The 71,745-nt window shown below is 33.9% G+C and overlaps 5 protein-coding genes and 1 long non-coding RNA gene across 17 annotated transcripts in view; 5 read left to right on the top strand and 1 right to left on the bottom strand.

Moving 5' to 3' along the window:
* Positions 1 to 1,367, top strand: part of LOC132645672 (F-box protein PP2-A13-like) — a 2,514-nt gene extending 1,147 nt beyond the window's left edge. The window contains exon 3 of the mRNA XM_060362799.1: positions 477 to 1,367. Coding sequence (XP_060218782.1) covers positions 477 to 897 — 421 coding nt within the window. The 3' untranslated portion in view covers positions 898 to 1,367. The remainder of the gene's footprint in view (positions 1 to 476) is intronic.
* A 7,996-nt stretch (positions 1,368 to 9,363) lies between these two features.
* Positions 9,364 to 13,802, top strand: LOC132645671 (F-box protein At4g00755-like). Of its 3 annotated transcripts, none has more exons than XM_060362796.1 (6): positions 9,364 to 9,609; positions 10,330 to 10,503; positions 11,189 to 11,608; positions 11,696 to 11,865; positions 12,083 to 12,201; positions 13,267 to 13,802. In XM_060362796.1, exons 2-6 carry the CDS (start codon positions 10,377 to 10,379, stop codon positions 13,559 to 13,561), a joined length of 1,131 nt encoding a protein of 376 aa, XP_060218779.1. In that variant the 5' UTR covers positions 9,364 to 9,609; positions 10,330 to 10,376; the 3' UTR covers positions 13,562 to 13,802. The 3 variants fall into 3 exon arrangements, with proteins under 3 accessions (XP_060218779.1, XP_060218781.1, XP_060218780.1); XM_060362798.1 differs by lacking the exon at positions 9,364 to 9,609 and adding an exon at positions 9,653 to 9,718; XM_060362797.1 differs by lacking the exon at positions 9,364 to 9,609 and adding an exon at positions 9,764 to 10,171.
* Positions 13,803 to 33,993: 20,191 nt separating this feature from the next.
* Positions 33,994 to 46,424, top strand: LOC132645666 (F-box protein At4g00755-like). 8 transcript variants are annotated; one of them, XR_009584153.1, is made up of 8 exons: positions 34,000 to 34,174; positions 38,464 to 38,620; positions 40,606 to 41,025; positions 41,148 to 41,317; positions 41,640 to 41,758; positions 42,883 to 43,102; positions 43,629 to 43,691; positions 46,353 to 46,424. XR_009584153.1 is itself a non-coding variant. In XM_060362787.1 (7 exons), the coding sequence occupies exons 2-7, from the start codon at positions 38,494 to 38,496 to the stop codon at positions 44,141 to 44,143; spliced, it is 915 nt and encodes a 304-aa protein (XP_060218770.1). In that variant the 5' UTR covers positions 33,996 to 34,174; positions 38,464 to 38,493; the 3' UTR covers positions 44,144 to 44,499. The 8 variants fall into 8 exon arrangements, 6 of the variants coding, with proteins under 6 accessions (XP_060218770.1, XP_060218771.1, XP_060218772.1 ...); XM_060362787.1 differs by lacking the exons at positions 42,883 to 43,102; positions 46,353 to 46,424 and adding an exon at positions 44,128 to 44,499 and having other exon boundaries at positions 33,996 to 34,174; XM_060362790.1 differs by lacking the exons at positions 43,629 to 43,691; positions 46,353 to 46,424 and having other exon boundaries at positions 33,999 to 34,174; positions 40,606 to 40,686; positions 40,831 to 41,025; positions 42,883 to 43,398.
* Positions 46,425 to 48,544: 2,120 nt separating this feature from the next.
* LOC132645668 (F-box protein At4g00755-like) lies at positions 48,545 to 64,041 on the top strand. Its single transcript, XM_060362791.1, has 7 exons — positions 48,545 to 48,817; positions 50,635 to 50,864; positions 59,209 to 59,325; positions 61,536 to 61,955; positions 62,079 to 62,248; positions 62,545 to 62,663; positions 63,473 to 64,041. The coding sequence occupies exons 2-6, from the start codon at positions 50,654 to 50,656 to the stop codon at positions 62,656 to 62,658; spliced, it is 1,032 nt and encodes a 343-aa protein (XP_060218774.1). The 5' UTR covers positions 48,545 to 48,817; positions 50,635 to 50,653; the 3' UTR covers positions 62,659 to 62,663; positions 63,473 to 64,041.
* Positions 53,445 to 54,913, top strand: LOC132645670 (uncharacterized). The gene is made up of 2 exons (XR_009584155.1): positions 53,445 to 53,855; positions 54,379 to 54,913. It is a non-coding gene; the product is annotated as an uncharacterized LOC132645670 (long non-coding RNA).
* Positions 64,042 to 64,421: 380 nt separating the features above from the next.
* On the bottom strand, positions 64,422 to 68,185 carry LOC132645669 (peroxisomal membrane protein 11D). Of its 3 annotated transcripts, none has more exons than XM_060362793.1 (8): positions 68,025 to 68,185; positions 65,870 to 66,076; positions 65,659 to 65,733; positions 65,506 to 65,580; positions 65,330 to 65,410; positions 65,148 to 65,222; positions 64,868 to 65,041; positions 64,422 to 64,640 (listed from the first exon to the last, which is right to left on the bottom strand). In XM_060362793.1, the coding sequence occupies exons 2-8, from the start codon at positions 66,059 to 66,061 to the stop codon at positions 64,605 to 64,607; spliced, it is 708 nt and encodes a 235-aa protein (XP_060218776.1). In that variant the 5' UTR covers positions 66,062 to 66,076; positions 68,025 to 68,185; the 3' UTR covers positions 64,422 to 64,604. The 3 variants fall into 3 exon arrangements, with proteins under 3 accessions (XP_060218776.1, XP_060218775.1, XP_060218777.1); XM_060362792.1 differs by having other exon boundaries at positions 67,906 to 68,165; XM_060362794.1 differs by having other exon boundaries at positions 67,901 to 68,027.
* Between the last annotated feature and the right edge of the window lie 3,560 nt (positions 68,186 to 71,745).

Below are 71,745 nucleotides of genomic sequence, written 5' to 3'. Positions count from 1 at the left end.
TAATCAGCCCGCTCATGCTATTGCAAATTTATAAGTAACATTTCTGTTTAAATATTACTGCAGTATAGTATTGTATGAAACTAATTAAACCTTTTTCATATTTCAAATTGTAATTACATCCCAATCTGAAAAACTTCTGTTTATAGCGATACAAGGAAGTTGATGGAAGACGGAAGTATTGGCAGTTCTAAGAATTTGCAACTATGCTAGATCACTTATTAAACCAAAGTATAAAATGGAAAGGATATAGGGGAGGGCGGTGTTGTTGCATTTCATTCTTTTGACCTGTGAGGGTCAATCTTCGAATAGGTCGATTCTCTCAGATATGGAATTGTGGTTGTACATAATAAGACAGCCAAAAGAAGGAATTCAGTTCATTCATTTTGGTACATTTCATGATCTGTTTGCGTTTTCCCTTGTCCTGCATATTTAGTGAACCTGGTGATTGATACTGATACACTCATTTCTTCATGTAGATTCCAAACTGTAGCTTATTTACAACAAATCTGGTGGCTTGAAGTTGATGGGGACCTCGAGTTCCAATTCCCAGAAGGGACATATAGCCTATTCTTCAGACTTCAGCTTGGTAAGGTGACAAAGAGGCTCAATCGTCGAGTCTGTAACTACGAGCACGTTCACGGCTGGGACTTGAAACCTGTCCAGTTTAAGTTAACAACATCGGATGGTCATCGTGCCATATCCCGGTGTTATCTGGACAATGTAGGAACTTGGGTGCAGCACCATGTGGGAGATTTTGTTGTTACGGATGGCACTCTTCCAACAAAGATCAAATTTTCCTTGAAACAGATAGATTGCACACATACAAAAGGTGGTCTGTGTGTTGATTCTGTGTTAATATGCCCTAGTAGCTCAGCTAAACAATTGAGTTCTTGTTGATTGCTTTTACAGCCAAAAATCTTCTTAGGTGGCCAGAATCTTTTTTTGTTCTTCTTTTTTCTGCCTAGCTGGGGAGGGGATCATTTTGTATATACTGTAGTTTTTTTTTTTTTTTTTTGATGACATGGGAACCCGCAGCCGCTACCCTTCGGGTGCGCACAGGGTAAATCCAGCTCCGGTGTAATAGCTCGCAAACCACACAGGAGAGATAACCCGCACCAGGCAAGCCCAGTGCGACGAGCTCGACCCAGAAGGCAAATCCCCTGCTGTCGTAGGCAGGGAGTTTCGAACCTAAGACCTCCATGATGAAAGCCCCATGCTCAACCAATTGAGCCACCCTTGCGGGTATTGTAGTTTGTTTTCTCCCCCGAAAGTCCCTTCATTTTTTCTTGTAGTTTCTATTCAGCGCCTAGAGGTTCAGTTTTTTGTACATTAGTCCAGGAAATGTTATTGGTAGTTGATTTTGAGCATAGACTATGCAACTCTTATTTTTCCTCTTTGATTCAATATTCACCCTCTGTAGCAGTTGGATTTTATAAAGCAGAGTAAAAACATAAAGAGATAAACACACGAAAAAAATATAAAGAGATAAACATACGAAAAAAGCCAAAGGGAACAATATATTGTATTTATACATGAAAAAGAAGTGATCTATCTACCCAATATAATTTTCTAAAAGAGTATCAATTGAAATCCCTTGGATGCCAAGTTCCTCTTTTTTATGTTATTTTAGCTCTTATTCCTTGGGGCATAGCTTGGTTTGAAAATTCCAGCAAAATTGAACACTTCTTACGTAGGAGTAATACTTTTGGTTGTTCAGATTAGTCGAAGACTCAAAAACCCAATTTGGATAAAGAAAGTAACCAGAAGGTTCACTTTCCAGAAGGTTTGAACTTTGAAGAAGGTTGTTGCAATTCTTATTTCAAGATTGTGACTAATAATATTCTGTAAAAGTTTGCGTAATAACTGAAACAATTGAAAGTTTTAAGTAATCAACTATACATTAAAATAAATAACCAGTTTGAGATATTATAAGATTTTGTTACATATAAAGTCTCCAAGTAGCATGTGGAAAAGAGCATAACTGTTGTGAAAATATCTGAATCTCAAAATATCTGAGTTCTCATTTAAAAGATCCAAATAGTGGTCCATGGTCCATCTCCATCAACCTACGTCTTTGAGCTTTATTTTCTGAAATTCCCTAATTCCAATTTTAATAGTAATTCATTTTGAGGTGGGGAGGCTTGAGTAATCGAAAAAGACAATAGTACAAGTCATTTTAGCAAACTGAATTTATTTCAATTTTTTTAAAAAAAAATCTATTCTTACTGTTCCAATTAATGTAACGTTAATTAACCACATATGATGGTCTAGTTAAAGTTTTCCAGGATGAAGAACACCAACGTGGACAGGACGTGGTATTTTATATCTATTGGCTCCCTAATTCATAAAGGCTGGCTTGTAGTTTTGAGTCAAGTATAAACACTAAACTGCGACGTAGATTTCCGCTAAAAGGCTATATTTGATTAACTGCACTATTCTTATCTCAAGACTCTAAATAGAGCTATCAACCTAATTTCCTAGTCATCTACTCTTGTTGTTGTCGAAGGAAACTTCCTACCAATCATAATTGACCTGTTATATTCAATTATTTTGGATTGCCAGACTCTAAAAAGTGAAAAGAAAAAATCTGATAATAGATAAACCTTATATATTTCGGATGCAAGATAGCAGAATAGACAGGATCACTCACATATTATCCTTCTATGGTATAAATCAAAACATGTACCGCCGAGGGAGGGATACTATGGGGTGGATGATATTTTTCCGCCCTTAATCAAAGATTACGAATTCAAGCCTTCAAGTTCTTCGTAAGGATTATAAATTAGTTTCGGGTCAGTGAATTTTCGAATGCCATATAATTATGCCAAAAAGAAAACCAGAACATGTATCTTCATTAATTAATCTTACCCCCTGTTTGAATGGTGATTTCCCGTGGTTCATTAATGTATGATTTTCTAGGAAATCGTGTTTGTTTTCATTATTCTTAAAATTATGTGGTATGGTGTTGTAAACCCGTGGTTCATTCCATGGTTATATAACCATGAAAAGTCCCAATTTTTTAAACCACGGATTTGGTGGTTTTTCCGTGGTTACGTATTTCATTTCCACCATCCACCCCACCCCCACCCTACCACTCACCCCCACCCCCACCCCTGTCCCACGCTACCACTCACCCCCACCCCTGTTCCACGCTACCACTCACCCCCACCCACCCTTGGCCATTCACCCCAACCCCACCCCCGCCCTACCACCCACCCTTACCCCCAACTACCCCACTCCTCTGCCACTCACCCCCACCACCCCAACCACCACCCACTACCCCTCACCACCGCCCAACCCCACCCCACAACAACTCACCCCACCCTCATCCCACACTACCCACCCCTCCACCACCCCTACTCACTACCCCTCACCACCACCCAATCCCACCCCCACAACCACTCACCCCCACCCTACTACCCACTGCCCCCACTCTCATCTCACAATCACCCACCTCTCCCCGACCCACTACCTACTTATATTTTAAAGTTTTTATTTTATTCTTTATCTGAGTTTTATTAATATATATAAATTATTTCTAATTAAGAGTTAAGGATATTTTAGGAAACTTACAAGTTATTATACATTACCATACAATCAAACCAAACAATACAAATGTTATTAAACCACAACAAACGATACAGTCTATCCAATAATCCAAACATTATATTCATTAAGACAGTACAATACAATACAACAATATACTATATCATACCATATTGTACATTAATGAACCACGGGAAACAACCATCCAAACAGAGGTTAGTAATTCTTTTCGATTGCACTGAATAATAGAAGTATTTAAATTTGTAGCTAAAGATTTTCAAAGCTAACTGAATAGTAGTAACACCAAGGTACACGTGTAGGTTTGACTTCTGGAAAGATCATAAACTTTTAGTGTATTCAATTTATTAATAGGCTGCACTTATATACAACTAAAAATAAATAAATTATAAACTACTCAAGACTAATCTTTCTTGTCAAAGACGATAAAATGACAGCCTTTTTTTATGGACTTACGCCTATAAACTGCAAATAACTTATAAGTTAAAAAAAATAAGTTGAGATAATCTAATTTATTTTTTTGGCTTATAAGTCATTTTCAGTTTATAAGCTGCTTTAGATAAGCTAAGTCAAATGGACCTAATTATTTTTTTGAGCTTATTTTAAGCATAAAATGACTTTAATCTGGCCAGCCAAACACTCAAAAAAGCTTAAAATAACTTATAAGCAACTTATAAGCCAATCCAAATGGGCTCCATATCTTCACGTTACTGCCAGGTTCTAGCAAAGTTTCATACGCCCTCCGTTTCATTTTACTTGACTTTTATATTAAAAAAATAGATTTTTTTATATGTCTATTTTAACAAATTAAAAGAAATTTACTATTTTCTTTCAATACTACCTTTATTATTAAATAACTGAGTTAATTCCTTGGATGGTCATCCAAATTTAGAGAATTTTCTACAAAAATCACTTTTGTTTCATTTAGGACAATAAAGTCATTCAAGTATCACTATTTCCTCAAAAAGTACTAAACACCTCAAAAGCCTTATTTTCTCCTAGTTGGCATGCCACGTTATTAGAGCCTCATATTTTTTAACAATAGACTTATTTAACTCATCAAACCCATTTAATCAAATTCTTATTTTATATCTAATCAAATATGACCCAGTTAAAAAGTGGCGAAGGAACAAACTAGCTTGTAATCTAAACGAATTAGAATTAAAAGAGAGATTTTTTTTAAAAATCTATAGATAAGTATTAAATTTAAAATTAAAATATAAAAAAAATTGTTTAGAGCTTTAATTTAATATATTGCTAGGTATTAACATGATTAACATGACAAGTTGGAATATCTATATCATAACATGAAATAAATTAAGAATATATTATATTTCATATAAGACTAATAATATAATATTTCAAAATAAAAAATAAGAGTTATAATATAATATTTTAAAATAAGTATTATAGTAATGAAAATTCTATACCTTTTGCATGAGAAACAAAAAGACCTCGATAGTATGAAAATGGAAATGCCAAAAATTGCACACTACATATATAAGAATAGATAACTAAAAATAAAGAGAAAAAATTTACGCTATCTTTATTTTTTAAATATATGATTTAATTAGAAATTTTAAAAGTTAAACCAGTACGAATGTAATTTTTGTGTCATATGTGTAATTATATTTTAATGTGAAAAAAATATGCTATTTAAAAAAAACTTGACTTTGAATAGAAAGATTAAATTACTTGAACTTTAATTTAAATTGAAAGAAAATATATTTGAATCGAGATTAAAAAGAATTTAGATTTGAAAAAGTGGCTTAATAAAAAGTATGGTTTATTTCTTTTGCCTCTTTTTAACCATGTTATATTTAATTGGGTATAAAATATGAACTTGGTTAAATGAGTTTGATGAGTTAAATATGTCTATTATTAAACTAAAAAAGGGGCTTTAGTGACATGGCATGCCAACGGGAGAGAAGGAGGCTTTTGAGGTGTTTAGGTACTTTTTGAGGAAAATAGTAATACTTTAGTGACCTTATTGTCTTAAATGAAACAAAAGTGATTTTTGTAGGAAATTCTCTAAATTTGGGTGACCATCCAAGGAATTAACTCTTTAATAACTACATAAAGTAATAGTAGTCAAATTTAGATTTCCAAAACATAATTAAGAAGGTTAGTTTTGTAAAATAAAAGCCTAATAATTACTTTGTTAAGAGGAATGCCAAATCAACATGAGCCAAGTGAAATGAAACGAAGGAGTATTTCATAAGCTTTTTACACCATCTTTATCAATTGGACAAAATTAATGATAAGAGTATATATGAGATCAAATTTAAAGAGGGGGTAAATTTGTTCAATTATTCATAGTTAAGAGACAAATCTAAACCAGTCCGCCAATAATAGGAGCATAATAGTAAACTTTAGAAAGTATCCTCTCTTTGTATTGAACTGTTTGGACGCATTGTCATTGATAAGATCTAGACAAGCACTCAAAGTGGGGGTGTCCAAAGCAAACCAACAAATCGCACTAAATTAATAATTCGAATTAAATCGAGAAAAAAATCCGACTAATGGTTTGGTTTTTAAAGAAAAACCTGAACACTATTCGTTTGGTTTGATTTTAACTAAAAAAAGTCAAACCGAATCAAACCAACTCAACATTACATTTATAAAATTTCAAACATATTTTATACATAAAAAAATTTATTTATAATGTAATTTATAAATGTTTCTTTAACCTTTTCATAGTTTTTTGTCTTTTAACATATTATTTCAAGCTTGGAATTAGAATTTTGAATGGTCCAATAAGTTTTATAGCCCAATGATATATATTAGTAACTCAAATAAAACTCAACAAAAATCAAATCAATACTAATGCTAACAAAAGTAATTCATATGTAACAATGGAATGACAATAATGTTGATATCTATTTTTTAGTTTTATATAAATTTAGAAAGTGAAAATACATATCTTAATTTTATTTTTTTTCTTTAATATCTAGTCATGTAATTAATACTTATTAGCCGTACTTATTTTAGCATGACTTAGTACTTTTACATTATGATCACTTTCTACATGCCTTATAAATTAGCTGTATTTAGTGTAGCATGACTTAGTACTTTAGATTATGATCATTCTATTTTATGCAATTTCATTAAATTTTTTTCGTTGAATATTTTAGTACAATGTCATCTCTCATCTCACGTCTTGTGTTATTTTCTTAATAAATATCTTAATTAGATAGTCGTATCTTACTAGGACTAAAGAGATATTTGAAGTACAAGTTATATGTTTTGTATGAAGACTTTATCGGGAAAAATCCGAGCAACCCGAAAAAATCGATAAAACCAGACTTTTGTTGGTTTGGTTTGGTTTATAGATTTAAAAACCCGATGCAATTGATTTGGTTTGGTCTTTAAAAAACCTGAACCAACCCGATCCATGTACACCCCGACACTCAAGATATGAAGGGTTGGACATCAAAAGCTTGGAGTGCCTCAAGAGGATGTGTAAGCTAAGTTTCAAGTTACTTTTCTATTTATTGGCCTAATTGTACTTTAAAGGCCTTATTAGTTGGTAATTTTGGTAATATTAGATACCAGGTCTAGATTTTGATGAATGAGTGTATTCTTTAGTGAGTGGTTAGGAAATGTCTCTTCTATCTCTTTAGTGAACTCATTCGAATTTCCCTTGTAATGGATCCATTATAAGTTCAATCACTTCTCCCTTGGATTTTATCCATCTTTCTTCTAAGTTTTGTTTTCCCTTTGTCTAATTTTTGTGCTATCCCCTTTATCTTGTCTTGTTCCTTTACTTGTCTAGGTTATTTGTTTTCGCCTATTTGAGTTTGTATCAGTCATTGAGTATCCTTTATGTTTAAACTGTCTTTTTGTCTCTTCTATCACACCTACAACATTCAAACTTGGATGTCATTTCACATGCATTAAGAATCAAACAAGACTGACGTTTATCCAAATAAGTAGCAATAATGACGTAGTTTTCTTTTTTGAAGTGTAAATAAAAAAATGAAATGATCTCTTTTGTCTTTTCTTTTAACTTATTGAGTATATTAGTGAGAGTAGGTGGATGTAGGGCTTTCTGACTACTTTGTTGACATTTGCAAACTCATAATCATAAGTCATAACAAGAAAGACCTAAACATTTTTTTTTTCCAATTTTTTTTTTCCAAAAATAAATGTGGGAAAAGGTTGAACGTGGGTGAAAATTGACACAGACAGAAAATATGACCTTTCGTCAATTTTTCATTTGAAAAATGTAAAAGATTCAACTTTTATTGGAGAATCTGAATCAATATGTAAGCATTAGTATCACATTATTATTTAGCTTTCAATCGTCAAGTCCAAATCGAAATGGTGCAGTATGTCAGGTTCATAAAATCGAACTGAACCAATCAAATTGCGGTTCAATATTGATATATACAATCGAAAAATCTGAAAATCGAAACATCGAATCGAAGTTCATAAAAATCAAATGGAAGCACCGAACGCCCAACCGTACACAAAAGTTGCCAATGAATTCTAAGTTTTTTTTTTATTTTTTCCTGATACATTTCAAACTTCAGAATTTTTTATGGAGTTTAAGTTGACATGGTTCAAACTCCAAGACTTTTTTTGGAGCTTGAAATACTTTAGAGTTTTTTTTTGGAGTTTGAACTTTATTGAACAAACACAAATTCAAATTATAAGATTTTCACCGAATTATAATATTTCTGAAATTTGACCAAAGGTGTGAAGAAGGAGAATCAAGTTTTTGCGGCTTTTTCTGTTATAAATATTTTACTTATTTTGTTATTAGGTGTCTATATTTTACCAAGCGATCCTAAAGGTGTCACTGAGGCAACTTGGTACTCTGTCCATTTCATTTTCACATGCATTAATTTGATTAAGCATGGAATTTTAAAAAAGTATGAAATACTTTTGAATCTTATTGTCTATTAAAGATGTACGTAATATATCCAAATACTTTGAATGGTGTAGTCTTAGAAATCTCAATTAAAATGTCAAAATCAAAGAATTACACTAAATTAGAATATGTTATTTAGTTAATATATTAAAGGAGAGTAAAGCACACGAATTGAAACACAAAAAAGCTTAATGTTTACGACATCATACTTACCCAATTACTCTGAGTCTTGTAGCGTTAAAAACGTCAATTAAAATGTTAAACTTAAAGAATTACACTAAATATATAAAATATTTATAATATATTAAAGGAGAGTAAAACACACGAATTGAAACACAAAAAAGCTTAATGTTTGCGGCATCATACTTACCCAATTACTCTGAGTCTTGTAGCGTTAAAAACGTCAATTAAAATGTTAAACTTAAAGAATTACACTAAATATATAAAATATTTATAATATATTAAAGGAGAGTAAAACACACGAATTGAAACACAAAAAAGCTTAATGTTTGCGGCATCATACTTACCCAATTACTCTGAGTCTTGTAGCGTTAAAAACGTCAATTAAAATGTTAAATTAAAGAATTACACTAAATATATAAAATATTTATAATATATTAAAGGAGAGTAAAACACACGAATTGAAACACAAAAAAACTTAATGTTTACGTCATCATACTTTAAATTGGCTTATTTTAAATGCTTTTAAATCAAAATAACTTCAAAGCATTTTTATAGAGATTGAATAAAATAAAAAAATTACTTTTAAATTAAAATAACAAAAATAAATCAAAAGTCATAAACTAAAATTTCCAGCTTCGTAAGCTCATCCAAGCGGGCTCTACGTGAAGATAGATCTACATAAGTCCAGATTAGGTTCGGTCCAGGAACCAGATCGATTAAATTAAAAAAAATAATTGATTAATTAATCAAACGTGCAGAGCAAATTCTAATAATTCTTTACTGCTTAATGAAAACTGTAGAAATAATTTCATCCACCAATTAAATTTGGAAGCTTCAAAAAAAAAAAAAAAAACATGTATGGGTGATTGAAGCTATTTGTAATGACCAAATACATTTTCACAATAATTTATCTGTGGACAACAGCTTCTATTTCTAGATTTCTCTATGCATTTCTAGGGTTTTCTTCTCTTTCTTTAATTCACAAGGTACAAAGTTTCTTCCTTTTTTTTTCACTCTTTCTATTGGTTGACATTTTTGTTCAATGCTTTCTTGATTTTATTGGGTTAATCACAGAATTTAGATTGTTCTTGAGTTGTATGCTACTTTTCTTTGCATTTTTTGAGCCCCATTTATTAAATATTTCATATGTTTAGAATTTAGATTGTTCTTGAGTTGTATGCTACTTTTCTTTGCATTTTTTTTTTTAGCCCCATTTGTTAAATCTTTCATATGTTTATTTTTCTTGCCTGTTTTCTGGTTTCCCATTGTAATTGGTAGGTGGATTTTTCATATTTTCTTTCTGGTTTTTGTGAATTGGAAATAAAAGTTGGTTTATTTTGTGAAAAGGTGAGATTTTTATGTGAGTGTTGAGTTAACAAGCTGAAAAAGAAGAGATTGGATATAGAGATTGAAATAGCCGAGTCGAAGTAATTTGGTATTGAGGTGTAGTTGAATGATGGACTTAATATGAGAGTTTCATTCTTTGGAAGCTACTTAAGAGGAGATTTTACATGATCCGTTTTGAAACCCAAAGACAAGTATAAACTGGTATTTAGGTTCATGCATTTATCTAATTTGGTATAAGTTGTCTGATTTAACTCTGAATTCCCTATATTAGTGCGCATAACCTTGTCGTTTACTTCCTTCTCTTTTTAAAGTTTTTTTGGCTTATTGTATCATTTTGTTTGTGTTTGTTGACGATTCAGGTTTTGGAACTTTGAATCTATCTATTGGATTACGCTTTGGTTGTGCCATGGAGACACGTATCAATTTCGTGGAATGGCTTGCAAATGATGTGTCTCTGAACATTATGATGCGTTTGAATGATCCAGCTGATGTGGTCCGTGCTGGATCTGTTTCACGCCTTTGGCGCCAATTTGGTAACCTAATCAAACTTTCGTTCTTCCTTAAAAGCAGTCTGTTACTGTTGTTTAGGATGTGAAACTGAACTGACATTCTTATTTTGTTTTCTTTATTATATTACATCATTTGTCGTGTTGTTAAGTTTCATAAACCGAAGAGTTTTCCTTGTTTCCATTACGAGACTCTTCCACTCTTGTTTGATATACTTGGTACACTTCATCCTGTTATATCATGTGATTACTGTGCATACAGACTCATAACTACTTTATTGGCATCTAGTATTATTACGCAATGAGGCTATATCAATTTGAATATGCCTTGATAAATTATCCGGAATGAGTACAAAATTAGTGAAGTCTCGGAAAGATGAAAGGTACAGCAAACCGAATCATAATCGCGCAGCAGACCGAATCATAATCAGATTTGTTTGATTTCAATAAAATGTCAAATACCAATTGCGCAAATGAAGTGATGTGTGAGACAAGAAACACTCTGTCTGATTTCTTGAGTTTCAAGTTTCAACAATTATGGTTAAGCTTTGACTGAAGTAATTGATATTTTAGGAACTTTAAAATCTTTCTCATAAGGTAAATTAGCTAAACTAAGGCTTTCTGCGAGAAATCTTGGCATGCCAGTTTTTATCCTTGGAAGGTTTATTACCATTTGGAAGAACAAACAGGTGATGATTTACTTTATTTGCAGTGGTTAGCAACGGAGTCTCTAAGCAACTGTGTGTGGGAAGGTTTCAGCAGCTTTCTAGGATTGCCCGTATAACAGAACTAGATCTGAGTGCAGCAGAAGCAAAAGATGTTGGGTCTAGCAATTCCGAGTGGGAGACTCTAAAAAGAGACCATGAAGTTTATGCTTCTCTACTTCAAGCTATTAAAACATCAATGTCATGTCGAAACGATTGCATAGGCTATGCAGTCAGTGCTTCAAGCACGGATAATTATCCAGATGAAAGTATTGTCAATACTTTAATTCCAGTGGACATATATCTAAATAGACCTTCATACTGGTCAAGTAAAGGACACAGTGACCCCAATGCCCCTGAGACACTAATTTACAAATTGAAAGCTGATCTATGTGTCATCACCCAAGTTTGTATGCAACCTTTCGAAGGTGCCCCCTCAAATTTACAATCTGAATTTCATAGGCTTCCGAAGCTTTATTTGGTCCTCTTGACTAACACAATTTTTTTCAATTCAGCTTATTTCCAGCCCGGCAAGCCCATATATTCTGCGAAATCTGTTCGATTTCGATTAGGCTACCCCAAATCCTCAAAAGATGATAGTGATATCCTGAAAATGCCCCAGCAACAGCCTGCTGATGACAAGTTTATATGGACATATACTTCTGAAGAATTCCCTATGACACAGGTCCTGTTTTTTTCAACTTTCTTTAGTTTTTTTCCAGAAAAATATTATCTTATTTACTCAGTTGTCTCTGTTTTTGGTGGAGTAGTAGTTGGCTTTGTTCTGTTTAAGTATTGTTGTAAGTAAAAACTAATCAAATTTTTTCTCTAAGTCTTTGAAGGGGCGTCATAGACTAATTTGCATGAGAAGGAGAATTAACAGATCAAACTTTAATGGCCAGGTAAAATGCTTTCAGCGGTTCGACCTTCCAGAACCTGTGCTTTGCATTGGTGGGTATATGCAGATTCAACTTCTGGGCAGAGTTCAGAGACAAGAAATGGACGACTTGTTTTACATATGGTCTGTGTTCATCTTTTCTCTCGTTTGATTGAAAGGTCTGCTTCATATTCGCTGCTCTATCTATCAGCGAGTTGTTGTTGTGGACTTGTATGTGCAACTACTAATAAAGCTCTTGATGCCTATAGTTACTAATTCATCAGGGGAAGAAGATGAAAGTGATATTTTTGCTTTTCCATTACACATATATAATGAAATAATTGTTTTGAGAAAGGTAAGGTTTAGTTTTATTCATACTCTAGCACCTAGATAGTGCTTCTTTACATCATGTACATGGCTTCACTAAAAGTTTCATTATTAGCTTCTTTAAGGAATTGATAGACTCAATCAATGCATCTGTATTCTATACTATTCACGGATCAGTTCTACACCCAAAAACTTTGTGAACAAGAAGATTTTTAATGAGTGCATCATTTGGTTCATTTCCCTTCCTAGCCCACATGATGCACAAACGTATCGCATGTCAAATGTCTTGTGGTACCTAACGTCCTTTTTCATTTTCCTCATTTTCAAACTCCAAGAGCACTGCAAAATCAATCTGGCCATATTGTTGAGGTGCCACTATTGTTATACAGCCTTTATAGATTTTCATAGTTTGCGCAGGTAGGTAGGATACCACGGGGAGGATCATCCTTAAAATATTTTTTGGTGAAATCATATTATAATTTCTTAACCACAAGCCTTCTGGAAGTCAATATGGGTCGTTCTTCAGATGGCGCAAAAGTTGAAAGACTTATAATTTTATAATAGTCACTGAATGTTCTCTTATTTCATTTGTTTCTTTGGTATAAACAGGAAATACCATTTCTCATAGATGGTTTATTTTTGGGATGCCAAGTACATATTTGTACTGTATTTACTATTTACCTATTCTGCTTGGTGTAGCAATGGAATTATTTGACTTATCAAATAGTTAATGTAACAACAACATATCCAGAGCAATTCCACAAGTGGGGAGAGTACTGGGTAGTGTACGCAGACCTTACCCATATTGAAGATGTTTTATGAGAAGGCTGGTTGATTATAATCATATATATAATTTTGATGATATTTCATTCTTATGTGCAGTGTTAGTCATGTGAAAGTTGTAGGGCGACCTCTCAGCCCTGCATTTGACGTAGAGGTCCTAGAGCCGTCTCAAGAATTTGTGTTGAAGTACAATCGAGATGGTGTCAGATCCATGTTGCAAAGCTTGTCTAATGGAGATCATCAAGACTCGAATATGCCTCCAACACTATCAGAGGAACTTGTGGTTGATGCAGGCCTTGTGGAGTTTTTTTTACAGAACCACCAGCCTGCTATCGAACACATGGATTGGGACGACGACGACGATGATGAAATGGATGAAGTCGGAATTTTTTAATTTAACATCGCGGTTTTCTTTTTTTTTACAAGTGATTGATGCATTTGGTGGTCCTTTAATAAGTAGTTTTGCAGTTCTTTGTGTACTATAAAAGTTTTAGAGCTGCATAAACCCTTGTAGATGAAACTGTATCTTTTTGGTATGATTTGTTTTAGATGCTTGTACTTTGCTTTTGCATATTTTTCAATAACAAAGTGAAACGTATAGTTCAGAGTAGAATGCAAGATCAACTTATAAATCAGTCAAGAGTTGCACTCTTGCGCATGCAAATGACATTTACATTATTGGGTTTCAACTATTTGTAAAAGATACTACTCCTCTTTAGGTCCTTTGTTTTTTTCTTCTTCCTTCTGTTTTCATCAGTACAATATCTGAGAGTTCAAACACTTGGTTTAGCGCATCATTCAAATTTACCACACTACTACTACTACATATTACGAGTCCGCAACTTAATGGACCCAAAAAGTGGGTTTAGGGACCAAAATAACACATTAAAAAACAAAAATTGTCAAAGTACCTTTTGCCCACTACATTATTGTGCAAAAGGGGATTATATAAACCCCATTAGTTCGCCATTTTCAAGTCACTCTTCGCCTCCTCCATTTTCACTCTTTCAACATACTTCACCACAACCACCCTCCCCCCCCCCCCCCCCCTCACCTCGCACACACACACAAAAAACAAAAATCATGTCTCAAAGCTCCGAAACGTCAAACTTTGCTATAGAGCTTGATGTTTGTGAATGCGGTTATTACTGTAAGCTAAAAACATCAAAGACCCAAGATAATCCGGGTCGTCGTTTTTGGCGTTGTAAAGTGCCCGAAGTAAGTGTTTTTACAAGTTTTTAGGGTTTAATTTTATTTTCACATCATCTACATATTTTACTTTCAAAAACTGATTTTCTTGTATAGGATATGAATGGTTGTGAATATTTTCGATGGGAAGATAGCATTCCCGTGGATAAAACGGTGGCGGCGAAGTTTAAAAAGCCTCATGTTGATAGAGATACCGCGAACTCACGTATCATTAGAGATACCGTGAAGTTTGACTTGCAGTTTAAGCTTATGGAAGCTCAAGAAAAAATTGACCTTTTGGAGGTCTTGCTTAAAGAATTCAAAGAAAATAAAGTTTTTTCAAGGCTAACCTTAGAGACACTCAACACGAGAAAAATGCTTTGAAAGAAAAAACTGAAATTTTGAAAGATTATTTGTGTTATCTTGTTGTTGTTTATTATTTCTATGTATTGTTTTTGTTATTTTTATGTATTTTGTTTTTACTAGTTGTACATTTTCACGTATTATATGATCGACACCTTTTATGTACTAATTTATTTGTATTTTCTTTAAAATTGTGAATTGTTGAACTTTTTATGTATTATTAAGTCCAACAAGCTTATATAAATTAATAATAGACTATAACAATCAAAGCAAATTAAAAACATACTAATTTTTTTCAAATTGATGACTTCATAATATGTTAAAAATACAAATTAACCGCATGAGTCCGAAACTTAAATGACCCAAAAACAAAGATAGTAAACCAAAATAACCCCTAATCATCATCAGAATAGAAATCCTAAATATCATCCTTAGAACAATATTTTGAATTTCTTAAGACATATCTTCTTTCTGTAGATGTTAATACTCTATTTGTTGATGATGCTTGTTCTTCGGCCAACTTTAGCATATAAAATCTATGTCTTGCTAGCATGCTGTTATTTTCTTATCTAATCCTTTGTACGGCAAGCTCGCAAGAATGTGGATCTACTAGAGGCATGGTCATTGAGAACCTTGTTGGGATTTGAGCGTTGAAAATTTTCAAATCACGGACAAGACGTTCTGATTCAGCATGCCGATATGCCCATTCTCGGTGTAACCCGCAATAATATTCTCATGGATCTGAATATTTTTGCTCGCGAAAATCGTCATTACGCTCTATTAAAAGGTGAGGCTTCAAATTATCTAGCACGAATTCATTGTTATCAAGAAAACTCGGTTCATCGGAATAGCTGTTATTATTTGAGCTATCATCCCCACTGTTATTCGAATCATTTGGAAAGAATACAAACCAATCTCCATTTCTACTATTCGACATTGAATATGGTTGTAGTTTAATAACAAATGAAAGGCTACTTATATAGCTGCAAAACCTTAAGTACCCTTGGGGTCCTCCTTATGACCCTACCTATTTACTTTATTATAAAAAATATTAATAGGATCATGGGGATTCATCTTCATCAGACATCTCATAGTCCGAATCCCACTTGGATCTGAATTTGACATCTTGTTGACCATATTCTACCCCGAGGTAACGTATTTTCATCCGATTGTTCTCTTCGCGAAAACGATTAAGAGCAAAATTGAACTCTTGTGGTATGCCACGAGGCATTGACGTAGCATGACTTGTTGGACGTTTGAGTCCGAGTGCCCTCAAGTTTGTTCTAGCATTTCAGCCTCCCTAACACCCCAATTCCACTCAGCTCTCATTGTATTATTGTATTCTTGATTGTATCTGTGGTTCGGGTTATTTGAGTATTTAAAATCATCCTCATTTAGTTCTCATGTCCTACCCATTGCTTCGAATATATTTGCTGGGGTAAAACATGTAATAGAACTAATATCAGAAAATTGGTTCCAAAATGCCATAATAACTTGTTATACTGTGAATGCTAGTTGTTCGTACTCTTTGATGTGACAACACCATGCTCAATTTCAGATGCTTTATATGACACACTTATATTGCGCAACATTTATATGCGCAAATTATTGAGTTTTCATATACTTGATGTGACAACACCATGCTCAATTTCAGACGCTCTATATGACACTTATATTGCGCAACATTTATATGCGTAAAATATTGAGTTTTCACATACTTGATGTGACAACACCATGCACAATTCAGACGCTTTATATGATATACTTATATTGCGCAACATTTATATGCGCAAATTATTGACATTTCAGATACTTGATGTGACAACACCATGCTCAATTTCAGACGCTTTATACACTTATATTGCGCAACATTTATATGCACAAAATATGAGTTTTCACATATTTGATGTGACAACACCATGCTCAATTTCAGACGCTTTATATGACACACTTATATTGCACAACATTTATATGCGCAAAATATGAGTTTTCACATACTTGATGTGACAACACAATGCTCAATTTCATACGCTTTATGTGACACACTTATATTACACAACATTTATATGCGCAAAATATGAGTTTTCACATACTTGATGTGACAACATCATGCTTAAATTCAGACGCTTTCAAATGCTCAAGTTTTTTCTATTTAATATGAATTTTGGATGAGGTAAACACTCATCCATTTCATAAATTTAAGTCATCTTTTTTCACATTCTTGAAAAAAAATAAAAACTCCAAAGTTCTTAAAAAATGTCTTCTCCCCCTTCAACTGTTAAGGTTTCTTTATTTTGGGATGGGGAGATTCTTTATGATAATAATACTGTTCGTTATAGTAATAAACCAAAAGCCTATATTAAGTTTCCAACTACGTTGGATTACCAAACATTAGTCAATGCCTTACACAGAATAATGAAAAGTAATCGTGAATGTGAAGTATTTGTAGTAAGCAGATACCCAACCATTGCAGCATAAGGTTTAGTGCTTTATGTTGAGTGGACTATCAAAGATAATGACTATTTGAGGAACTATTTGATGGCGCCGGAAGAATATAGGGGGTTAGTCAACATCAATATTCTTGAAATGTATGTTGAAAGGATACCTCACAATCGTCAGGAAGTCCCTCAAGTCCAGCCTACTCATGTTAACACTTATACGAACTTGAGTTCTTATGGAGACATTTTGAGTGGTCAAGTGCCACTGGAAACTCTAAGGAAAATTAATCAAAATTACGGCGAAAATTGGTAAATATCCAATTTTAAATTATAATTTTGTGCAGTAGCCCATGTTTATTTTATTATACGTATGGTAATAGTAATGTTTTTTTTTTTGCTTCTTTTTAGGGGTTATACACCTGATATGAGTAATATTGGGTAATTCTCTCAGTTCGGTGTAGCTTATTATTATCGGTAGGTATACTTTTTATTAATTAAATAATATATATTTTTTGATATTTAGTATTTACAATACTTGAACTGTCTTTGTAGTGAAAATTACACACAAAACTCGTCAGTGACACCAAATGTTGATTTCGGTGTAGTTGTTCTTTCTTCAAACCTTGACATTATTGAACAGTATCGGTAGGTTCATCACCATGATATTAAATAATCCATATATATATTTTGATGTTGGTATTTAAAATATGTTACATATCTTTCGTGTAGCAAGAGCCCTTTTCTAGATGGTGTTATACCCTATTTTAACCGGGGTCAAAATAATTTACAACATCCCGATAATTCCGGGGTTAATTAAAGTTAGGGAGTCGCCACCTAATTATTTATGGTGAATTAGAGCACCTAAGGTTATTTAAAATATTTATCTAAAGTTGATTTTATTTTAAAGTCTACGAAACCAAAAGATTCTAGATAGGGGTTCAACTAATCTAGAGCGAATGTATTAGGCATCCTCTAAATTCCATTAATAATGATTAACCGACCGAACTTAGGTGAATTAATTAGGCTTAAAAATATAGGTATAATATTTAAATATTTAAGAAAATATCTTGCAAGTGTTGTTAAGGTTTTAAATATAATAATGTTATTCAAAATAAGATTTATAAAAAATATAGTAATTTGCATGAAAAAGGATTCTAAATGTTATTTAAAAGTAAGACCTATGAAATACTATTCGTTTAATTAAAGGTTTTTAACAAATATATGTTTCAAGTGTTTAAAAGAGTTAAAGTGAAAGAAGTTATCCACAGGACTAGTCTGCCTTTTATTTCTCAAAATAAGCTATCGTTAGTGTAAATTTTATGACGTTTCAAATTTCTAAAATAGTAAGAGTGAATCTTGATTCTTTTAACTTAAAATGTGTAGTCATGCTATTTTAAAAATCAATTATTCTAATAAAAATAAATAGTATAGATACTATAAATAATTTAACAAAAAAGAGGAATGAAACGTATGAACTAATTGTTAGTTTCTCTTTTAAATTAACTACCCATTACACTAGGCTAAACCCACTAATTCATTAGATTCATCTAAGCAAAAAAAATGAAATAAAGTGTTAGTCAAAACAGTCAATGCACAAACAAAATTGAGCTACGGAAATAAGTTTAAACGGGTTTGGCCCATTCTTGGGCTGTTGTGATCTGTTGCTGCTACTGGGCTTCGGCCCAACAATCCCTTTTTTTCTTTTAGGTACTGCTTCGAATAGACTGGACTCGAGAAGAATATCTTGTTGGGCTTTTAGCCCAACACCGAATGCGGAGAAGGACGAGTCTCTCGGACTCGTATGCGAGATGGTCATGCACAAAAAAAAAAAAAAAAAAAGGATTAGTGGATTCATGAGACCTATACTTCAAACATAAGAAAAAGCAGCAATCGAAACTTAGATGAAAAGAAAGAAAAAGGAAAACGTCATGTAAATAGTGGCAGCCTAGAATGAAACTGAAATTTAACTCAAATCGTAGCGGAAACTCAGTTTCAAAAGGGCAGTAGCTTACGACCCAAAAGTACAAAACAAAAGGGGCTAAAATCACAACAGTTCAGGATTGTAAGTAAAGCAGAAAATGGCTAAAATGCAATATTTCGTAACTGGTTCATGCGTTAACTTAATGATTTTAATTAAAACAGGGGGCTGCTCACAATTAGCGTGTTCAACAGCTCCTAAACAAACAGCAAAAGACTTCAACGGGTGCAGCAGTCTTTGATTCATTTTTTATATCTAGAACAGTTGTCAAATAACAAACTTTCACACATAGGACAAGCCTAAAAAATGAAGCTAAATGATTGTCCCTCTCTCTTTCAAGAAAACAGATTTTAACCCAGTGATACCAAGTATTAGAACACACATCCTTAGTATTAATCTGACCCACAGAATCAAAATCTGAAAGTGAAAATTTGAAAATAGTTCTCTCGTTACTCAACCTGTGAAAAAGTGTCATAAAAGAAACCCAAGTGCACCAGCTTAAATACTATAGAAAATATGGATTTGATGACTTCATTACCATACGGGTAATAATATAACAGTAATACCAACTTCACTCAAAGCAGAACTCTGCAAAGATGTAGAACAATCGAATGGTTCTTTTTCTTAAATAAAATCTAAGACCCTAAATATCGTTCAGGCAATCCATGAGATGCAAACTAAGATGCACTACCATCCACATTATGCATAAACACTAGTCTTACCACCTTTCAGCCAAGCAAACTAACAATATCACTAATAATATCGCCAAACTAGAAATAACATACAATACCAACAGTATATTATGAAGGATGAAAGCTTATCTTCTCAGATTTCAAAATCTGCTGTACTTCCTACCGACAAGTCATGAAGAATAGGAAACTAACGATGCGTAGTAACATCGATCCAATGTGACCAAATGAGTCCAACAGTTTTAGACAAAACAAAACATCTAATATGCAAGGTTAGATTAATGAAGTAGCAGGGTCCAGTATTGAAGTTTAATCAGGATGGGGCTGAATAATCAACTAGAAAGGAAACATTAGACATGACGATATCCAAACCAAAAGAGGTAGGAAGGTAGCATCACACTACACACAGAAACAACAGCATGAATTGAACAGGGGAAAGAGATATCTCATATGATGATACCAAGCTAAGCACAGAAACAGGATATGCACACTGGTAACCTAGTAGTTAAACTTTAAACAGATCTAATCAAATAGTACTAAGCATAAACAATATGCTTGATGCATGCTTTACAAACTGAAACCAAACAAATGCATAAGCATACGCCAAAACTAATTAGACTGAACAAAATGACAATCACATAACTTTCTACTCAGAATTTATTCTAAAATATTATATATAAAAAAAAAAAATAGACAAACACATATTGGAACGAGGTCGAAACGACAATAGCAAGCGTGTAAAATGTGATAGTATCTGAACTAATCTAGACCGTACCAATAAGCCCATATTTGAGTGAAATGGTAACAACAAGACACCACAATATGATTTTCTATACTAACGGAACAGTGAGTCGAAATGCATCAGGTCTTACCTGTTCGTGGTGCAGTGAAGTGGGGCTTCGAGTCTCAATCTACGCTCGAACTATGACTGATCCTCGGGCTCAAGGTTGCAGCAGAAATAATAAAAGTAATAAATCGTTCGTCTTGTGAATCAGAACAGTAGTGAGAAGATTAATTTCAAAGGGAGGTGTGGCGGCCAAAACTCCAATATATATATATATATATGTATAGGTGGAAAAGACTAGGGTTTGCGATTTTTGAGCGGGATCTTTTGAAAGATATAGGATTTGAATCGAGTCAAATAGACAAAACTGCCATGGCTAAAGGGCGATTAGGTTTTTCTAAAAGCGGGGAGAGAGGTGAAGAAGAGAGGAGGGATGAAGGCGGCGTTGTTGAGAAATGAATGAAACCCTATTGGTTTCATTTTTTGTGTTGAATGGACCGGGTCGGGTGGAAATAGTGGGCCGGTCGGGTCGGGGATTTCAATTGGGCTGGTCTGTTGGGTTATGAAATGTGTAATGGGCTGGTCTGTTGGATTGGCCGAATTCGTTAAAGTATGGGCTTCTAATTTAATAACTAATAAAATATTAGTGATTAATATGTAGAAAATAAAGGACTTGATAAAGTATAATTAATTTAACGAGTACAAAAATCTGGAAATAAAATGATGACGGACCATTTTGAAATTTTTGATAAAGTAATGCTAGTAATAGTAAAAATGAAAATAACGATATTAATAGTAAAAATATTTAGCTAGTTAATAAATTTAGAAAACCAAGGAAATAAATTGGAGTAAAGGAGGGATAAAATTGGGTGTCAACAGATGGTAATGATTATCCTAATTATATAGAAATATCATCGAGTGATAGCGATGATATACCGAATGTAGAGGAGTCCGACGATGATGAGGTTGATGTTAATCCTCATATGCAGGAACTGCAATTAGTAGAAATGATGCAAAGTCAGCCAAACCAGCAAGAACCGATGGCCGAAAGCCCAATTCACCAACAAGAACCGATGACTGAAAGCCCAATTCAGTGGCATTCTGACGTGATTTCATATCTTGACAATCTTCAAGGTCGTACTGATGCCTTCGTCTACACCAAAGAAGATTATCCAGTTCGCCATAAATTGTGGAAAGAACCGATCGATCTTGTAAATAATGAAATTCACCTTGCAAAAGACATGATGTTCGAATCCAAAAAGGCATTGCAAAAGGTCGTCAAAATTTATAGCTACCAGGGACTGAGGGAGTTTAAGGTTGATGATTCAACCCGAAAGATATTGAGACTGCTTTGCAGACGACAGTATCAAGGTTGTCAATAGATGTTTCGTGGTATTGTTAAGCATGGTAGTATGTGGATTATCACAAAATTCCACCCACATCACACTTGTGATATGGGAGAGAATCAAGCAGATCATTTTAATTTAGATACAAATGTGATTGCTCAAGTGTTACTTGTTCACGTTGCCGAAACCCCAAGGTAAGCTATTCGACCAAGTTCATTATAATTTCGACATCAATTAAACTATCATATCATTTCTAAGTGTTGTTTGTTTAAACTTATCCAGGTATCCCATCAAAGATTGCATTAGAAACGTTAAGGAAACATATCGTAAAATGATAAGTAAGAGAAAGGGATATCTTGGGCGTAGGCGGGCTTTTGAGATGATTTATGGTACATGGGAGGGCTCTTTCCAACAGTTGCTGAGGCATATAACAGCTCTACAAAAATTCAATCCTGGTACTGTTGTAGAGTGGAAGCTCGTTGCCGGTAATATTTTCAATTTTGTGTTTTGGACATTCAAACCATGCATTGATGGTTTGCTCATTGCCGGCCAGTCATATCCATAGATGGCACACATGTGTACTGGGTATACGCCATCTAGCTACTGATTGCAGTAGGGATGGATGCTAATGGGTCGATATTCCCTCTTGCTTTCGCCATTGCCGCCAACGAGAGCAACGAGACATGGGTGATGTTTTTGACACATTTGAGGCGATATGTTATTAAGGATCGTATGGGCATATGCGTGCTATCTGATCGACATCAAGCCATATTACACTATATGTTTAATTTGCCGGAGTGGAAGCCTCCCTTTGCTTACCATCGATTTTGTTTAAGGCACATAAAGGCAAATTTCCAAACAAAATTTGGAAACAGCACACTAAACAAATTGATGTGGGCAGCTGCAATGGAACATCAACAAAAAAAGTTTCTTATATGGATGGAGATGATCAAGACAGTGAATCCAATAGCATATAATTGGTTGAAAGATATCAACGTTGAGAAATGGACATTACATGCGGATGGAGGCAGGAGATGGGGGATGCTAACAACAGCTCGGAGTCATTCAATGGTTTGCTAAAATCTGCTCGGGGACTGCCCGTTACTGCAATGGTGAGAATGACTTTCAAACAAGTTATGGAGTTGTTTCCCACTAGAACAAGACATGCCAAAGCCATATTAGCATATGGTAGGAAATTGATGTCAAAACCTGCATAAATGTTCGAGCTTCATAGGAAAAAATTTGAGCTACTCAAGATGGTAGAGTATAACTATGCTGAAAGTGTGTAAGAAGTCCGGACAGGTTATTACCAAGGTCGGGGAGGAAACCTTTATACCATTAATGAGAGAACGAGAACGTGTAGTTGTGGTAAGTGGCAATCATACCACATGCCGTGTTCTCATGTCATCAAGTGTGTTGAGGCAATGGGAAAAACGGTATCACTTATGTCGCATCCAAATACAACGTCGAAAATTATCTTAAAACATATGTCAGAGGTTTCTATCCACTTGATGATCAATCTTATTGGCCATACGAGCCATTTTCAATGATTGCTAACAAGGAGTATATCCGTAAAATTCATGTTAACGCACGAACTCGGATTCCCAATCAAATGGATATTCCGAATAGGACATACTCTCGAAAGGTGCTCGACGTGTAAGAAGTTTGGCCATGATAAGCGTTTGTGTCACCTACGGGACCATGGTGGTGCAAGTACCTCTCGTAGTGGAAAAACCTCTCATAGTGGGAGAGCCTCTCGTGGTTGAAGATTGTCTTGAATTATGAATGTAGTTTAATCCTTCTTGATGTATTAGAATTGCCTTGAATTATCAATGTATTTTAATTCTTCTTGATGTATTCGAATTGTCTTGAATTATGAACGGCAAAAAAAAAAAAAAAAACTCGAAAAAAATATCGACATATCCTTAATAAAGCAATGCCTTGACTACATAATAAAACGCTTAAATCAAAACCTTATGAAATAAAATACTTAAACCTAAAGATAACAAGTTTCCAAACAAATAAAACTTACTTCGGGGCACTTTACAACCCATAAAACGACGATGCAAAAGTTTACGTATACTTGATGTATTGAGCCTACAGTATTGTTCGCAGAAAAAGATATCAGGTTCTATACAAAATATTGATATTCCGGCGTTTTAAAACATGACTAATCTTTGTTCAAAGTATGAAAAAAACGTGAAATTTCAAAACTTTGAAATTACACAAGTTTTGGGAAAGTGAAAATAACTCCTTTTGCGCACTAATTTAGTGCGCAATAGGATTAAATTGTAACATTACAGTTAAATCCTATTGCGCACTAAATTAATGTGCAAAAGGTATTTTGGTATTTTTTTTTATGCGTTATTATGGTTTCTAAACCCAATTTTTGGGTCATTTAAGTTGCGGACTCTACATATTACAGCGAATGCCTAGGCTAGGAACATTTTTTGTTTTTAGATACTCTTATCTAAAATTTTCTAGTCCATTTTATGTTTTATGTCGTGGGTATTACTGATACAAAGTGTAGCAAAATTTATGTGGGTATTAGTGATACAATCTAAACCATATGCCGTGGTAGTTATTCAGAGGTCGTTTGGTAGCTAGTTAGGAGGCAAGTTATTCATATTTCAAATTCTGTAAATGTAATATCATATTTGGTAGCTGGTTAGGAAGTAAGCTATTCATGTATAAAGTTAATACAGTGTTTGGTTTGCAATCTTCATAATTAATTCGCAGGGTAGAAAATGAAATAGCTAATACATAAACAACTAATACGTGAATAAGTAAACTCTACATAAATAATACGTTGATTCGCTCATACCTAATACTACATGCATAACTATAACCAGCTACCAAACGACCAGAGTTTTGTAACAGAAAGCTAAACAATGTACTATTAGGTATGCATAAATTAGGTTGGTAATGCAGAATTTTATCATCAGATGTAACATTAGTTACCGATTTTTTAATGTTGGGATTATATTATTGCTTATGTGGCCAACCGACCGACCTTTCCTTTTTTGAAATAGTCCTTCTTATGAATACTAGATGGCCTATGCCCGTGCTGCGCACGGGCCCAACACTTCGGATCATAGTGTATTTATGTATATGTAGTTGTGTTTAAATAATGATAATATATATATATACTATGTTCAAAATATGATTAATATAACATTGTAGTTTGTGCTCCGTATCTAGAACTTTATTTTATTCGTGTTTGCTACAAAAATTTATTAATACTTTTCAAAAGAGAAGACTTGTTTAAAAGGAAACTATTTTTCTCTCTTTGAGATAAAATAATAGCAATATTTAAGCATCAGTTGATACTTTCAATTTTAATTCGATTAATTTAAAGGTGTAAAATACTTATTATTTTTTATCAAATTTTGATTAGATAATTCTAATTCAAATTATTAAATTAATTTTACATGTTTAAAACGAAACAAAGTAGAAACTGATTTTCTAAATTGATTTTCTATTTAAACGAAGAAATACTATTTTTTAATTTTTGGTAAATATTCTCGGTTTAGCTCATTTTACTTGTCATGTTATCTTTTGGATGGTTTTTTAAGAAAACGTCGATTAGAATTATAATTTGACTAATTTACCTTATTCATTATTTGATCTCCATTTGATATATTTTTTTTTTACGATTTGTTTTTTAACATTGTTTGTTTTATTAATATGGGATTCACATTTTTTTTAATATTGTTTGATTCTGTTAATATGGGGTCCACTTTTTTTTTCCCGTGAGTTTGGATGTGGTGAGTTCCACTTTTTTTTCTTCCTTTTTTTTTATTGCTCAGTGTTATTTAGTATGGGGCCCACCCTTTTTTTTTAAGGGACAACGGACGACGAAGCATGGGTCTAAACCCATGCTTTATATAGTTTCTTTTTTTTTTTACTATATTAGAAGCACTGATTGGTGTTCCTATGTTCAAAATACGATTAATATAACATTGTAGTTTGTGCTCCATATTTAAAACTTTATTATATTAGTGTTTGCTACGAATACGCATGGTGTTTAATATGGGGCCCACAATTATTTTCACATTTATTAGAGTAAGGAAAAAATGAAAAAGTAATTAAATTCTATTTTATTTTAATATATAAGTATTTTAAGTATGTTACTGTACAATAATTTCATTTGTTCCCACTAATGGGTTGATACGCATGTGGCAATGAGTCTATCATTATTGATTTAATTGTTTAATTTTCTAAGCATTTGTTTATTAACATTGTTTGTTTTATTAATATGAGATTCACTTTTTTTTTAATATTGCTTGATTCTGTTAATATGGGGTCCACTTTTTTTTTCCGTAAGTTTGGATGTGGCGAGTTCCACTTTTTTTCTTCCTTTTTTTTTTATTGCTTGTTGCTATTTAGTATGGGGTCCACCCTTTTTTTTTGGGACAATGGACGATGAAGCATGGGTCTAAACCCATGCTTTATATAGTTACTTCTTTTTTTATTTTTTATTTTTTATATTGCTTGGTGTTGTTTAGTATGGGGCCCACCCTTTTGGACATTATTAGTTTGTACTATTTTTATGCATATAATATATATATATATACTATGTTCAAAATTTTATTATATTAGTGTTTACTAAGAATACAAAGTCTGCACTTTTTTTTTTGACATTGTTTATTTTTTTAATATGGGATTCATTTTTTTTTTATATATTGCTTGATTTTGTCAATATGGGATATTATGTTCAAAACACGATTAATATAACATTGTAGTTTGTGCCCCGTATTTAAAACTTTATTATATTAGTGTTTGCTACGAATACGCACGGTGTTTAATATGGGGCCCACATTTTTTTTAATATTGTTTGTTTTTTTAATATGGGATTCACTTTTTTGTTTTTTAATATTGCTTGATTTTGTTAATATGGGGTTCACTTTTTTTTCCCGTGAGTTTGGATGGGGTGGGTTCCACTTTTTTTCTTTTTTCTTTTTTTAATAATGGATGGTGTTTAATACTGGGCCCATAATGTTTTTTAATATTAGTTATTGTTTAATATATATGGGGCCCACAATTTTTTTTTATGGGCCTGTTTAATATGAGGCCCAATTTTTTTTTTTTTTTTATATATATATACTATGTTCAAAACACAATTGATATAACATTGTAATTTGTGCTCCGTATCTAAAATTTTATTATATTAGTGTTTACTAAGAATACAAAGTCTGCATTTTTTTTTTTGACATTGTTCAGTTTTTTAATATGGGATTCATTTTTTTTTTATATATTGCTTGATTTTGTCAATATGGGATACTATGTTCAAAACACGATTAATATAACATTATAGTTTGTGCTCCGTATTTAAAAATTTATTATATTAGTGTTTGCTACGAATACGCATGGTGTTTAATATGGGGCCCACATTATTTTCTTAACATTGTTTGTTTTTTAAATATGCGATTCACTTTTTTTTTCAATATTGCTTGATTTTGTTAATATGGAGTCCACTTTTTATGGGGTCCACTTTTTTTTCCCGTGAGTTTGGACGTGGTGGGTTCCACTTTTTTTATTTTCTTTTTTTAATAATGGATGGTGTTTAATATGGGTCCCACAATTTATTTATTTTACAAATTGTTTTTTTTATGGGCTTGTTTAATATGGGGCCCAAAATTTTTTATTTTTTATGTAATATGGGGCCAATTTTTATTTTTTTTAGGGGGGGGGGGGGGGGGGGTCCACAACGGACGACGAAAAAGGAGCACCAACCGGTGCTTCTAATATAGTAGTAAAATATGGGATACTATGTTCAAAACACGATTAATATAACATTGTAGTTTGTACTCCGTATTTAAAACTTTATTATATTAGTGTTTGCTACGAATACGCATGGTGTTTAATATGGGGCCCGCATTTTTTTTTTAACATTGTTTGTTTTTTAAATATGAGATTCACTTTTTTTTTTCAATATTGCTTGATTTTGTTAATATGGGGTTCACTTTTTATGGAGTCTACTTTTTTTTTCCGTGAGTTTGGATGTGGTGGGTTCCACTTTTTTTCTTTTCTTTTTTTAATACTGGATGGTGTTTAATATGAGACTCATTTTTTTTTATGGGCCTGTTTAATATGGGGCCCAATTTTTTATTTTTTATGAGCCTGTTTAATATAAGGCTCAATTTTATTTTTTTTTGTATGGGGACATGGGGGGTCCACAACGGACGACGAAAGGAGCACCAACCGGTGCTTCTAATATAGATTTTTTTAATTTTTTTATGAGCCTGTTTAATATGGGGCTCAAAAATTATTTTTTTTGTATGGGGGACATGGGGGTCCACAACGGATGACGAAAGGAGCACCAACCGATGTTTCTAATATACTAGATGACCAATGCCCTTGCTGCGCACGGGCCCAACATTTCGGATTATAGTGTATTTATGTATATGTAGTTGTGTTTAGATAATGATAATATATATACATATATACTATGTTCAAAATACGATTAATATAACATTGTAGTTTGTGCTCCGTATCTAAAACTTTATTTTATTCGTGTTTGCTACGAAAATTTATTAATACTTTTTAAAAGATTTGATTTGTTTAAAAGAAAACTATTTTCTTCTCTTTGAGATAAAATAATAGCAATATTTAAGCATCAGTTGATACTTTCAATTTTAATTTGATTAATTTAAAAGTGTAAAATACTTATTATTTTATATCAAATTTTGATTTGGATAATTCTAATTCAAATTATTAAATTAATTTTACATGTTTGAAACGAAACAAAGTAGAAATTAATTTTATATTTAAACGAAGAAATGCTATTTTTTAATTTTTGGTAAATATTCTCGGTTGAACTCATTTTACTTGTCATGTTATCTTTTGCATGGTTTTTTAAGGAAACGTGAATTAGAATTATAATTCGACTAATTTATCTTATTCATTATTTGATCTTCATCTGATATTAATCTCTTTTCACATTTATTACAGTAAGAATAAAAATAAAAAAGTAATTAAACTGTATGTTATTTTTTAAATATATATATTTTAAGTATATTTATTTTAGTAAACATAATAAATAAATGACATGGCGGAATAGAAAATACAACAATTAAATATTTTGAAGAAAAGTAATAATATGAGGTCTATGTTTTTTGCTGTGCTATAATTTCATTTATTCTCACTAATGGGTTAATATGCATGTGGCGATGAATCCACTATTATTGACTTGATGGGGATACTTTGGGAATTATATGAATATTGTTTGATTTTTTAGTATATGGGATGCACATTTTTTTATTTTTTTTGACGTTGCCTTTTTTTTTTTTTTAATATGGGGTCCATTTTTTTTTTATGACTTTGAAGAGGGTGGTGTCACACCCTAAAAATGGTAGGGCATGACGGGCACCCGACTCTCATCAGAGTCGAGCGAACCCTTAGACATTCGCTCTATTAAAACCTATCATTTCAAAAAAAAACTTTTAAGAACATAAAATTTTCCAAATAGAAATCATTATGTCTATAACGGTTATGAAAACTTTCAATCAATAAGTACTTTAGACCAATTTAAATCATCTAAAATATATATACTCTTTTAAAATCCATAAAGGACTCAACTGATATCACTTTGTCGACATCTCGACAAACATACCACAAGACACTGTCTGCAGAAGTCTCTAAGAAATAAAATAATTATGAGTCAGGACAGGGCCCTGACATACCCGTAATCATACACATCTATACATGACTCAGCACAGCTCCAGAATGAGGTGGAACTTGCCAATCCCAGCTGACGTCCAAGCATCCTAGCTATATACTTAACCTGCCAAACAATCTGGGGCTGCGGGCATGAACGCAGCGTCCCCAGGCAAAAGGACGTCAGTACGGACAATGTACTGAGTATGTAAGGTGGTAACAAATCATAATCATAATTTGATTTAGGAGAGAAGAAATCACAATCTAACTCAATACCTGCAGCCTTCGCTGGAAGAAACATAAACATATACACGAAGTCTCCAAAACAATCTTTAAGTAAATAATGCAATCTAACACACATTCTTTAAGTAAATAATGCAATCTAACACACATGCCGCTTCCGACATATTAACAAAATGGTCCCTTCGGACAGCCGCTTCCGGCTAGTATCACAATAGTCCCTTCGGACGGCCGCTTCCGGCATAATAATGGTGGCCCCTTCGGGCAGCTGCTTCCGGCTTAATAATAATGGTGGCCCCTTCGGGCAGCCGCTTCCGGCTCAATAATAATAATGGCCCCTTCGGGCAGCCGCTTCCGGCTCAATAATAATAATGGCATGGAATGTAAACATAAGTCGTAAATGAAATGAAATAGTAAAACCTCGCACCCCCTTCGGAGTCGTTTTGAAAATCTAAATAGTAAAATCTCGCACCCCCTTCGGAGTGGTTTTGAAAATCTAACTTTATGTTTCCTTTAGTATAAAACTAATTTCCTCGAAATCATTAGTAAAATCATATACACAACTCAACTGGCACCTTATGGGTGTTCCCTTCGGAACAGAATAAGAGTACAATATCAATAAACCATCACAAGAAACATTTAGACCTTACTCGTCTAAGAATGGAATCATATGGAGTACTTATAGAATGAATAACAACAAGGATCATGCCAAAATGAAAGAAGGAATAGCCTTAACATACCTTTAGCGCTTATTCGCGAATCCTTTTCGCCTCGTCGCTCTTTTAGCCTATTTATATAAAGTAACGTTGTCGTTAGTAACTACATTTTATGGTTCACAATTCCATATCCCATTCCTTATAGAACTTATCCGTTAGTTCACATATTTTCGTTTTAAGGCTTTCTATTATCTAAAGACTTGAGGAAAATCGGGCAACACCTCCCCTATATATTCGCCTATCCCGAATATCCAATTACTCTCCTGTTGACACAGAAACAGAAATACCAACAACAATATATATGCACAATCATATCTTCAATTTAAATCCTAACTTGCTGCTTCCTTTGGGACATTTAAATCACCTTGGAGATTTAATAAAAAAATTGTTTTAACAAGGCTGGCCGTGAACAGTAGCGGCCGTGAACAGTGCGCCGCCGTGAATAGTGGCACCGTGAACAGTGCGCCGCCGTGAATAGTGGCGGTGTGAACAGTGTATCCGTGACTCTCTCTCTCTCTCTCTCTCTCTCTCTCTCTTTAAGTTTGAGAGCTTCTCTCACTAAACTCAACTTTGGTGAATGAATTATGAATGCAATATGAGTCATTTATGGCCTTATATATGCATCCCTAATGTTGACACATGTCCAACCAAGATGACATGTGTCCAACTATGACATGTCATCCTCCATGATCCAATTATATTTATCCATGTATTGTAGTGGGGTCCACTTAATAATCTAATCACAATTAATTAATCCCTAATCTCCATTAATATTTCTACACTAAATAAAATTTACAACCAATTGGTTCTAATTTAGAAATTAAAAATTAAGGGTTTCTATTCCGTGTCCGAGAATGATCCTGTCTTTTAACTTGAGTCGATTCACTTATGAATAATTTGACGTATAAAAATACGCGGTATAACAGGTGGGGTCCACTTTTTTTCCATGAGTTTGAGGAGGGTGGGGTCCAGTTTTTTTTTTTTTTAAGAGTAACTGTCGACGAAGCATGGGTAAACCGATGCTTCTATATAGAAGAAAAATAGAAATATAATAAAGTATTTCTATCTACTTTTTAGAAGAGTTGGTAATATAATGTATAAAACGTCATTTTTTTTGCCTTAAATAAAAAAGTGGGTGGGACCACAAAGGATTTTTTTTACTCTTAAATAAAAAAATAGGACCGAACACGGACGACGATGTTGCCTCTATAAACTGGCTCTTCTATATAGTAGTAATAGTAAAGTAATACATATAATTTTTTTATCAAAATTTGATTTGGATAATTCTAATTCAAATTATTATATTAATTTTATATGTTTAAGATGAAACGAAGTAGAAATTTGATTTTCTATTTAAATGAAGAACTTCTATTTTTTAATTTTTAGTAAATATTTTTTGTTTAACTCATTTTACTTGTCATGTTGTTTTTTACATGTTTTTTAAGAAAACGTCAATTAGAATTATAATTTCACTAATTTACCTTATTAATTATTTGATCTCTATTTAATATTATTTTTTCTTTTATGACATTAATCTCTTTTCACATTTATTAGAGTAAGGAAAAAATGAAAAAGTAATTAAATTTTATCTTATTTTAATACCTAAGTATTTTAAGTATGTTGCTATACAATAATTTCATATGCTCCCACTAATGGGTTGATACGCATGTGCCAATGAATCCATCATTATTGATTTAATTGTTTGATTTTCTAAGTACTTTTTCTTAATATTGTTTGTTTTTTTAATACGGGATTCATTTTTATTTTAATATTAGTTGTTGTTTAATATATATGGGGCCCACATTTTTTTCCCAAGAGTTTGGATGTGGTGGGTTCCACTTTTTTTTTTTTTTTTTTTTTTAATATTGGTTGGTGTTTAATATGGGGCCATGAAGAACTTCTATTTTTTAATTTTTAGTAAATATTTTTTGTTTAACTCATTTTACTTGTCATGTTATTTTTTACACGGTTTTTAAGGAAACGTCAATTAGAATTATAATTTCACTAATTTAGCTTATTAATTATTTGATCTCCATTTAATATTATTTTTTCTTTTATGACATTAATCTCCTTTCACATTTATTAGAGTAAGGAAAAAATGAAAAAGTAATTAAATTCTATCTTATTTTAATATATAAGTATTTTAAGTATATTGCTGTACAACAATTTCATTTGCTCCCACTAATGGGTTGATACGCATGTGACAATGAGTCCATCATTATTGATTTAATTGTTTGATTTTCTAAGCATTTGTTTTTTAACATTATTTGTTTTATTAATATGAGATTCACCTTTTTTTTTTAATATTGCTTGATTCTATTAATATGGGGTCCACTTTTTTTTCCCGTGAGTTTGGATGTGGTGAGTTCCACTTTTTTTCTTCCTTTTTTTTTATTGCTCGATGTTATTTAGTATGGGGCCCACCCTTTTTTTTTAAGGGACAACGGATGATGAAGCATGGGTCTAAACCCATGCTTCATATAATTTTTTTTTTAATTGGATTCACTTTTTTTTTTTAATATTGCTTGATTCTATTAATATGGGGTCCACTTTTTTTTTTCCCGTGAGTTTGGATGTGGTGAGTTCCACTTTTATTTTTTATTTTTTATTGCTCGGTGTTATTTAGTATGGGGCCCACCCCTTTTTTTTTTTTTGAAGGGACAACAGACGATGAAGCATGAGTCTAAACCCATGCTTTATATAGTTTCTTTTTTTATTTTTTTTATATTGCTTGGTGTTGTTTAGTATGGGGCCCACCCTTTTGAACATTATTAGTTTGCACTATTTTTATGCATAATATATATATATATATATTCAAAACACGATTGATATAACATTGTAATTTGTGCTCCGTGTCTAAAACTTTATTATATTAGTGTTTGCTAAGAATACCAAGTCTGAACTTTTTTTTTTTGACATTGTTTATTTTTTTAATATGGGATTAACTTTTTTTATTTTTTTTATTTATTGTTTGATTTTGTCAATATGAGATACTATGTTCAAAACACGATTAATATAACATTGTAGTTTGTGCTCCGTATTTAAAACTTTATTATATTAGTGTTTGCTACGGATACGCATGGTGTTTAATATGGAGCCCACAATTTTTTTTTAACATTGTTTATTTTTTTAATACGAGATTCACTTTTTTTTAATATTGCTTGATTTTGTTAATATGAGGTTCACTTTTTTTTTCCCGTGAGTTTGGATGTGATGGGTTCCACTTTTTATGGGGGGCCCAAAATTTTTATTTTTTTTATAATTTTTTATTTTTTATTTTTGTGGGCCTGTTTAATATTGGGGGTGGCCTAATTTTTTTTTTAATTTTTTATTTATTTATGGGGGCCACGACGGACGACGAAGAGTGAGTAAAGAGTCTAAATAGTAGAAATGCTTCTAATATAGTATCTAATATAGTAAAAAATTCAATACTTATTAGTGTCTGACGATAAAACTACATTGTCCTAAGTCGCCTTCGTATCAGATTATTTCCTTTTGAGTTGACTGCACACTCGCCTATGCTTTTTTGCTCTTTCTTCATCTGGATTTTGCCTCCTAAAAATAAAAAACAAGCTACTGTATTAGTTTTCATCTACAAGTTACCAGGTAAAGGAATTTCATTATTATACTTGTGAATATTTCCCTTTACTCCAATATTGATCAGTTTTTCGTTTCTTTTAATTCCTACTGTCTTATAATGTTATAATTGAGAAATATGAAGTTGCTTAATTGTGGGAAGTGGGTAAAATTTTGCATATCCGAGTAATGAGTTATAATGCTAATGGTTTAAAGTTTTGACTTTTTTGGCAAAATGTTATTTTAAAGGAGATAAAAAGAAATTAACAGTTCTTTGTGGACAGCTTCTAAAAGATTTTTTGTGGAGTGGTTTGCTAATTGATTACCCATTTGAGCAATTTTCTGATGTGCTGCTGGTTTGGTATGTAATATAACCAATAAATGTTTCATAGAGGTTGAAGTTTGTCATTTTGACCTGGATTTATTGCTTCTTCCTGCACTAGACAGCTACTTGTATAAATTTAGGGAAACGCTAGCATATCCAAGCATTAGTATCGTAAAAAGGAGAACTTTTTTCAATTCTAAATCCAGAAGAACTCTTACTTAAGTTGGTTGACCAACGAGGAGCTTAGCGTAATCAATTTAATTGCTCCCTTTCTTGTTATCAAAGAGGCCCAGAATTGTGATAGATCTGCAAGTTATAGGTCAGGCCCAGGAACAGTTTCCATCTTATGTATGATCAACTATGTTTCAGTCCCACATTTGTTAAGATCAGTTATAAGAATCTTTTATATCCATTCTGCTCTATTTGCGTCCTTTTTATTTCCATACTGGCTACTTGTCTTTTAAGTCAAACTAGGGGGTTTCGAAAATAAGGTTCTTTAATGTAACACTTGTCCTAACGCTGCTGCACAAAGCTGTAGCCAGATTATAGAGACTTTTCGCAACTCAGTGGACCTCAGGATAATAAGAATAGCTAAACTTAAGTGATATCACCTATATGGATCCTTTGTTCTTGTTTTGTTCTATTCTTAGCTAAATCTTCACTGATTCATATAATTGCAAGTCTTCTAGGATAATTTTTTCCATATGATTTTAGGTCTTGTTTCAGCACATTCAATCATCATAGTTTTGCACCTACTCACCAATGCATTTGCATGTCTATGTAGGACATGGTTAAAACGATCACAGTCAATCATTTATCCTCTATGTGTGCACCTTGCATTTTCTTCCAGATGTGATCAATTATACACCAGTCTAACATTATATGACTGCAATTCGATCTTAATATCAATACTTTGTGACACTGTTCTTGTGGATATGTTGGGTCTTAGAGGCCTAGCATTTGCACTCAGGGGTGGATCTATTAAGGGTCGTGGGAGTGCCACGCCACCCGCAAGTTTCGCCCGAAACCCTGTCTATAGATGCATAAATACAGAACCTATATACAAATAATTAAAGTGGCACCCTGAGAACAAACTGAGTCCTTGTTGTCAGTGGCAAAAGGCACTCCTTTCCTCCGTGAGACATTAGCAACGTGACTGTGTACAAAACAATTCCCAAGTACTTTATATTCTCTTTTCTTATTTCTATAATTATTGTTGACTTAGTTTCAATTAATAATTATCGTTGATTAATTTAATTTATTAACCTTTGACTTTTTTATTTCTTAAAGTTGAAAACATAAGTTTCCCGCTCTTCTCTTAAAAAAAACAACGGAAAAGGGTCAAATATACCCCTGTACTATTAGAAAAGAGTTAAATATACCCCTCGTTATACTTTGGGTTCAAGTATACCCTTCCCGTTATACTTTGGGTTTAAATATACTTTTATTTTATACTTCGAGTCCAAATATACCCTTTCTCCGTTAAAATTGTTCAAAATGGACATGAGTTATGACTTGACACTGACAATTTCACCTCACCACCTCAACCCATTTACCCTTCTCTTACCCTTCTTCCACCACTACCATCTCCTCCCCTCCGCAACCTTTGCAATCATTAGCAATGAAATGATTTTATTATACTTCCAGAGGGAGTTTAGGTCTTAATCTAATGAACTTCCGCTGGGATTTTGATAACCACCAATGAATTGCTACACGTGGGGAGGAGGATAAAACTTTTGATTAGCTTGATATTAACAATTATTTTCTCAATAAGATAAAGTAACCAACGTGCAGTGTCTCAATCTCTGAATTTAACTTTTTTGGTTTAATCTACTAACATATTCAATGATTTAAAAATTAACAGAACTTCTACCTTTTACTTGTCCTTTTTTCAACATAAATTTTTTGTCTTAAGAATTTTATTGATGGAAGGAGCTAATTCGCTGCATCATTACAAGTGAATTTTCTCTTTGCACCAAGCTGTCAAATGGATTTTCTCAGTAAAACTTTTGACTAGTATGGAAATAAATAAAATAGCCCCATGAATTTGCTATATAAACTTTTGCAGATTTAAGTCAAATATAAAAAGGGAAAAAAGAAGCAAATAGAAAGAAGCAGAGAACAAGGCAATCTTTTGTTCACAAGATTAGGCTTTAATGTTTGGTTAACATATAACAGGGCAACGCTCATCACGTTTTAACAGTTCTCCTAATTAGGACCTTAAAAAGTGGTGGTGTGATGGTGCTAATAGTTGTAAAGGGTGTGGAGGGAAGGAGCTGATAGTAATGGAAGAAGAAGGGAAAAAAAGAGGTAAATGGGTTGAGGCGGTGAGGTGGCATGTCACGTGGTGTTCACTTCACCAGTTGTTAGTGTCACGTCATATCTCATGTCATATTTGGATTCAAAATATAACGAGAGGTATATTTAACTCTTTTCTGACAGTAAAGACGCATATTTGACCATTTTCCGAAAATACAAACCCTCACTTCTCAATTACCATCAAATGAACAAACCCTCTTCATTGCCCCAAAGCCAAAACCCCAGTCGGCTCCATTGATATTTGCCAAGAACATCTTCTTCTCCGAGCCACGATCGCTGCTTCCTCCATTGACCCATTGTAAGAATCTCTTGGTCTTTCTTTCTTGATTTCTTTTGAGTTTTTTTTCTTACAAAAATGCTTTTTTGTGTTAAAGTTGTAATCTTGCTTGTGGGTTTTGTTCAGTTATGTATAAAAGTTGTAATCTTGCTTGTGGGTGTGTACAGTTTTGTATAAAAGTTGTAATCTTGCTTGTGGATTTTGTACATTTATGTATAAAAGTTGTCATTTTGCTTGTGGGTTTTGTACATTTATATATAAAAGTTGTAATCTTGATTGTGGGTTTTGTACATTTATGCATAAAAGTTGTAATTTTTCTTGTGGGTGTGTACAATTTTATAGAAAAGTTGTAATCTTGCTTGTGGTTTTTGTAGAGTTATGTATAAAAGTTGTAATTTTGCTTGTGGGTGTGTACATTTTTGTAAAGAAGATGGGTCTTATTTTCGTTAGTAGAACTGAGATTATATGTTGATAAGAAGGGCTTATTTTTCGTTAGTAGAACTGAGATTATATGTTGATAAGAAGGGCTTATTTTTCGTTAGTAGAACTGATATTATATATTGCTTTAAACAAATGTTTCATTGGAAAGACGAATAACCCGAATCAAAGCCTGAAAAGACGAATAATCCGACCTGAAGCCCAAATTGACTGAATGACGCATGGCACCCGGAAACTTCAAATCCTAGATCCGCCTCTGACAGCGTCCTCAGTGCTTAGAGAAAAACTTAGAAATTAGTTTATCCACGAATATAGTTTTGAGGCTTCCAAAGTTTACAGGGTAATTTCAGCCATTGTGATGTCAAACCCACTTCTAGAATAGGGTGGAAACAGTGGCCATTTCTCTATCCCTGTATGCATATTGTTCCATTCTCTAGGTTTTGTTCTGTTTCTTCAATCCAAAAGGTACAAAGTCCCTTTCTTTTCTACTCCCTGCTGGTCTTTGTTTAATTTTTTGGGTGAACGCCAGATGTGTAGGTTTTTTTTTTCGTTGAGTAAGATAACAATAATGTGTGGGCTATTCTTGGTTGCATGCTAATTTTCCTTCCTTTTATTAAAGCCCCAAACTGTTAATATCTTCCCTATGCTTATTTCTCTTGCCTCATTTTTGCTTTCTCATTTCATTGGTTAGATGGTTTTCTAGATTTTTGTTCTTGGTGTTTGTGAATTGGAAATTGGTCAATGTTATGAAGGATGAGAATTTTTATGCGAATATTGACTTGATGAGAAAGTTTCATTCCTTGAAAGCAGCTTAAGAGAAACCATTCTCGTGAGCCTTTCAATATCCCCATGCACAAACATATACTGGCTTCATTTTTATCTGTTTTACTTACTTCTCTGCCTTTTCCAAAATAATTTTTTTTGCTTATTGCGTGAATTATGTGTTTTGTGATGATTCAGAGTTTGGAACTTTGAGTAATTTGCTTTAGTATGGACACACGTGTTGATTTTGTGCAACGGCTTGGAGCTGATGTGTCTCTGAACATTCTGCTGCGTTTGAATGATCCAGCTGATGTGGTCCGTGCTGCTTCTGTTTCATGCCTTTGGCACCAATTTGGTCAGTCGTTCAAACCTTCAGCTTTTTCTTTAAAGCAGTTATTGCCTTGTTCAGTACTCTTATTTAGGCAGTGAGACTGAAGAACTGTTTGTTTCTTCCTATCATCATAATACTACACTTTTAATGATGTTATGTTTCACAAATGATAAGTCATAGATTGCATTTTCCTATTTCCATTCTCTTCTGGTCTTTTTCCTATGCTTGGTATATTTAATGTGCCTAAAAGCTCATAGTTGCTCTTTGTTTTCATTGTTGTAGATACTTAAGTAAAGAGCCTTTCTGCATTAATAACATTTTCTTTCTTTGCATCTACACCTACTACGAGCATTGACACTCAATCTGCAATTTGAACATGCCTGGAATGAGTACAAATAAGTAGAGCCTCAGAAAGAAGAAGGATAGTCCTTTTAAGGGTACAGCCAACCCAATCATAATCAAATTTCTTTGTTTTGTTCTCGAAATACCATGTGCAAATTATTTGACGCATGAGACAAAGAACATTGCATATGAGAATCTCCTTAGGTTAAAAATGTCAGGTTAGAGCTTGACCAAATTACCTGGTCTCTTTTGTTTATCCTGATATCTACAAATATCATGTGAAGTAAAATTTTACCGAAGTTGAAATACTGTAATATGTTTCCAACATCTCTGTTTCTTGTGTCTCTATTTCTCTTTTATATTTTAGAAACTTTGCATTGATCTCTAGATTATTTTTTTCACAAGTCCTGCTTTTTTATGACTTGATGCCTAAGTGGCTAAGTTAGGAAATAATTGAGATTGATATTACATGAACACCAAATTAATCAGTCCTTGAACTTGAATGTTGCTCCTTTTCGCGGTTATAGTATCAACAGGGCTTTCAGATTAAAAACGGTTTGGTTTGTTTTCTTCTTTCCTTTTGGGGTTCTTTTTTTTGTGGAGACATAGTGAGGAAGAACTGGTTTTGGGTTTGTTTTTGGGGAGAACTAACTTTAGAGGTCTAAAACTTTTTAACTCTAGAGGTCTAAAACTTTTTCAAACTTTCATATACTGTAATTAATAAAATTTAAACCGACTGGACTTGTTTTTTGAATAAAAGATTCTTTTTTGGTTGAAGAAAAAAAGATTGTTCCAGGAAGAGAAAAAAAAAAAAAATCTTTTGGTGACAATGCAATTCTGCAAAAGCTGAAAGGGTAACCCTGCTTGATGTTCCAACTCAATTGACGTTCCATCTCAAAATATTTATATCCCATCTTTCAAATTCATTAAAATTTCATGTACCTATTCTTGAATGCTCGATATGGTAGAATATTCATGTGGGACTTTCTCAGATTTTACACGTGTGATACATGTTCCTTCTATTTCTCCAAGTAAAGCTCTTCGCATCGCAATGCCTATTGTGTCGGCTTGGCCTTTCATAAGTGGAGACAGAATTCCGGTTATCTAGAAACATTGATTTGTTTGCTTCGAAAACAAAAACAATTGATTTTACTTTGAAAACAAACATCATCATTTTTTGGTTTGCTAGATTGATCATTCTCTTAGAAGTATGATTGTGTGACAACACACTTGGTCTTTTTGCTTTCCTCAAATGTCGTCTGATCTATCTAGTTGAGTGTAGCTTTCCCAGTTGCTTGTTGTAAATTTGCCTCTGAGTTTGTATCCAGTAATTAATTAATCAATTGTTAGTTTTATTTAAACTCTTTTTGATAAATTACTAATTGGAGACACTACACTACATATCATATTTTTCTTCTGTGAGTGGTGTGCAATCTTACTAATTTATTTTGAAGTTGGAAACTTAGTAATTGTACCTTGGACTGTTGGCGCTCCAATTTCATCACTTCTTCTGGCTTTATGATGTGCCATCAATTTCTTTGATACTTAAAGTGTATGCTATATTAAGCATTTATTCAAGAAATCTAGGGATGCCAATTTTTGCTACTTGAAGGTTTATTATCATTTGGGAGAACAAATGAGTTGAAGGTCCGCTTATTTGTTTGCAGTGGCTACTAATGGAATTTCCAAGCAACTGTGTCTGAGAAAGTTTCCGCAGCTTTCTAGAATTGCACGTATAACAGAACCAGGTTTGAGAGTAGTAGAAAGAAAAGATGTCGAGTCTAGCAATTCCAGTTGGGAGACTCTAAAAAGAGACCATAATGTTTATGCTTCTCTACTTCAAGATATTGAAATATCAAACTCTTGTACAAGTGATTGCATAGGTAATGCAGGTAGCGCTTCAAGTACGGACCATTATCCAGATGAAAGTATTGTGAATACTCTAGTTCCAAGAGACAGATATCAAGATTTACCTTCATACTGGTCAAGTATAGGACACAGTGATCCCAATGCTTCCAAGACGCTAGTTTACAAATTGAAAGCTGATCTTTGTGTCATCACTGAAATAAAGATACAACCTTTTAAAGGTGATTTGTTCATTCTCTCTTATCATCAACTTGGGCACTAAATTCCCTCTCGACTATTCCCAATCAGACTTCCAAAGTTTTTTTGTTGCTCTTTTGCTAATATACAAACATTTCCAAATCAGTTTATTTCCATCACGGAAAGCCCATATGCTCCGCAAACTCTGTTCGGTTTCGATTAGGACACCCCAAATCCTCTAGAGATAAGAGTGATCTCCTGCACTTGCCCCAGCAACAGCCTGCTGATGACAAGTTTATATGGACGTATACCTCGGAAGAATTCCCTATGAGACAGGTGCAGTTATTAACTTCACTTTCTACCAACACAGGTGATCTTATTTGCTGAGTTGTCTTTTTACTGGTGGAGGCATGAATAAGCTTTATTTTGGTCAAGGCGCAAAGTCTTGTCCCAAAGAGGTGGAATAGTTCTAAAAAAAAAGTAGGTGGAATAGTTCTCCAATGATGGGGATCACTTGTAGGCGTTATTCTGGCCAAGGCTTCCAAGTCTTGTCATAAGTAAAAAGTATACTAGGTTAAACATCATTTGCAGGCCTTTCAAAGCAGTGTCATAGAGTTATTTGCATAGGAGAATTAACAGATCAAACTTTGATGGCCAGGAAAATCGCTTGCAGCAATTCAAGCTACCAGAATCAGTGCTTTGCATTGGTGGATATCTGCAGATTGAACTGTTGGGCATAGCTGAGAGATGTGATATTGACGACTTGTTTTACATATGGTTAGTGTTCTACACTTTCCTCTCTTAATTGAAAGTTTTGTTTCGTATTTATTGGTCTCTCCATTAGCAAGATGCTGTAGCTGACTTGTCTCTGCACTAAGGTTATATTATGCATTCTTCTGAATGGCAATTGGAAGAATGTGGATGAACTTTCATTTCCATAGTGACAATCAATATTCACTACCTTCCCAGTTTATTTACAACCCAAAGTACTACTGAATTAAGAAGACTTTCCGATTAGGAGACATGAAGCAGACTAGGACGGGGAGAAAACAAGAAGTGCTCAGGTCATCACTCCAAGATACTAAAATCTTAAGATTAACACTGGAAAGCAAAAAAGCGGTCTTCATCAAGAAAAAAGGAAATTATTCTATCCTGCTACCATTTAAGATTTACAGAAAAGGGAAAAAGAAGGGGAAACAGCGGGAACTTGTTTTCACTGGAAACTAAGATTATTTAAGATATAATATCAAATGTCAGATTTGGGTTCATTTTAGGACTTTCTGGACGATTGTTTTTTTTTTTTTTTAATCTTCATAACTAGACAGATGTTATTGTTGTTGTTATTGAGGGTGTCAAATGGGCGGGTTGGGCTAAAGTTGGCTCAATCAAAATGGGTTGAGGTAATAAATGGGTTGGGCTAACATTGGTCCAAAAGTTAGCTGGGTTGAAACGGGCTGGGTCATGATCCGCCTAACTTGACCCAGTTTTTTTGAAGGGTCTATGTTTTCCAGAAGAATATTTTTGCGGATTTTTAAAAATATTTTCCACGGAAAATATTTTCGAGAAAAACATTTTTAGTGAAAAAATATTTCCCTTCATATCAAACACACCATAAACTTATAAGATACATGGTATAAGAAAAGTGTATACATAAAAAAAAATAAAGTAAATTTCAAGCAGTAAACCAAAATTTAAGTAAATCTTTAAAGGGGCTAATATTGGGCTAAGTTGAGATCACTTTAAAATGGGTTATATTGAGTTGGGCTAAAATCAGCCCAATATAAAATTATCTTGCAACAAATAAAATTTTGGGCGGGTCATTATCTTGTGGGCCATATTTGACACCCTTAGTGCTTGCTCCTTATCTATATGATCAGAATGCAGTTGATTCGTATGTGCAGCATTCGGCATGTGAAAGTTAGAGGGAAGCCACTCAGCCCTGCCTTTGGCGTACAGAACGTTGAACCGTCTGGAGACTTTGTGCTCGAGTACAAAAGAGAGGTTTTCTAATCCGTGTTGCAAATGGAATCCAAGATTCAAGTGTACCTCCAACTATATTCGAAGAAGTCGTGCTTTGACATGCTGGTCTATTGAAGTATTTAAAGAAATTTGGTGTGTTTGGTATGACAGAGAATGTTTCCAGGAAATAAGGAGCGACTTTCTTAGCTTATTTTTTTTCTCCATACCCCATTTGCAGGGGCGGATCTACGTATATCCCAGGGTGTTCATCCGAACCCCCTTAGTCGAAAAATTACACTGTTTATATAAGGCCAATTTTTTATTTTATGTGTATATATTTAATATTGAACCCCCTCAAAACAAACGAAAGGCGCAGCTCAGTGGCGCAGGGGGTTCAGAGTTGCCCGTTACACGCGGGTTCGAACCCCAGCAGCCCCGCTTGCAATATTTTTCCTGAACATTTTATTTCAGCTGTTTCATTAAACAAAACGACGTAGTTTAGTAACGTTATATTTACTTAAAATAAATGGACAAAACGACCTAGTTTTGTAGGGGACAAATCTAATTGGATTAATTGGATTCAAATCCCTAAATAAGTCAAATATTGAACAAACCAAATGTTTTCATTCTCTTCTCTTCCGTCACTGTCACCTCACCTAACACCTTTCTTTTTTTTTTTTTTGCTCAGTTTTTTTTTGCTGATTTGTTTGCCTCCGCCACTGCTCTCTGGTCTTCGTTCATGGCTTCTTTGGTAAGTTCTTAGATCCCTCCTTTCTCCATTTTTTTTTATCTTTTCTAAAATTCTATATATTTGCTTTATTGCGAGAATAAAATACTGGGTATGTTGTTGTTGTTGTTGTTGTTGTTGTTGTTATTTTGTATATTTGCTATAAATTTTAGCTCGATTGCTTCAAATTTGCCCGGAGTGACTGAGAATTGGTCAGTTGCAAAATTTTCTCTTGCTTTTTAGATTATACCCATGGAATCTTGGAGATATGATAGTCAACTTTCAGATGCAATTTTTCAGTTGTAATTTTAATATAAATGAATATATAATTTTCAGATGCAATTACTTATTTTAGGAAGAACAATTTATTCTAGGAAGAAGGAACTAAATGAGTAAAATTGTCTACAGAATTGTTTATTTCTTTTAAGTTCTAACAAAATTCTTATTTTTTACGATTCAGTCTCAACGTTCAGTGAAGAACTATTTTACGAAAGTACCGAAATCAAGTGTAGCTTCTTCTAGTCAACCTAATCAGGAAGCAAATGCCAACCATTCAGAAGTACCATTACCTTCTTCTCAAGTATTTGATTTGAGTACTTTAAATTATGATCCGGGTGAAAGAACCCCAATCTTGGACTATCATCCAAATCATCGTGATGTTATTAGAAGAGCATACCTTATTAATGGTCCTTGTCAACCTCGGTTGCTTCAGCATGAGTATCCTCAAACGAATATTTCTGGATCAATGCGCCGTTTTAATTCTGAATGGTTTGATGATGTATATCATGATTGGTTGGAGTATAGTGTTAGTAAAGATGCAGTCTATTGTTTGTATTGTTATCTATTTAAAGGCTACAACACCAATCAAGGTGGGGGTGAAATATTTTCAACTGTTGGGTTTAAGAGTTGGCAGAAAAAAAAGAATCTTGGAAAACATATTGGTCTACCGAACAACCCACATAACCAGTCAAAAAAGAAATGTCAAGATTTATTGCGGGTACAACAGTCTATTCATTTTGCACTTGAGATGCAATTTAGTCAATTTAAGCATGCGTATTTGGTCCGCTTAAGTGCTTCCGTTGATGTAGTAAGACTTCTTATAACTCAAGGATTGGCATTTCGAGGTCATGATGAATCTAAATCATCACTTAGTAGGGGTAATTTTCTTCATATTCTCTCATGGTATGCGAAAAAGTGTGATAATATTCGTGATTATGTACTGGAACATGCTCCTCAAAATGATCAAATGACTTCTCCAATGATTCAAAAAGATATTGTGAGTGCTTGTAAGATAGAAACAATTAAAGCTATTCTTGAGGAATTAAATGGTGACTACTTTTCTTTACTAGTTGATGAGTCTTTTGATGTGTCACGCAAGGAGCAAATGGCTATTATCTTACGATATATTGATAGAAATGGATTTGTGATGGAGCGGCTTCTTGACATTGTTCATGTTCAAGATACTAGTGCTTTATCTCTAAAGAGGGCAATTGTTAATTTACTTGCTCAACATTCCTTAAGTCTATCATATGTGCGTGGACAATGTTACGATGGGGCAAGCAATATGCAAGGTGAGATCAATGGCCTTAAAATGTTGATTAGGCAAGAAAGTAGATCAGCCCATTCCATTCATTGTTTTGCTCATCAACTTCAACTAACTCTTGTTGCGGTCTCGAAAAAATGTATTGAAGTGGGAAAACTTGTAGTGTTGGTTTCAAATATTTTGAATGTATTGGGATCTTCTTTTAAGCGTATGGATGAATTTCGAGATTCTCAAAAAGAAAGAATTCAAGAGGCATTAGATTTGGGTGAGCTTACAACCGGTAGTGGCTTGAATCAAGAACTTGATCTTTCAAGAGCTTGTGATACGCGTTGGGGATCTCATTTTAAATCTTTCAACAATTTTATTCTTATGTTTGGCTCTATTCTTAATGTTCTTGAATCACTTGTTCTTGATGCACTATTATTGGATGAAAGAGCCAAGGCAATGGGATATCTTGAAGCTTGTCGAACATATGAGGTTGCGTTCATGTTGCATTTGATGAGTGATGTTTTAGCAATCCTCTTGTATTCCGCTTAGTGAAACTTGCTTTGCTTCTGCCGGTTGCCACTGCATCCGTTGAAAGAGCTTTTTCAGCAATGAAGTTTATCAAGAATGACTTGCGGAGTCAAATGAGTGATGATTTTTTTAGCGGTTGTTTGGTGCCTTATCTAGAAAAAGATGTATTTGATAATGTTTCTAATGATGCTATTATTAAGACATTTCATGATATGAAACCTCGTAGAGTACAATTGTAGAACTCCATGGTCTTGCTTGTGTAGTCTAACTTAGTTTCTTTGTTTTTGCTTCAAAAGCTCCCAAGCTTTTACTTTTGTAATATGGCATCTTCAAGTTGCCTTTCTTAATGGAAACTTCTTACTTTATTAGCTTTTGCTTAGTTTATTACCTATATTGTGGGATTTTATCGTGATATTTTTCTTCATCATGAGCGGAGGTGCCTTCACCCAGCTTCGAGGTTTATGTACGCCTCAAGCAGGCCTTTGACAACACTATTCTTGCTTCGAGCATGATTTTTAGTATTGTCTGTGCAAGAGTGATGCTTGATTTATTATATAGGAATTAGTTCCTATGTGTAGTTCTACTTTGATTTCTAACAATTTGCTACATTGATGACATTGTCTCAGATATAGAAGCTCTTCCGAACCATTTACGGAGGAAATATGCCTTACTGCGTGATTTAGATAAAAGTCTGCAAGGTATTACTTATATTCCAAATTTTATATATTATTGGACTATTAAGGTTCTCTCATGCAAGTTAGTTGCTTTTTGACTTTCTATTGCTATGTGCTTCGTTAAGCATACTTTATGTATTTAAGTTATTCCTGATCCGACCTGCTCATTTGCCAACACAAGCGTGCTTATTTTATTTTTTGAACCCCCTGAACTGAAATCCTGCCTCCGCCATTGCCCATTTGAAATAGTTTTTTTTTATGTGTGTGATAGGTGAAATGTTCTGATTTTAGAAAGTGTTGCATAGTGAGACGAGGTTTCCTCCATATCAAACACCCTTTGTAACTTAACGTTATGATTTTCTTTTCTTTTAGTTTTCTACATTACTTTCCAAGAAACACCCTTTATTCTCTCTGATGGTCCGTTACTACATAGTTTCGCGCCACTTCTTTTTAGTTTTAAAGCTGCTGAAACCCTTTTGTAGATGAGTTTGTCATACTTGTGTATTTTATCAACTCACGCACATTGCATTTGTTTTATTATAATAGTCAGGTTTCATGTTTTTTTGTTTCTATTTTAACAACTATCAGGTTTCAATGGACTCTATCCAAGCTTTTGCGGACTCTTTAAGTTCTTTTTCTCTCTTCCTGTTTTTGGTTTGTTTCCTGTTTTCATCAATATGATATCTGACCTCACTATCAGGGCTAGTTGAGAGTTCAAGCACTAGGTTTTAGCGCATCATTTAAATGTAATACACTGCTACTACATAATATACAGTCAAATCTCTCTTTAATGATAGCGTTTATCCGAAAATTTCATGGCTTGCTATAGTGAGATGCTGTATGTATACTGACATTTGATATTTAGATCTCATTTAGTTGTTATAAATAAAAGTATGCAAACAATTATTTTTTTGTACTTTATATGTCATAAACGAAAACAATATACTTGTTACTTTTAAAATCTCAATTAATTTTCATATCTCATTAATTAAAAATAGAAAAGACTAATAAATTACTAATTAATCCATAACGTTGTACCATACCAATGAAGAATTAAAATTTAAGAAAAATATGCATTTAAAATTAATTGAGAATTTAAATATTTTAAGTTTTAAGTAAGAATTCTACAATTGTAGGTTGTTACGTAAATTCCAATCTCTTAGAGATAATATAATGCTTGAGTTGACAAAGAATTTTATCCAAACTTTCACCAAAAGGGAATTTAATAGCTTTCCTTTGAAGGCTGTCTAAGAGCTTAACAATTGACTCTTATATCTCACCCTAATATTTGAGTATGGTTGTTATAGAGATGTAATTTTATAAAGAGTGTACCGCTATAATGAATGTCACTGCTATTATAGATAGAATATTATTATAGAGAAGTAAAATATAACATGAAAAATTGGATTCGGAGAAAATCAGGTTGTTATAGTGAAATGTTGTTATAACGAATGACAATTATAGAGAGGTTTGACTGTAGTGATTTTTGTTTTTAGATACTCTTATCTAAACTTTGTTAAATGATTTTATGTTTTACCTTGTATAAAATACTGCAATACATAGATTCCCCGTGGGTATTAGTGATACAAACTCTAATAGGATGAACCAAATGCCGCGGTTGTTATTCAGAGTTTTGTAACAAAAAACCAAACAAATGTATTATTAGGTTGGTAATGACGAGTTCAATACTTATGTTGTGTTTGGCACAAAGGAAAAAGGAAAACATTGGTAGGAAAATGATGAAAGTTGAAAAAACAAGTTGCATAAGTAAAAATTCAAATTCATTGTCTCGTCTCCACCCATCCAACGCTCCCAACTCCATCCCGAACCCCCACACCTAACCCTATTCCACCTCCATAATATTTTGGCTAGATTACATATACATACTCTTGAGATAAATTTTTTTACTTACTTACCAAACACTAAAAAATAAATAAAAAACCGCTTTGTTTTCCAAAAAGAAAAATGTCTAAAATACACCCCAACCTTTGCCTGAATTTGTTGTAACACATCTAACCTTTACGGGGGTCCTATTACTCCTGGATATAATTTTTAAGGAATTTCTTTGCCATTTATAAATTGAGCTGGATAACAATTCAAACACGTGCTGAATAAAATGCTAAAAAAACAAAGGAATCCAGTCATTTTCAGGCCATTTCTCTCTTCGAACAAAACAAAAAATTAGAATTCTCTCCTGCACTTTTAATTTTTTCATGGAGAAAGCGGTTGATTCTCTTGGAATATGATCTTGTAAATCACTATATTCTTACATAATCGAGTCTTGGCTTGTGCCGCGTTGGATTTTGATTTGATTTTTCAAGATAAATACCTAAAATGCTTTAAAAATACATTTTCCAGTCGCCTTTCGTATCAGATTCTTTGCTTTTGAGTAGACTGTAGACCCGCCTATCTAAAAGGTTAGCTTTTTCTCCTCCTTCTTCATCTGGGTTTTGCCTCTTAGAAGTAAAAATCTAAAAAAGCTACTCCGTTAGTTTTCACTTACAAATTACCGACTAAAGGAATTTCCCTTTACTCCAGTATAGGTTAGTTTATTGTTTCTTCTTTTCTTTTAATTTCTACTGTCTGACAATGTTACTACCGCTGCCTCATTTTATGAGCATGATGAGTGTGTATATTCGAGAAATATGAAGTTGCTTAATTGTGGTAAGTGGGTAAAACTTTGCATGTCCATAACGTTTTGATTTTTGGATAATGATATTTTAAAAGACAATAAAAGAAACTAGGGCAACTTGGTGCACAAAACATCCCGCATTAGAAAGGTTCGAAGATGCGCCGCACCCCAAGGGGTGTGATGTAGACAATAACAACATACCCAGTGTAGTCTCACAAGGTGGGGTCTGGAGAGGTAGGATGTATGCATACCTTACCCTATCTTTGTGGGGTGGAGGCTGTTTCTGATAGACCCTCGGCTCAAAAGAAAAACAAATCGAAATTTGTTTGCAAGAAAAGGGTGTGACATAGACTGCCTATCCTAATGCAAGCATTAGTAGCTGCTTCCACGGCTCGAACCCATGACCTATAGGTCACACGGAGACAACCTTACCGTTGCTCCAAGGTTCCCCATCGAGAATAAAAGAAACTAAAGGTTCTTTCTGGGCAGCTTCTAAAAAATTTATAGTAACTTGTGGAGTTGTCTGCTAATTGATTTGTTTATTTCCCATTTGAGCAATTTCCTGGGCTCTAGACACAGATGTGTTGCTGGTTTGGTATGTATAATAATAGCCAATAAATGGTTCATAGAGTTTGAAGTTTGTCTTTTGACCATGATTATTGCAATATAATGACTTCTGTGAAAAGTGAGTTGTAGGGGAATAAACCATTGTATAACTGTTCTTACTTCTATTTATTCTAAAACTTCTACTCTCACTAGTGCTTCCTTATAATTTAGCTTTTGATTAACTCTCCTGTTAGTTTTGTCAAGTAACACAATATCTATCTACAAGTAGCATGTACCATAAAGCCTCATCCTCATTATCACTAGTGAACCATATGCTGTAAGCCCACAGTTGCAAAGTGTGATTCCTCAATGCTTATTGAAAAACTCAGAAATTAGTTTATCCATGAACAAAATTTTGGGGGCATCCAAAGTTTGCAGGGGTAATTGCAGTCATTGTGATGGCAAACCTCCTTATAAAATAGGGAGAAAACAGTGGCCATTTTTGTATCCTTGTAATGCATATTGTTTCGTTCTCTAGGTTCTTTTCATTTTCTTCAATCCAAAAGGTACAAAGTCCCTTGCTTTACTACTCTCTGCTGGTCTTTGTGTTCAATTGGCCTTCATTCTTTTGTTTGCATTTTTTTGGGTGAACTCCAGATGTGTAAGTTATTCTTGGTTGCATGCTAATTTTCCTTCCTTTTCTTAAAGCCCGAAACTTGTAGTATCTTTCCGTTTGTTTGTTTTTCTTGCCTCATTTTTGCTTTCTCATTTCATAGGTTAGATCGTAGCCCAGATTTTTCTTCTTTGGTGTTTGTGAATTGGAAAATTTGTTAATGTTATGAAGGGTGAGATTCTTATGTGAGTATTGACTTGATGAGGGAGATTCATTATTTTAAAGCGCCTTAAGATAAGCCATTTTCCTGAGCTTTTCAGTAACACCAAACACAAATAAAACTGGCATTTAAATTCACTTTTATCAAGTTTACTCACTTCCCTCTCTGTCTTTATTAAAATAAATGTTTTTTTGTCATGAATTATGTGTTTGTGATGATTCAGAGTTTGGGACTATGAGAAAATGCGCTTTTGCCGAAAAAGACGCACAAAACTAGGAGAAGGAAGCAGCACCCAGCTCGATGAATCTGAAGCAGCAGATCTGCAAGTGGAGACACGTGTTGATTTTGTGCTGTGGCTTGAAAATGACGTGTCTCTGAACATTCTAATGCATTTGGATGATCCAACTGATGTGCTCTGTGCTGGCGCTGTTTCACGCCTTTGGCACCAATTTGGTGAGTTGTTGAAGCTTTCAATTTTTTCTTTGTATCCTTGTTTGGTACTCTTATTTTAGGGGTAAGGCTCCCCAGACCCCACTTTGTGTGATTTCACTGGGTATGTTGTTGTATTTTAGCAGTGAGACTGAAAAACTGTTATATTTCTCTCTGATCATGATACTACAGTCCTTAATGATGCTAATTTTCACTAATGGTAAGGCATAGACTGCATTTTCCTATTTCTATTGTGAGACTCTTCTTCTTTTTCCTATGCTTGCTATACTTAATGATCCTAAAAGCTCATAGTTGCTCTTTCTTTATATTCTTTCATACTTAAGTAAAGAGCCTTATCAATCAAAAAAAGTTAAAGAGCCTTTCTGCAGTGATGAGCAATGCCACTAAATCCACAATTTGAATATACCTGGAATGAGTACAAATAAGTGAAGCCTCAGAAAGAGGAAGGAGAATCCTCTTAAGGGTACAGCCAATCCAATCATAATCAAATTTCTTTGATTTGTTCTTAAAATACCATGTGCTAATTAATTCACGCATGAGACAAAGAACAGTGTAGATGAGAATCTCTTGAGGTTCAAAAGTTAAGGTTAGACCTTGACCAAATTACCTGGTCCTTCTTGTTCAAAAAGTAAGGTTAATCTGTGCATTTGAGAAGCTTGTCTCCTTGTCCAGTAAAATTGAAAGAATGAATATCTGTTTTGTCTAAGTAATTGTCAGAATAAAAGTTCTTCCCGTAAGCTGTATGGATTTGATGAAGATCTTTGGATATAATTGTTAAACTATGGATTTGATGAAGATCTTTGGATATAATTGTTAAACTAGTATATGACTTCTACTACATAGCATTTTTGTCCATTATCTTGTCTTCTCCAAGTATCGGACATTCAAGCACAATGTGCTGGTATTAGAATCCTTTGATGGTCTAGGTGAATTTTCCTGAGAATTGGGTTAGAAGATGAAAGTACCAATTGATAAATTCTCATCCTCCTTGTTTGCTACTTTTCTGAAATCTGGTGTGAGTGATTGTATCGCAACGCTATAGATATGTTGACGTAATTGTGTCTACTTGTTTTCCTATTCAATTTTTGGTTCAAATTTCAGAAAGTTCAGATCCTTATTAGCTGTTGCCACTATTTACTACATGGTTTAAAGGTTAAATGGTCAATTTTCTTAACTTCAGATGAACTGATTGTCCTTTCTTTGTTCTTTCCCGGGTGAATTGACTCACACTAAGCCCCGGAGTAGCTCCTTAGGCAGATTCATCTCCTTCCTTTTTTTGAGAGAGAATCGCTGTGGGAAATTCGCTGTTCTGATGGGGAAAATGATAGGGTAACAAATGTCTCTCTCTGTAAATTAGTCATAATGTGGTATTCTTTGTTCTTTTACGCGCTCCCAATTTGTGAGATGCATTAATTGCAAATGATTGGCTTTAACTATCAACCAATCAATTATGCCTTAACCCTAATTAATTTTGTCAACTACGGAATCCTTTGTGTCCATTCTTGCTGTATTCAGTGCTACTTCGTCCAATTCTCTACAATTCTCTCTTATAATTTAGAGGTTTTCTAAAACTAGACTAGATATTCTATAATTTTCATGCTTATCTTACATGGATCCTTTCCTGTATTATTTTCTGTCCTTGGCTAAATCCATGTTGATTCTGTGACAGAGACAACTATACTCCATGTAATTTAAATGTACCAACTACATCACTTCTTCTGGCTATACGATGTGGCATCAATTTTTCAGAATTTCACAATTTCTTTCATACAAAATTGATGCTATATTAAGCATTTCTTCAAGAAATCTAGGGATGCCATTTCTTCAACAAATGAGTTGATGGTCTACTTTTTGTTTGCAGTTGTTACTAATGGAATTTCCAAGCAACTCTGTCTGAGAATTTTCCGCAGCTTTGTAGAATTGCACGTATAACAGAACTATATGTGAGAGTAGCAGAAAGAAAAGATGTCGTGTCTAGCAATTCCTGTTGGGAGGCTCTAAACAGAGACCATCATGCTTATCTACTTCATGATATTGGAAAATCAAACATTTGTACAAGTGATTGCATACGTAATGCAGTTACCGATTCAATTAGGGACGATGATGATGATCTAGATGAAAGTATTTTCATTACTTTAATTCCAATGAACATGTATCGAAATAGACCTTAATACTGGTCAAGTAAAGGACACAGTGATCCCGATGCCCCCGAGAAGCTAATTTACAAATTGAAAGCTGATCTTTGTGTCATCACTGAGATAAATATACAACCTTTTGAAGGTGATTGTTCAGCTTCTTTCAATTTCTCTTATCATCACCTTGGGCACTAAATGCCCTCTCCCGTATTCGCGATCAAACTTCCATTTTTTTGTTGCTCTTTTGCTAATATGAAACGTTTCCGAATCAGTTTGGTTCCATTCAGGCAAGCCTAAACACTCCGCAAAATCTGTTCGATTTCGATTAGGACACCTCAAATCCTCAAGAGATAAGCGTGATCTCCTGCACTTGCCCGAGCAACAGCCTGCTGATGACGAGTTTGTTTGGACGTATACCTCGGAAGAATTCCCTATGAGACAGGTGCGGTATAAACTTTACTTTTTCCCAACACAGACAATCTTATTTACTAAATTGTCTTTTTTTTTTTCTGGCCTAGTCTCCCACTGGTGGAGGCACTAAGCTTTACTATGGTCAAGGCGCAAAGTCTTGTCCTAAGTAGGTGGAATAGTTCTCCACTGAGGGGGAGCACTAGTAGGCCTTATTCTGGCCAAGGCTTCAAACTCTTGTCATAAGTAAAAGGTATACTAGGTTAAACATCATCTCCAGATCTTCCAAAGGAGTGTCATAGAGAATCAACAGATTGAACTTTGATGGCCAGGAGAACCGCTTGCAACAGTTCAAGCCACCAGAGCCGGTGCTTTGCATTGGTGGATATCTGCAGATTGAACCATTGGGCAGCGCTCTGAGATGTGACATCGACGACTTATTTTACATACTGTCAGTGTTCAACACTTCTCTTTCTTAATTGAAAGTTATTTATTGGTCTTATCATTAGCAAGATGTTGTAGCTGACTTGTCTCTGTACTAATAAGGCTGGTTATATTATGCATTCTTCTGAATAGCAGTTTGGAGGAATGTAGATGAACGTTGGTTTCCATAGTGACAATCAATATTCACTACCATTCCAGTTTATTTACAACCCAAAGCTCTACTGAATTCAAAAAAACTTTCCGATTAGGAAAACATAAAGCAAACTAGGAGGGAAAAAAAAGAAGTGCTCCAGGTCATCGCTCCAAGGTACAAAAATCTTAAGATTAACACTGGAAAGCAAAAAGCGGTCTTCACTAGAAACTAAAGATTTGGATTCATTAAAGAACTGTCTGGACAAACTTGGTATAATAAAACAGATGTTATTGTTGTTATTATTATTATTTTTAAAAGCACATCCGAATACTCTGTAAAGAGGGATGGTGCTTTTCCTTTCCTATATGATCTGAATGCAGTTGATTCATATGTGCAGCATTTGCCACGTGAAAGCTAGAGGGCGGCCACTTTATTCCTTTGGCGTAAAGAACATCGAACCGTCTGGAGACTTTGTGCTACAGCACTAATTCTGAGCCATGTTGCAAAGCTTGTCTAAAGGAATTCATCCAAGATACGAGTGTTCCTGCAATAACGTTCGAAGTAGTTGTGCTTGAACATGCAGGTCTATTAAAGTTTAGTAAAAGGATTACCGGCCGTGTTTTTGGACCCATGACGTGGAATGATGACGGCAATTAGATGGACCAGAAAGTAATTCGATGTATTTGATATGAAAGAGAATGTTCTCTGGTAGTTCATTTGAAATAGTTTCTAAATTTTAGAAAGTATTAGATGGTGAGAGAAAGTTTCTCCATATCAAACGCCCTTTGTAGCTTAATGTCATGGTTTTCCCTTCTTTTAGTTCTCTACATCACTTTCCAAGTAAATTCCCTCCATTCTCTCTGATCATCTGTTACTAAGTTTTGCACCGGTGCTTTTTAGTTCTAGAGCTGCATAAATTCCTTTGTAGATGATATTATGCTGCTTGTGTATTATTCTTTCTTTCATAGTTAAACCTAATTGTTCAGGTGGGGAATGCAAGATGAAAAATATTTCAAGAAATAATTGGTTTCTCATTGAAAGTTCATCAGCGCTGGAGTAACACAAATATCTACTATGATTACTTCTCAGTTCAGGAATCCAAATAGGGATGCAGCATGGCAGCTCAGGTTTGTTTGCGCTGTGTGTTCCTGCTAAATTGCACACATGTTAATCGTAGGAAGAATGGTTCTGAAAGTAAATTCGATTTGCTAGTTTAGGCTCAACTCCTCGCTTTACGTTATTGGATCTACATATATGTTAGGTTGGGGCTTTGCGCTCTTCTTTCTGTATGGGACGATACGGGGCAGGGAAGAGAATGTGTCGAGGCGGCGGACAAAACAATTGCATTTTGGCTTTTCCTCGATGAGATCATCCCAGGGCATTACTAATGGATAAGAGAATTGAGCTGGCCTAAAAAGCGGGAGCTAATTAACCACTATTTCAAAACTTTTATGGGCTTTAACTTTGTTTTGGAAAAAGATTACTGTTGTTATAGGTTCTTCTAGATCCTTGGAGTCAATACGCTTAACTCAGGAGATATTTTTCTTATTTAATACTCCGTTCGGATTAAAAAAAAAAGTTCGCTTAGCTTTTTTTTTTTTGGGTTAAAAAGAGTATATTTATCAAATCAACAAAGAATTAATATTATTTTTTCAAATTTGCTCCTATTATGTAATAAAATTTCAATACCTATTTAATTAGAGACAGTTTAGTTAAATTACCTATTTTTTTTATTTCAATACCTATTTAATTAAAGACAATTTAGTTAAATTAATTATTTTTTTAAGAATTAGTATTTTCTCAATAGTGGTGCAAATAACTAGGTGAACACTCCTTTTTACCTTGAGGAGTACAAATCATGCGAACTTTAATGAACTCTTGAAAGGGGAAGTTGCGGCATTCAGCCTCTTGTAACTTGTGTCTAAATACAAATCTAGTCCACTATCTGAGAGATCCTCACCCCTAGTCCCACTAAAGACACTTGGATTTACTTTTGACTATGATCTGGACATGTTCTTGCAGTACAATATCTGGCCTTGAAATGTCATACCATTCAAATGTAGTAAATCCAAGACACTACATATCATTATTGAAGTTCTGTACCAAAATGAAAGATGCAGAAAACCAGATAACATTTTCACTGCAACATGTAGACAAGCTATTGAGTCGGGTTATTTATGAATTGGGTCTAATATCTTATCACATATTTAGCTGAACCCCACATATCTCACATTATAATTCCAATTAGAAGAGAAACATTTTTAATCGTAAAGGATAATTCGGATTCAATCGGTGGAAGAAGGGTCGTTTTTAATCGGAGAATTGATGTTAGGGCCTGTAACTTAGGGGCTATAGGGGTTCAATAAGTAGAACGAGGACAAATTTACTTTTTTTGCGCGGATTGCCCTTCATTTGGGTGGTCTCTAATTTTTGCCCTTCGTCTAATACGGTTCTGGGTCCGCCCAGCTCAATGATAAAAAAAAAAAAAGGAAATTTTTGCAAAGCAGATGTTTGGATTCGCAAGACAGCAAAACTCTATTTTGCGAATTCAAATTCTACCTTGCGATTTTTTTTAAAATTTTTGACTAAGCGGAAATTCAAACTCAAAACTAAAATTTTTTTAGCGAAGAACAAAAATTAAAGGTCACCCCCAGCGAACGGCAATCCTGCAAATTGCCCACAAATTTAAATCATTTCAATAAGTGAGGGGCATTTTGGCCCTTTTCCATTCTGAAATGATAACTAGATAATCCCATTATTGTGATTATAATACATTGTGTTTAACAAAAAAATAATTTCTCATAGTTAAATTATATTCTGAAATCGGCCCCTTTAGTAAAAACGACATTGTCCTAGTCGCCTATGCATCAGATTATTGACCGTAGCCCTGCCCATCTCTAAGGTTGTTTTTTCTCCTATTTCTTCATCTATAAATTACCGAGTATAAGAAATTTCATTCTTGTATTTGTGAATATTTCCCTTTACTCCAAATATTGTTTAAAGTTTTGATTTTTGGATAATGCTGTTTTTAAAGAGAAGAAAAGGTTCTTTCTGGGCAGCTTCTAAATAATTTCTAGTAACTTGTGTGGAGTTGTCTGTACTAATAAATGGTTCATAGAGGTTGAAGTTTGTCTTTTAACCTGGATTTATAATGACTTCTTCTGTAGGAATAAACCATTTGTATTACTGTTCTTGCTGTGACTTTATATACATTTAGTGAAACACTAGCATATCCAAGCATTAATATCTTAACTTTTTACAAATTCCAAATCCAGAAGAACTCTTATTTAAGTTCATTGACCTACGAGGAGCTATCCGTGATCATTTTTATTGCTTATTGTGCTAATGTTGTGTTCTTGTTATCAAGAACTTTGAACACACTTTTTTTAGACATGCCTAATTGGTATGATAGATATGCAAGTTATAGGTTTTGCCCAGGAACCGTCTTGATCTTAACTATCAATCAACTACTTTTCAAAATCAGTTATAAGAATCTTTTGTATCCATTCTGGTCTATGTGAGTCCATTTATTTCCATACTAGATAATTGTCGTTTAAGTCAAAACAGAGAATTTCTAAAATAAGATTCTTTAATATAACCTTGTCCTAACACTGGTGCACAAAGCTCTAGCCAGACTACAAAGGCTTTTGGCAAATCGCTGGACCTCAGGTTAATACGAATAGCTAAACTTTAGTTCTAACTAGGTGATATCGCCTATATGGATCCGCTGTTTCTAGTTCGTTCTATTCTTAGCTAAATCCTTAGATTATAAGTCTTTTAAGACAATTTCTTTCCATATGATTTTAGATGTACTTCGTCTTCTTTCAGCAATTTCAATCATTATTGTGTTTCACCTACTCACCAATGCATTTGCATGTCTATGCGGGACATGGGCAAAACCATCTCACTCAATCGTTTATCCTTTATTTGTGCTACTTGCACTCTATGTCGGATTTGATCAATCATACACTTGTCTAACATTATATGACTGCATTTCTATCTCAATAGCAGTATTTTTACGATACTCTTCTTGTGGATACGTTGGGTCTTAGAGGTCCAGTATTCACTCTCGTATAACATTGTTGGTCTCTCAATCCTTCTGTATGCTTGCATTTCAGTTTGTTAGGTATCTTGTATCCGTCTATTCTCATAATACACTCATAATATCATATATCAATCATCAAATTTCAGTTCTATGTGTTGTGTGTCCGTCAATCATGTCATTCTCTTAGAAGACACAAAACCACAATGACTTCTAATTTCACTTCATTCTTTTTATGGAGTCTAACTTACGCTGCATTTATTCTTACTTCTACTTATTCTAAAACTTTTAATCTCATTAGTGCTTCCCTATAGTTTAACTTTTGATTAACTCTCCTGTTAGTTTCGTCAAGTAACACAATATCTATCTAAAAGTAGCATAAGATAAAACCTCATCCTCACCATTATTAGTTAACCATCTGTTGTAATCCCGCAGTTGCAAAGTGACCCCTCTACAACGATTCCTCGGTGCTTATAGGAAAACTCAGAAATTAGTTTATCCATGATTGAAGTTTTGAGGCTTCCAATGTTTGCACGGATAGTTGCAGCCATTGGGATGTCAAACCTACTAACAGAATAGTGTGGAAACAGTGGCCATTTTGTATCCTTGTAATGCATATTGTTTCGTTCTCTAGGTTCTGTTCATTTTCGTCAATCCAAAAGGTACAAAGTCCGTTGCTTTACTACTCTCTGCTGGTCTTTGTGTTCAATTGGCCTTCATTCTTTTGTTGATTTTTTTTGGTGAACTCCAGATGTGTAGGTTTCTTGGTTGCATGCTAATTTTCCTTCCTTTTCTTAAAGCCCCAAATTGGTAGTATCTTCCGGTTGTTTATTTTTCTTGCCTCATGTTTGCTTTCTCATTTCATAGGTTAGATGGTATTCCAGAATTTTCTTCTTGGTGTTTATGAATTGGATAATTAGTTAATGTTATGAAGGATGAGATTTTTTATGTGAGTATTGACTTGATGAGAAAGTTTGTTCTTTTAAAGCGCCTTAAGAGAAGCCATTTTCGTGAGCCTTTCAGTAACACCAAAAACAAACATAAACTGCCATTTAAATTCATTTTTATCAATTTACTTACTTCCCTCTCAGCGTTCCTCAAAATAAATGTTTTTGTCATAAATTATGTGTTTGTGATGATTCAGAGTTTGAAACTTTGGGAAAATGCACTTTTGTGTGGAGACAGGTGTTGATTTTGTGCTGTGGCTTGAAACTGATGTGTCCCTGAACATTCTAATGCGTTTGGATGATCCAGCTGATGTGGTCTGTGCTGGTGCTGTTTCATGCCTCTGGCGCAAATTTGGTGAGTCGTTCAAGCTTTCACCTTTTTCTTTGTACAATTTCTCTCTCTCATCACTCCTAATGATGTTAATTTTCCACAAAAAGTAGTCATAGATTGCAATTTCCTATTTCTATTGTGAGACTCTTCTACTCATTTTCTATGCTTGCTATACTTATGAGCCTAAAAGCTCATTCTTGCTCTTTCTTTATATTCTTTCATCGTTATAGATACTTAAGTATAGAGTCTTACCGATCAAAAAAGTAAATTAAAGACCCTTTCTGCAGTGATAACATATTCGTTGTTTACATCTAGACCTAGTATGAGCAATGCCACTAAATCCGCCATATGAATATACCTGGAATGAGTACAAATAAGTGAAGCCTCAGAAAGAGGAAGGAGAATCCTCTTAAGGGTACAACCAACCGAATCATAATCAAATTTCTTTGCTTTCTTCTCAAATACCATGTGCAAATTAATTCACGTATGAGACAAAGAAACACTGTATATGAGAATCTCTCGAGGTTCAAAAAATAAGGTTAGACCTTGACCAAATTACCTGGTCCTTTTTGGTTTTCCCATGCGATATCAACAACCTAAAATGTTATGTAAGTTGAAATATTGTAATATGTCTCCGACCTTGGCTGTGAAGAACCTCTAATATGCGTCCATCTCTTGTGTCCCTATTTCTCTTTTATATTTTAGAAACTTTTGAGTTGATCGTTGAAATTATACTTGACAAGTCCAGATTTCTAATGACTTGATTCCAAAGTGTCTAAGTTAGGAAAGAGCTGAGATGGATATTACATGAACGCCAGATTAATCGGTCCTTAAACTTGAATATTGTTCCTTTTCAAAATTTATGGTATCAACAGCAGATCACAAAACCGAGAATAAGCTGATTAGGATATGTTTCTGATCCTGGCAGGGTAGAGTTAATTACCATATGCCTCTTTCTCTGTTTCTCATATGTGCGCCGTGTACCTTATGGTTCTTCTGTGCATTTTAGAAGCTTGTCTCCTCGTCCAGAAAAATTGAAAGAATGAAGATCTGCTTTCTCTAAGTAATTGTCAGAATAAAGTTCTTCCGATAAGCTGTATGGACTTGATGAAGATCTTTGGATGTAATTATTAGACTAGTGTATAACTTCTACTACATAGCATTGTTGTCTGTTATCTTGTCTTCTCCATGTTTCTTGGTTAATCCAAGTATCAGAAATTCAAGCACAATGTGCCGGTATTAGAATACTTTGATGGTCTAGGTGAATTCCTAAGAATTGGGTTAGAAGATGAAAGTACTAACTGATGAATTTTCATCCTCCTGGTTTGCTAGTTTTCTGAAATCTGTTGTGAGTGATTGTATCACAATGATGTAGATGTCTTGACGTAATTGTGTCTACTTGTTTTCCTATTCTAGTTCTGGTTCAAATTTCAAAAAGTTCAGATCCTTATTGCCACTATTTACATGCATGGTTTAAAGGTTAAATGGTTAATTTTCTTAACTTCAGATGAACTGATTGCCCTTTCTTTGTTCTTTCCCGGGTGAATTTACTCACACTAAGCCCAGGAGTAGCTCCTTACTTAGGCAGATTCATCTCCTTCCTTTTCTAGAGGGAATTGTTGTGGGAAATTCGCTGTTCTGATGGGGAAAACTATAGGGTAACATATATCTTTCTCTGTAAATTAGTAATAATGCATTAATGTGGTATTGTTTCTTCTTTTACGCACTCCCAATTTGTGAGATGTATTAATGCAAATGATCGGCTTTAACAATTAATCAATCAATTATGCCTTAACCCTAATTAATTTGTCAGCTATGGGAATCCTTTGTATCCATTCTGCTCTATTCAGGACTACTTCGTCTAATTCTAAATAATTTCTCTTATAAGCTAGAGGTTCTCTAAAACAAGAGATTCTATAAATTTTATGTTTATCCCTACATGGGTCCTTTGCTGTATTAAATTTCTATTTTTAGCTAAACCCATGTTGATTCTGTGACAGAGACAACTATACTCCATGTAATTATATGCGTACCAACTACATCACTTCTTCTGGCTTTATGATGTTGCATCAATTTTTCACAATTTCTCAATTTCCTTCATACAGAAAATTGATGCTATATTAAGCATTTCTTCAAGAAATCTAGGGATGCCATTTTTTGCTACTTAAAGGTCATTGAAGGTTTACTATCATTGGGAGAACGAATGAGTTGAACGTCTACTTATTTGTTTGCAGTGGCTACTAATGGAATTTCCAAGCATCTGTGTCTGAGAAAGTTTCCACAGCTTTCTAGAATTGCACGTATAGCAGAACCAGATTTGAGGGTAGCAGAAGGAAAAGATGTTGAGTCTAGCAATTCCAGTTGGGAGACTCTAAAAAGAGACCATAATGTTTATGCTTCTCTACTTCAAGCTATTGAAACATCAAATTCATGTCCAAGTAATTGCATAGGTAATGCAGTTAGCACTTCAAGTACGGACCATTATCCAGATGAAAGTATTGTGCATACTCTTGTTCCAAGAGACAGATATCAAGATTTACCTTCATACTGGTCAAGTATAGGACACAGTGATCCCAATGCTTCCGAGATGCTAGTTTACAAATTGAAAGCTGATCTTTGTGTCATCACTGAAATAAAGATACAACCTTTTAAAGGTGATTTGTTCATTCTCTCTTATCATCACCTTGGGCACTAAATTCCCTCTCGACCATTCCCAGTCAGACTTCCAAACTTTTTTTTGTTGCTCTTTTGCTAAGATACAAACATTTCCAAATCAGTTTATTTCCATCAAGGAAAGCCCATATACTCCGCAAAATCTGTTCGGTTTCGATTAGGACACCCCAAATCCTCAAGAGATAAGAGTGATCTCCTGCACTTGCCCGAGCGACAGCCTGCTGATGACAAGTTTATATGGACGTATACCTCAAAAGAACTCCCTCTGGAACAGGTACTTTACTTTTTCCCAACACAGACAAATCTTATGTGCTAATTTTTATTTTTATTTTCCCTGGTGGAGGCACTAAGCTTTATTCTGGTCAAGGCGCAAAGTCTTGTCCTAAGTAGGTGGAATAGTTCTCCACTGATTGGGAACACTTGTAGGCATTATTCTGGCCAAGGCTTCCAAGTCTTGTCATAAGTAAAAATTATACTAGGTTAAACATCAACTACAGGTACAGGCCTTTCCAAGGAGTGTCATAGAGTAATTTGCATAGGAGAATTAACAGATAAAACTTTGATGGCCAGGAAAACCGCTTGCAGCAGTTCAAGCTACCAGAATCGGTACTTTGCATTGGTGGATATCTGCAGATTGAACTGTTGGGCATAGCTGAGAGATGTGAGATTGACGACTTGTTTTAGATATGGTTAGTGTTCAACACTTTCCCCGGTCTTAATTGAAAGTTCTGTTCCGTTGGTCTATTCAGCAGCAAGATTTTGTAGCTGTCTTCTCTATGTACTACTGATGAGGCTTGAAATACCTCGAGTTACTAATTTCATCTGCCAAAGAAATTAAACCCATATTTTCTCTTCAAAACATACATTTCTAACTCAAGAAATGAGGCGTAAATTTGTAAATTAGGACAATTTTGAAAGTACTAGAGAACAATGTAACTTCTTTGGATATTCAATTGCCAATTATACTAACGAAATATTGATCTGTACTTGAAATGTTCCTTTTTCCTGTCCATTCCTAATCTAAGTCCATGTTTATCATTCATCAACTTCTTTCTTTTAGACAAAAGACTCATCCTTTTTGGTTATATTATGCATTCTTCTATTTCCCGTCATTCTTTTGAATGGCATTGTGGAGGAACCTTTTGTTTTCCATAGTGACAATCAATATTCACACTACCTTCCCAGTTTATTTACAGCCCAAATCACTGAATTAAGAGAACTTTCCAATTAGGAAACATGAAGCATGTAGAAGGAGGAATCTGGTCATCACTCCAGGTACTAAAATCTTAAGATTAACACTGGAAAGCAAAAAATTTGGTCTTCATCAAGAAAAGGGGAAATTATTCTATCCTGCTAGCATTTAAGATAACAAAAAGCAGAAAAAGGAACAGAGGGTGCTTGTTTTCACTGGAAACTAAGATTATTTAATATATAATGTCAAATGTAAGTGCTTGCTCCTTTCGTATGTGATCTGAAGACAGTTGATTCATATGTGCAGCATTCGCTATGTGGAAGTTAAGAGGGCGACCACTCCGTCCTGCCTTTGGTGTACAGAACATCGAACCGTCTGGAGACTTTGTGCTCAAGTACAAAGAGAGGTTCGCTAATCAATGTTGCAAAGCTTGTTAACAGAATTTATCCAAGATGCAAATGTACCTCCCATAACATTCGAAGAAGTAGTGCTTGAAGATGCAGGTCTATTGAAATATTAAGTAAAAGAATTACCTGCCTAGCTTTAGACCCATGAAGTAGAATGACGACGACAAGTAAATGGACCATAGAGAAGTTTGGTGTGCTTGATATGAATGATAACATCTCCAATAGTTCATTTGAAATAGTTTTTAACTGCTATTAGTGTTGGATAGTGAGATAAAGTTTCTTCTGGAAAAATAGTTTTCGGAAGATATTTTCTTTCATACCAATCACCCTTTGTAATATAACGCTATGATTTTCTCTTCTTTTAGTTTTCTACATTACTTTTCAAGTAATATCCTGCATTCTCCTTTGTAAATTCACACCAGTTCTTTTTAATTTTAGAGGCTGGAGCTGCATAAACTCCTTTGTAGATGAGATGATCCTGCTTGCGTATTTTCCTTTCTATCAGAGAGTTAAACCTAATCGTTCAGGTGGATATGCAAGATGAAAAATATTTCAGGAAATAATTTGTTTATCATTGAAAGTTCATCAGGAGCTGAATAAATACGCCTCTTTCAGAAGATAGTTTTTCTTATTTTTTATACAAATCATGTCACCTTTAGGAACTCTTGAAAGGGGAAGTTATAACATTCATTTCAACCTCTTTGTATCTTCTGCTAAATACAAATCTAGTCCACTATTTGAGATATCCTCACTCCTGGTCCTTACCACTAACGACACTTGGGTTTAGTGTTGATCTGGAAATCTGTTTGCAGTACAATATCTGGCCTAGAAATGCCACACCATTCAAATGTAGTAAAATCTAAGACGCATCATATCATTATTAAAGTTCTGTACCAAAATGAAATATGCAGAAAACAAGGTAATATTTCACTGCAACATGTAGACAAACTGCTGAGACTTCATAAGCAGTATGCATATCACAAATAATTATTCTAGTGATGCTGAGAATTCATCAACGGCATTAGAGCCTTTCACGGCGTCTTGGCCTTGGGCGGTGCTGGGAGCAACTGCACAAGGAAAATAAGGCATCTCAATACACTAGCTAGAAGTTTTGATAAGCTTTAATTCCTTTTGAAAAGATTAATTGAAGTTAGGTCAATCTAAGGTATCCAAAATCTTCTCCTTATTTATCATGCTTTTCCTTCTTTAATTGTAAATCATTTCCACTGTAGTTGATAGTATCACCCACAGCTTAAGTAGACCAGGAGAAGATGAATACATAAGTGATATGTACCTGATAACATGATATCAAGGAGCTAACAAATCCAAAGGCTCCTGTTACACGAGGAGTGACCTTCTTAGGTGCCAATTGGAGTAATCCAACAGCAACTACTATGTCAATGCCTGCTTTAATCAGGGCTAGGGACCTCTCATTTGACTTCTGAAGCTTACTCCGGTATTGCTCGTTCTACAATGCAAAATTTACCAAACATCACAAATGTGAATAATCTTCAAAGGGAAATTCCACAGAGCTACCAAATAAACATAATGCACGATGCTTGGAATTGGCAAACCTTGTATTTTTCGCTACTCTTGAGTTCCTTCTCCAGCTTTTTCATTGATGCTGAAAGTCTCCCGAGCTCACCAATCTGTGGTAATTAGCAAAGTGTTAGACAAACTATTGGCATAAAAGCAAATACTAGGAGCAATGATCAAGCACTAGTTTCACGTGCCGAATAGTAAGGTGAGGAGTAACCTCCACTAAAGTGGTACAGATCGAGGAACCCATCCAACAAAAGAGAGAGATCCTGCCAAGTAACTCAGTGCGTTCTTTGTTCTGTGTAAAACAAAACAAGAATGTTAGGACATTTACCATTCATTGTCTTATCTCTAGAGAAACCGAACGACTGCATAATACAAAAAAATTAATACCTTGTAAATGCCTGTCCTTCCAAGCCACACAAATTGATCCAGAAACAAGAAAGTCGATAGCAATGCATTTTTTGACTGCAATCACCAGCACTGTTAGACAGGTAACACTACAATAAAAATTATGGATCACAAGAAGAGAGAGTGGGTATTTACCTTTCCCAGCAAGATGAGTGGGAGTGGGGTTCCTGGGGCAGGTGGACTAATAAGCCCATGCAGATCATTTATAAACTGTAGCAGAAAAGGACACAAGACTCAAAAGACATAATAGATAATGGTGAAAATAAATGCTATTATAATTAGTACCACTGTTTGAATAATAGAAATGCTCTTAATATGAATATGTCAAAATACATTGAATGCTAACCTTGAAAAGACGGAATACTTTCCTTGCTAAGCTAGTTGTTTTGTCAACATTTTGAGCAGTGCCAGGCTCTCCATTACTCAGGAATTTTGAACCATATTGTATTGCCCTACATATTTTGTCCCTTGCCTCTGCTTTGTTTAAGTACAAAACTGCAAGGGCAAGTTCTGCTCTGGCTGCATCTAGGCCACTCATTTTACTCTACAACTACTGCAAAATAAGAAACGCACAAGGTTAACATCATAAGAAAACCGGATAGGTGGTAGGAGGACAAGATGCAGCCCTTGATATGCTTCGGCCACTGTTCAGAAGCAAACTGAGTACTTCTCTAATAGAGAACCATTTTGTATTTGTTGCAAAGAAACGTGACAAACTAGTGAACTACAATGAGCCCCTAGGATGTGCCTATCAATCTGGGTGTCTGGACTATTATGTCCATTGCTTGTAAGTTTCCCTTTCAAAAAGGGATAGAGAGGAGGAAAAAGAAGTCACCAGTTTTGGAGAAAAGTTAATACTTGGGAACACGACTTGACATCTTAAATACAGGAGAACTAATAAGAGATAAGAGCTCAAAACCAAGATTAACAAACAAACGACTCTGATAACCAAAGAAGTAATATCAAATGACGATATTTATCAAATCTCAGTTTCGATCATAATACTCTTATTTTATTGTAAGAGAGGAAGAAGCACATTATATGAGCTATGCAAAGTGCAAACAAAGGTTCTTCCATCTAACTATGCTGGAAGGAGATAGCCTTTATAGCAAATGAAACAATGACTACCATCTGCAGAGTCTTTAATTTTGCATATCCCGCATTTAGAATTCCCCTGCCTAAACCAGGATTGCAATACGTGGGGCATAAACAATTCTGTACGTCTACCTTTCCTTTCCTTGGAGGTGGAAAGCTTAGCAGAAACTAGAGAGGGCTTATTCGATGTCTCATGGCACTTCAAGATAATCCTTTTTTTCACCAGAGAAATTATTATTTGAAAAGACAAAGGAACAATGAAACAGATATCGATATAGATTATGGCGTCGTTATTGAAAAAGGCTGTCCATAGCGGTCTTTTTTATCAACTCAATGTGAATTTGTGTAAATTATAGCTTGTAGCTCTCTTGTTTTCTAGAGATAGGCTCTATCAAAGCTTCTACTGGCTATTTCAAATATATCTCATTGATATTCCCTTCCTCAATATTACAGTATTTTTTTCTCAGCATCAAAAAGAATGTTACTGGTTCGGCAAAGCCATCAACCATATACTCTTTGCCCCAATTGTCCTAAAGTGATATCCTCCAAGTTCCATTGCCACATCTTGAATCATTCTACGTACCAATAGACTAACCCAGACTACATAAACGAAACCAGACAGGATGGAAGAAGATCAAACTTCCAAAGATCAAAGAAGAAGAGAAAAAGGAACCGAGACATGCTGAATTGATTCAAAAACACAACCGAAATCCTTCGAAATCTAGGTATTTAGAATTTTCAGCAGCTCACATGCTTTATCATACAGTCAATATCACTCCAAGTTAAGCTCAAATATGCTAAGAACAAAGTTAAACTGGAAAATCCTAGACTCAACCATCACTGACAAACAAAAGCATTAGACTATTTGGAAAGAAAAAAAAAACACATCTTTGGCTCAGGGACTAATAAACATCAACATATGTATAAATATTTGAAACGAATCAACAGAAACACGGCCAGTGACAACAAATGGAACTGATAATTAACTAAAAAACAATCTTTTTTGTAGAAGTAAACTATAATCCAGTCATTAAAGATTATTAAACTAACACCCAAGGATTAAGGATTCAATAGAATCAGAAAAACTATAAAACTGAAACCTGGGAATTAAAGATTGAATAGAATAGAACCCCAATAAAAGGCATATGATGTTGACACATGTTATTTTCAGCAATACGAAGAATCCCATAAATTGGGACCAAACAAAACCAATAAAAGAGAATTCTGATTCAAAACATAAAAAAGTGAATCTATAGGAATAATAAAGCATAAACTTTGATACCTAACCTGATGAAGGGCAGAGTCAAAAGCAAACAGATAGGGCTTGTGAAATGAACAAAAAAACAAAGGAGAGAACAGACGTACACTTGAAAGCAAGAACGTTTATATAGTCAGAGTTGGCTTACCGGGTTTCGTGCCACACCCTTTTGTCTTGAAAGTTACAACAAAATTTACTAAAAAAGAAAAGTTTATCGTATAGAGAGAGAGAGAGAGAGCTGTGTCTGAGCTGTTTGTTCAATCTTGGCTGTTGTTGATTATAGGATGCGGACTGAGGTTTTTTTTTTTTTTTTGGGTAAAACAGATAAGGCCTTGCTTGGTCCTCTCTTTTTTCTCTCCTAAAACTTCACTATCCAAAATTTTGATTTTAATGTTACACGTACTGAAACAGATCTTTGTATAATCAATGCTATTTAGTAATTTATTATTTTTTCTATCCCAATTTATGTGATACTATCCGTTTTCCGAAATTCACAAAAGAGAATGTTTTTGAAAGTTATTCCGTCTCATAAACCAATATACAATATTCTCTTGCGATTTGCGCCAACTTAAGAAAATACTAACTTTTAAAGAGAAAAAAAAGGTAATTTTACTGAATTGCCCCTAATTAAATAGGTATTAGGATTTGATCACATAACACTTAATAAGGACAAATCTGAAAAAATTAGGTTAATTCTTTCTTGATTTGATAAGTGGACACTCTTTTTTACCTAAAAAAAAAGGCTAAGTGGACACTCTTTTTTATTCGGAGGGAGTATTATACAATATTATATCTAGGAACAGACATTATCAACCTTGTATAGCAGCGTGCAAAAGGTGTCTATACACAAATATGAGCTAAATCGGATAACAAACTTTAAATATGCGCTATGTGGCGTAAATATTTTCAAAAATAGCCATAGAGCGTAATTTTCCTTCAAAATATGTGAATTATATTCAGTATTTTAAAATACTTTTTTATTGCATTGTATAATTTTTAAGTGTATATATATTAAAATATTAAATTTATCAGATTTAATTAGCTCTGAAGATTAATTAAATTAACTCTCGACAAGCGAGAAAAATCACATAATTGAGACGGAAGGAATCATTTTTGTCATGCTGCTGAAATATTTATTATGAAAAATTATCTATGTATTAATTTCCTATTTTTTTTTCATGATAAATATGTAGAAGTTAAACTCCAATAATTTTATTTTACTAGTGATTTGAGTTGGCTTTCTATTTCTAAAAGCGGACAGATGCGGTGCACAGCAAATATGACTTTGCTATTGTGATAGGCTTAGGGCGTCAGCTAAGGCTAATTTTCTCTTGTGGGCCCCACTAAGATGCACGATTAAAAAATGAGAACTCAAAAACGAATAATGATGTAATAATATGTGATAAATAATTTAATCTGATGTGATAATTTGTCTGTGAAGGATATTTTGACCATTTTAATATTATTATTATTATTATTATTATTATTATTATTATATTAAAGTGGCTGATTAAAGCGGCTGTTCAAGAGCATTTACCACCTTTTCGTTGTGGCCATAAAGTGGCAGAGAAATGATCTCTTTTGCTCTTACGTTTTGGTGCATTGATAGACCATTACTTTCTATTCTTCCACTATCTCATTATTTATATGAGTTATGGATGAACGTGGTCTTATGTTCCTTTGTAATCTCCTATTTATTACTCACCCTTTATTCATTTTCTTTAGCGTATACTTCATTTGAGGAGTCCAAAATCATGTTTGGTGATTCTCACACTACTCAAGTGCTTGGAAAGGGAGATGTCGAGTTGAGCTTCACCTCTGGAAGGGTATTAATTTTAAAAGATGAACTTTTTACTCCTTCCATGAAAAAAAAAATTGATGTCTAGTTTTCAAACAAATTATTGAGTTTGATCAATACGTAATAGTGAAAAAATGTATTTTTGTGGAAAAGGAATATGCTTGCGATGGGATGTTTAAGTTGAATGTTGAGATGAATAAAGTTACTAATTCTGTTTACATGCTTTCTTCTATTACTTTTTGGCATACTTGTTTGTGTCATATTAATAATCGTTATGTGGGAATCATGAGTAATTTAGGATTAATCCCAATGATTCAAAAGGATTTTGAAAAATGTGAGGCTTGTAGTAAAGCCAAAATCACAAAAGGCCTCATTTTCAAGTTGAAAGAAAAAATGGGTTGTTAGAATTAATTCATACTGATATTTGTGAATTTGGAGGAATTTTAACTCATGGAGGAAGTAGATATTTTATCATTTTTATCGATGATTTTTCTAAGTATACATATGTTTTCTTGATGAAAAATAAAAGTGATGCTTTTGAAAATTTTGAAAACTTTAAAATTTATATCCATGAAATTGAAAATTAGTTTGGTAAAAAAATAAAAAGAATTAGAAGTGATAGAGGTCGTGAATACGAGTCTAATGAGTTTAATTCTTTTGTTAGATCATTGGGAATAATTTATGAAATTACTCCACCTTATTGTCCTGCATCTAACGGTGTAGTAGAAAGAAAAATTAGAACCTTAGTTGTGTTGACAAATGACATGCTTATTGAGTCAAGTGCACCTCTAAATTTTTGGGGTGAAGTTATTCTGACTGCTTGTTATGTGTTGAATCGCGTGCCTCATAAAAAGACAAAATTAACATCATTTGAGTTGTGGAAAGGTCACAAATCAAATTTGGGATATTTAAAAAGTTTGGGGTTGTCTAGCTTATGTAAGGCTAATGGATCCCAAAATTTTTAAGTTGGGTAAAAAAGTTACTACTTCTGCTTTTCTTGGTTATGCTTCAAATAATACAGCCTATAGATTTTTTAGTCTTGAAGATAATATAATAATAGAATCGGATAATGCTATTTTTCATGAAAATAAATTTCAATTTGATTCTAAAAATAGTGGGGGTCATGGGACTAACGAAAATATTTTGTTACTACCTAGTTCTTCTACTTCTATTTTGCAAAATAAAGAAAATGATGATTTTGAGTTAAGAAGAAGTAAAAGAGCTAGAGTAGAAAAAGATTTTGGTCCTGACTTTTATGTTTTTAATGTTGGAGATGACCCTTTCACTTTACAAGAAGTTTTATCTTAAGATGATATTGTTTTTTTGGAAAGAGGTTGTAAATGATGAAATGGAATCAGTTATTTCCAATAAAATTAGAAGTTAGTTGATTTACCACTGAGTTGTAAAACAATTGGGTGTAAATGGGCTAGAAGGCCTAGAACGTTTTGATACTTTTTCTCCGGTAACTAGAATTACATCCACAAGTCTTTTAATTGCTATCGCTACAATTTTTGATTTGCATATTCATCAAATGGATATAAAAACTGTCTTTTTAACTGGGGACCCAAATGAGGAAATATATATGGAACAACCCGAAGGTTTTGTTGAAGCAGGCCAAGAAAGCAAAGTATGTAAACTTACTAAATCCCTATATGACTTGAAACAGGCACCAAAGCAATGGCATGCGAAATTTGATTCCTGCACGATTGAAAATGGTTTAAAAACAAATTAGTGTGATAAGTGCATCTATCATAAGTCTTGCAATAATTCACATGTTATTGTTTGCCTCTATGTGGATGATTTATTGATCTTTAGGGTTGGGCATAAATTACCAAAACCCGAATTACCGAACCGAACAGATTATTTCGGTAATTCGGTATTTAATAATTCGATACGGTATTCGGGAGTAAAAATTTAAAATTACGGTATTCGAGATTGGATTCGGTACGAGATATTAGTACCGTTCGATATTTTCCCAATACCGAATTATTTAGTAATACTATGGGGTTTCTGCATCTGTTTCCTCCTATTTCCTGCTCTTCTTCCCTTTGTTCTGCTTGTCCCAAAACTG

Source organism: Lycium barbarum, chromosome 6 (genome assembly GCF_019175385.1).
Source record: "Lycium barbarum isolate Lr01 chromosome 6, ASM1917538v2, whole genome shotgun sequence".
Taxonomy (NCBI): domain Eukaryota; kingdom Viridiplantae; phylum Streptophyta; class Magnoliopsida; order Solanales; family Solanaceae; genus Lycium; species Lycium barbarum.
This window is presented reverse-complemented; position numbering and strand designations above follow the sequence as displayed.

Excerpts from the sequence above, each read along its gene's own strand:
- LOC132645668 (XM_060362791.1), top strand. The coding sequence starts at position 50,654 with ATGCGCTTTTGCCGAAAAAGACGCACAAAACTAGGAGAAGGAAGCAGC. Across the intron at positions 59,326-61,535 it reads ATGCCTCTGGCGCAAATTTG|TGGCTACTAATGGAATTTCC; the intron begins GTGAGTCGTTCA and ends ATTTGTTTGCAG. Across the intron at positions 62,249-62,544 it reads AAGAACTCCCTCTGGAACAG|GAAAACCGCTTGCAGCAGTT; the intron begins GTACTTTACTTT and ends TTTGATGGCCAG.
- LOC132645671 (XM_060362796.1), top strand. The coding sequence starts at position 10,377 with ATGGAGACACGTATCAATTTCGTGGAATGGCTTGCAAATGATGTGTCT. Across the intron at positions 11,609-11,695 it reads TTGTATGCAACCTTTCGAAG|CTTATTTCCAGCCCGGCAAG; the intron begins GTGCCCCCTCAA and ends TTTTCAATTCAG. Across the intron at positions 11,866-12,082 it reads AAGAATTCCCTATGACACAG|GTAAAATGCTTTCAGCGGTT; the intron begins GTCCTGTTTTTT and ends TTTAATGGCCAG.
- LOC132645669 (XM_060362793.1), bottom strand. The coding sequence starts at position 66,061 with ATGAGTGGCCTAGATGCAGCCAGAGCAGAACTTGCCCTTGCAGTTTTG. Across the intron at positions 65,734-65,869 it reads AAGTATTCCGTCTTTTCAAG|TTTATAAATGATCTGCATGG; the intron begins GTTAGCATTCAA and ends TTTCTGCTACAG. Across the intron at positions 65,411-65,505 it reads GAAGGACAGGCATTTACAAG|AACAAAGAACGCACTGAGTT; the intron begins GTATTAATTTTT and ends TGTTTTACACAG.